General features: G+C 38.9%; 1 protein-coding gene across 5 annotated transcripts; it reads left to right on the top strand.

The window, feature by feature from the left end:
* The first annotated feature begins 4,341 nt into the window (after positions 1-4,341).
* Positions 4,342-46,075, top strand: MYSM1 (Myb-like, SWIRM and MPN domains 1). 5 transcript variants are annotated; one of them, XM_010855874.1, is made up of 21 exons: positions 4,342-4,445; positions 8,491-8,566; positions 10,199-10,269; positions 12,228-12,305; positions 12,396-12,419; positions 13,535-13,613; positions 16,450-16,548; positions 18,880-19,646; positions 23,927-24,057; positions 25,176-25,279; positions 26,762-26,839; positions 28,450-28,538; positions 31,004-31,058; positions 31,399-31,449; positions 32,171-32,245; positions 33,044-33,232; positions 33,874-34,006; positions 39,809-39,914; positions 40,092-40,149; positions 41,160-41,323; positions 41,437-46,075. In XM_010855874.1, exons 1-21 carry the CDS (start codon positions 4,381-4,383, stop codon positions 41,441-41,443), a joined length of 2,499 nt encoding a protein of 832 aa, XP_010854176.1. In that variant the 5' UTR covers positions 4,342-4,380; the 3' UTR covers positions 41,444-46,075. The 5 variants fall into 5 exon arrangements, with proteins under 5 accessions (XP_010854176.1, XP_010854178.1, XP_010854180.1 ...); XM_010855876.1 differs by having other exon boundaries at positions 41,160-41,337; XM_010855877.1 differs by having other exon boundaries at positions 4,344-4,445; positions 8,494-8,566.
* Positions 46,076-62,195: the final 16,120 nt, after the last annotated feature.

Genomic DNA, 62,195 nt, shown 5'->3' with positions numbered 1-62,195 from the left:
CCATAATCACTGCAGATGGTGATTGCAGCCATGAAATTAAAAGATGCTTACTCCTTGGAAGGAAAGTTATGACCAACCTAGACAGCATATTAAAAAGCAGAGACATTAATTTGCCAACAAAGGTCCATCTAGTCAAGGCTATGGTTTTTCCAGTAGTCATGTATGGAGGTGAGAGTTGGACTATAAAGAAAGCTGAGCGTCGAATTGATGCTTTTGAACTGTGGTGTCGGAGAAGACTCTTGAGAATCCCTTGGACTGCAAGGAGATTCAACCAGTCCATGCTAAAGGATAACAACCCAGAATATTCATTGGAAGGACTGATGTTGAAGCTGAAACTCCAATACTTTGGCCACCTGATGCAAAGAGCTGACTCATTTGAAAAGACCCTGATGCTGAGAAAGATTGAGGCAGGAGGAGAAGGGGACCACAGAGGATGAGATGGTTGGAGGCCATCACCAATTGATGACATGGGTTTGGGTGAGCTCCGGGAGTTGGTGATGGACAGGGAAGCCTGGCATGCTGCGATTCATGGGGTCGCAAAGAGTCGGACACAACTGAGGGACTGAACTGAACTAAACTGAGTGTGTGTGTGCCAACCTCCTAATTTATCCCTCCCCCACCACTCTGATTTGGTAACCATAGTTTGTTTTCTGAGTTTGTCTTTTTCTGTTTTTTAAATAGATTCATTTATATCTTTTTTAAAATTCCACATATAAGTGATATCATATGATATTTGTCTTTGTCTGTCTTATTTAGTTTTGTATTCTTATAAGTACTCTTGAGCTTTTTTGTCGGGGGGAAGGAAGATATAGTTAAATTTACCAGAAACAGTTTCATCCTTTCAGATCCTGTCTTTATGCTCTGTGTGAGTATCAATTTCTTCTAATTTTTTCCCATTGGTTCTTTCTCCACATTAGCACAGTGTCTTCTTTTTTGTACTTCCTAGACCCTAGAACAATACTTTCAAATTTTAACTAATCAATATCTTCAAAAATGTGGTATAGGAGAGTATTTATTCTGGGATAAGTGCCTCCCCCTGTGATCCTAGAAGGCTGGAGAATGTATTAATAGAACTTATCACATCATCTTGAAATTGCATGTTTGATAGATTTTATGAGAGCAATGAATGAGTCCAACTTGTTCAATGCCATTTCTCTGAGTACAGTAGGAATGTAACTATTTGTGAATTCTGAAGTTTTTATTCTAGTTTCAAATGGGTGAGAAAATGGGTCTTTAAACAAGTTGCAGAGTTTTGTTTTGTTTTGTTTGCAGAACTCTAGAACAAAGAATTTTAAATAATAGACTGGGCCTCAGGAATCCACTGAGGTTATATGTGGGGTTATAGCTGTATCTTTGCAGGTGCATGCATGAGTGCTAAGTTGCTTCAATTGTGTCTGACTTTTTGCGACCCTATGGACTGTAGCCTGCCAGGCTCCTCCTCTTTAAATGGGATTCTCCAGGCAAGAATATTGGAGTGGGTTGCCATGCCCTTCTCCAGGGGATCTTCTGGTCACATGGACCAAAGTCATGTCTCCTGCAGCTCCTGACTTGCAGGTGGATTCTTTGGGGTTGGGCTAAAGCTTCACAGAGCCTGTTTCACATAAGTCAGCAAAGCAGGAACATAGCATGGGTTATGTGCGGGGAGGCTTCAGGCTAGTCCCCCTATTTAGGAGGCCTTTACATCTAGAGGCCTTGGGGCATATTTGAGTTCTGTGCAGGACGTCCTTTCCTTCTTTCCACATATATTTTAATACCTACTGATGGTGGCACTGGGCCAGAAAGCCTTCAGTTCCTTGTTGCAAGAGATGCTGTTCTCATGGTGTTCTGTGTCATGGTCTAGTGTCATTTGATACCACAGGTATCCAAGGTTCCCATCTGGCCTGCTATGTAAAGATCAATAAAAGGCATCTATATTCTTTTGATTATCTGGGTATGACCATCTTTCTATCTTACTGCAAATCACATCCAACAAATACCTCAGAATGCCTACTCTGTTACAAGCATCCCAGCTACCACTAGAACTGGTCATTGGATAAGTCCTTTGGCAACAGGTAAAGCATCCTCACATGCAGATGACACCACCCTTATGGCAGAAAGCGAAGAGGAACTAAAGAACCTCTTGATGAAGGTGGAAGAGGAGAGTGGAAAAAGCTGGCCTAAAACTCAACATTCAAAAAACGAAGATCATGGCATCCGGTTCCATCACTTCATAGCAAATAGAGGGGGACATAATGGAAACAGTGACAGACTTTATTTTCTTGGGCTCCAAAATCACTGCAGATGGTGATGGCAGCCATGAAGTTAAAAGACGCTTGCTCTTTGGAAGAAAAGCCATGACAAATCTAGACAGCACATTAAAAAGCAGAGACATTACTTTTCTGACAAAGGTCCATCTAGTCAAAGGTGTGGTTTTTCCAGTAGTCATGTATGGATGTGAGAGTTGGACATAGAAGGCTGAACACCGAAAAATTCATGCTTTTGAACTGTGGTATTAGAGAAGACTCTTGAGAGTCCCTTGGACTGCAAGGAGATCAGTCAATCCTAAAGGAAATCAACCCTGAATATTCATTGGAAGGACTGATGCTGAAGTTGAAGCTCCAATACTTTGGCCACCTGAGGTGAAGAGTCAGCTCATTAGAAAAGACCCTGACGATGGGAAAGATTGAAGGCAGGAGGAGAAGGGGACAACAGAGGACGAGATGGTTGGATGCATCACTGACTCAATGGACATAAGTTTGTGCAAGCTCCAGGATGTGGTGAAGGACAGGGAAGCCTGGCATGCAAAAGTCCATGAGGTCGCAAAGAGTTGGACATGTCTGAGCGACTGAACAACAACCACAAAGCATCTGCAGGTTGACCTAAGGATGGGGCACTATACAGTTTCTGAGCACTGGACACCGGATCTTCCTCTTTGATAAACTTTCCCTCCATCTTCTGCCATCACATTCATCATACAGCTCATCTATGGCTTGAGCATAAACAAAAATGAGATGGAAAAAACTCACAACAGTGTCGGAAGAGGACTCATTCCATGAATTGATTGACTCATTCATCAGTATAATATTTACCGAGCACCTACTGTGTGTCAGACACTTTGTTGAATGATGATAGTAAAAGGGCTAGTGAAAAGACTAGCAGATACAGTGCTTGTCCTTAGTGAATTCATCAACCAACAGTGGAGGCAGACAAGTGAATGAACAGCTACAATAATGGAAGTGATAGACGCCAAGAGAGAATAGTACATAAGGCCAATATCTAATTTCTTGAGAAACCATAAATTCTTTGAAAGAAATGGCATTTGTCTTTCACAGTTCCCAACTACATGATGTGTAGAGGGTAAGCACTCAGTAAAGAGTCAAAAGGCCTAGATTCTGGTCCCAGCTGTCTTTGACCAGCTATCTATCCTGTCCGTTAGTTATTTCAGTTTTTGGAGCCTCAGTTTCCTCATCTGTAGAACTGTGACTGATAATATCAGTCCTGATTAACTCACTGTGTAATTGTGAAGATCAATGGTCATGAGAATGATAATTAATTGTAAAGCTCTCTACAAAATAAAATATGTAACCATGGTATACCCTTAATTTTTTTTGATAAAACAAGTGTTCAGCACTTCAATAAGTACTGAATAATTCCTTAAAAAAGAAAAAAAGCAAAGGAAAGAAAACCAGCAGGTAAGGATCACTGTTGCCACCTTCACAGTTCAAAGTAGGTCTAATTTGATATTTTCAGCACTCTAGATAAAAATTTTAGCTCCTCCCTGGTGGCTCAGACGGTAAAGATCCCGTGGAGGAGGACATGGCAACCCACTCCAGTATTCTTGCCTGTGGCCCACCAGGCTCCTCTGTCCATGGGGTCGCAGAGTCGGACGTAACTGAGGGACTAAGCAGCAGCAGATTATTATTATTATCCCCATTTTACAAATCAGAGAAGTGAGGCGCCAAAGAATTTATGCAAGAGTACAATCTCTTCAAAACCCAAGCCTGGGCTGCTTGCCAAGGCTTTTGCTGAAGCTTAGTCTTTATGTTGTGCCTGAGTATTTCGGGTGACCCCATGGACTGCAGCCTGCCAGTTTCCTCTGTCTACGGGATTTCTCAGCAAGAATTCTGAAGTGGGTTGCCATTTCCTACTCCAGAGGATCCAATGTAGAGATCGAACTGGCCTATCGCAACCGGATTCTTTAGCACTGAGCTGCTCCTCAACAAAAGCCAAAATGATCGAACCCCAGAACTGCTTAACACCTTTTCTCTGAAACTCCGCTTCCCCAGCCTGGAAGGAGCCGGCCGAGGCGTCGACTCCACCCTATGACGTACATGGCCCCGCCTTCAGGCCCTCCACCTCTCGCGGGATCTCTCGGGAGGACGGCTGGGGTCAGGTCCCATCATGGCGGCTGAAGAGGCGGATGTGGATATCGAAGGGGACATAGTGCCAGCGGCGGCACAGTCTGGGTGAGCGATAGAGACTGGGCTTGCAGAGACGAGGAGGGACACGGCCGTGAGGAGGTACCTCTAAAGCCCGCGGTTCCGGCAAGGGCCGGGGGAGTGGAAAACCATCCGCTGGGCCAGGGTCTCCTGCCGGCCTGAGGCGCGCCTCGCCCATCCCGTCTGTTGGCTCTTCCTGAACCCGGAGGGCGGGTACCATAGACTAGCGTGGGACAGCCCTTTTACCGGGATCCTGTGAGGGCGCTGACCGCGCCTAGCACATTGCATACTCTTAAGCAATTAGATTGCTTCTTCCCTTACTGCCACCCCAGAACACGCCTCCTTGCCACCGCCCCAAAAATAATTAGAACAGGGGCGGTCCCTGGACAGAACCGAGCTTAGGAATTCTTGTTCCCTCGCTTGCAGGCCGTGTGACCTTGGGCATGTCGTTTTATCTCTACTAGCCTCTGGTTTCCTGTTCCACGTAGGGATAGTTGTGAAAAACTTCCCGACAGGCAGCGTGATCTAAAAGAAAGGGGTGGGACTTAAGAGTTTGACAGCTGTGTATTGACCCAGCTAGTTACTAGCAGTGTGACTTTGGACCTCAGACAACTCATGTGTAAGCTGACTACCACGTTATGTACCTCATAGGGTTATTGTGAAGATCAAATGAAATGATTTGGGGATGTGCTCTAGTATAAGAGAGGTGCCCTGGAAGTGTTGTGTTCTTTACCTTCCCACCACGGATAGTATTTTGAGGACCCAGAGAGAGGTCACCATTTGGTACCAGTTCCTGCAGAGCAGGCCAGTGTGACTTTTAAAAAGCAGCCTCCAGCTTGAGATATCTAGCTGTTTGACTCCTTGCTTGCAGAGAAAGAAATTGATACATGAGGTTTTAAAGATGTGCTTTCAGAATTGTCTTTTAGTAATAGAAGAGGCTTAGACTGGTCAGGATCAGAAGACCTCAGTTCTCAACTCAGCCAGCTGTGTTGCTTATAACTATGAACAAATTCATTAGAAATCTCTACACTGAGCCAGGTAAAATTGTGAGGCTTAGACCATTTTTGACCTATAAAATAGCAATTTCACATGATCCAACCTAATAATAGCACCTTTGTAAATTGTGAAGAAGAGTACCAACCCTGCCCATGAGGGACTGAAACAGAGCCGTTTAAAGTTTTCCTGAACTTAAAACACTATAAAAATGAGAAGTAACTAAGTCTCCTTCAAATGTTTAGGCAAAACAGTACAAGTCTATACAAATGAACAGAAAGCCTTTGATAATCTTTCACATTTGTGTAGATCAAGTTAATCTTGACCGAGTGCTTTTGCATGCATGGTTTGATTTACTTTCCACAATAAGTGTATGAAATAAGTGTGAGGGATTCTTATCTGAAGTTCAAGAGAGATGAGCTGCCTTTGGAAACTCTAAAGATTATCTGAGAGCACTGACTCTTCCCCTATTTCCATGGGTTTTTCTTTATTTTTATGATTGTGTTTTATTTCTCTTTTACTTTCCTTTCTCTTATTATTCTGTTTGAGCCCAAAGTCTACTGGTGGCACTTATAGTCACATTAGTCTCATGAAACCAGTAACCGGTTGTTGGTTCCTGATGGTCATCGTCATTGTCTCACACAATTCTGTAGAGCATCATGAACATTACAGTCTAGTGACAGTTGTTCCCTAGTGTTGGTACTCTAATCAGGTGGAATTTGGTGTGAGTAAACACTTAGGTCCCCCTCTGAATTGTTCAGTTATAGCTGATCATGACATCTTGAGGATTAATTGAAAACACACTTTTAAGTCCTTGCTAAGTGCTGGTTACCAAGGTTAGAAGATGCATTGAAATGTTTTGTTTTCCTTCTACCATTCTTTCTTATCCTCTGTTTCTTGTACTTGTTCTTTAAATCACAGTATTTCCAAGGAATTTTTGTCATAAGACTTCTTACTAACCATACAGTCCATCTCTCAAGGCTTAAATTTCTGTTAAGTTGGGCCATATGAAATTTTCCCAATGTTCCACCAATTTTGACCCACACAAATGACAGTTAATCTTAAATTCCATCTAATAACGGGCTGATATTGCCCAAATCTGTCACCAACTCAAATCTCTCTCATGATCTTCAGATCCATTTATCCATTTTCCTGAATCTATTTGCCCTTGGGTGAGCCACAAGCTCCTCAGTCTCACTTTATAGAAACTTTCCTTACCCAACCTGCCTCTTCAAGTTCCCTAGTTCAATAAGTGGCACCATCCACCCACTCATGCAGGGAAGAGACCTAGATTTTAACCTTTTTCCTTTCCTCTCTCGTATCAGAGAGTCTGTTGATTCTGAGTATTCTCTCAGATGTGTTCACTTCTTCCTATTCACATTGCTTGTGCTTTAGGTCTAAGGTACTGTCACTTCTCTCTAGTATCTGTGTAATCACTCCCTCTTAACTGCTTCCTGTCTCTTTGACCCTCTTCTAGTCTTTTCTGAAGTTAGAGTAGTCTTTTCTTATATCCAGATCTGATGATGGTACTCCCAACTCCCTAGAGACCTGTCTGATCCATACCCCACCTACCTGTTCATTCAATCATTCAACAAATATTAATTATCATTTATATACCTAGCTCTGGGTTTATAGCACTCATCCAAACTAAGTCCTTGCTCTTATGGAACTCACATTCTTATTGGATGAGACAGAAAATAAACTTTATATTATAGCAGTTTCTAAGAGGTATAGCAGTTTCTAAGAAGTATAGACTGGGAAAAGTCACTAACTAGGAAACTTTTATAACTTCAAAACATATAGAAGCAAATTTTAAATTATATCACAGATTGGGCCTCCTCATATGAAGTGAACAGTGTGACTTTCAGTTCAGTTCAGTCGCTCAGTCGAGTCTGACTCTTTGTGACCCCATGGACTGTAGCACCCCAGGATTCCCTGTCACCAACTCCTGGAGCTTACTCAAACTCATGTCCATCGAGTCAATAACGCCATCCAACCGTCTCATCCTCTGTCATCCCCTTCTCCTCCTGCCTTCAATCTTTCCCAGCAACAGGGTCTTTTCCAATGAGTCAGCTCTTCGCATCAGGTGGCCAGAGTATTGGAGTTTTGGCTTCAGCATCCGTCCTTCCAATGAATATTCAGGACTGATTGCTTTAGGATGGACTGGTTGGATCTCCTTGCAGTGCAAGGGACTCTCAAGAGTTTTCTCCAATACCGCAGTTCAAAAGCATCAATTCTTCGGCGCTCCGCTTTCTTCATAGTCCAACTCTCACACCCATACGTGACTACTGGAAAAATCATAGCTTTGACTAGATGGACCTTTGTTGGCAAAGTAATGTCTCTGCTTTTTAATATGCTGTCTAGGTTGGTCATAGCTTTTCTTCCAAGGAGCAAGCGTCTTTTAATTTCATGGCTGGAGTCACAATCTGCAGTGATTTTGGAGCCCCCCAAAATTAATCTCTCACTGTTCCCATTGTTTCCCCATTTAACAGTGGAAGTAACTATGACTCTCTTAAGTGTGACTTTAGAGAGTTCTAATTAGTTAAAAGGCTGAGAATTAACAAAGTTGAATCCCTCATGGACATAGAAAAGCCCCCAGATAACTCAAGTTAATTTTTGTTATGTGAGTTAAAACATCAGATTTCTTAGATCTCTTCACTGTACTGTCCTCCTTCAAGTATTTTCTTTTGTTTCTTCTATTTTGTCTTATGTTTTCTTCCATTTTGAGAGTGGTACTATTAATGGATGGCTTTTATGCTTTAGATATAACCAAAAGAGTCATAATGTTGAACTCCTGTATAGATGTGTGTATTCATCAAAAGAAATCTGAAGCGTTGGTTCATAGCCACAGAATATGTTGTGTGTGGTTGCTGTTTGGAGGTAGTTTTTTCCTCATGGAGTTGTTTATTCTTGGGAAACAGAGGAGTAAACAAACTTGATATTTGGCAGTTGAAATAGGATGGAGAAAGGAACTAAATATTTGTTTAACATATGAAACCTGTCAGTCACTGTGCTGTGTAAATTATATTCATTAAGTGGTATAATTTCACTTTCATACCTATTTTCTAAATTATTACAGAAGTGATGAAAATACAGCATCTGTTTTACAAGATCATTATCTTGATTCATCATGGAGAACTGAGAATGGTCTTATTGTAAGTATTTTATGGAAATATCAGGTATATTAAGCTATTACTCAGTGCCCAGAGTATCTCTCTTTTTTTTTTTTTAACTTGGTGCTAGTTCTCAGTGGTCACAGACGTAATATAGTGAAACCTTTTTCTTAACTTAAAAATAGAAGGTATTCTTTTTTCTTTTGACTGAAAAAATGGACTTCTGGGAAACAACTTTGTTGCCAGCTAGATTTAGGTACAAATTGGTGCTCTACCACTTATCAGATTTAGGAACTGCAGTTTCTTCATCTAAAATATGGGGATTGTTACGTGGTTCACTTCTTCATTTAACAGTTATTTATCGAGTACTTGGGCTTCCCTGGTGACTCAGTAAAGAACCCCCTGCCATTGTAGAAGATGTGGGTTCGATCCCTCAGCAGGAAGATCCCCTGGAGGAGGAAATGGTGACCCACTCCAGTATTCTTGCTTGGGAAAGCCTATGGACAGAGGAGCCCGGTGGGCTGCAGTCCATGGGTTCACAAAAGAGTCACATACTACTTAGTGACTGAACAACAGCTATTGAGTACTTACTATGTGCCACACACCAGGCCAGGTTTTGGGGAATACAACCATAATCAAGACAGATATGGTGAGGGAAACTGAGAAGGTGACATTTAAGTTAAAAATAGGAGTAGGAGTGTGAAGAGTAGAGGAAAAATACTATATGCAGAAAGAACAGCAGCACGAAGGCTGTTGTTGAAATCCAGTATCTAGAATATAGTAGGGAAAGGGGAGAGGTGACAGCTGTGACAGATTGGGGAGGCAAATGATGGCCCTGCCACACCAGCAGGAGGCAGGGAGAAAATGAGAAAGACTAGTTAGGAAACGTTTCTAGGGACCTAAGCACGATTTGGTGATGGCTTGGCCTCAGGTTGTGGCAGAATTTGACAGATTTGAATTATGTTTTGGTGGTAGAAATGCTTGTTACATTGGGTTTGGGGATTGAGGGAAAAGGAAAGAATCCAGGATGATTCCTGGGTTTCAGGTTGGAACAGCTTGGTGACTAGTAATGCTGCTTAGAAAATTGGGAGGGCAGGAGAGAAACTGGTGAAGGTTATGCTTTGGTAAATTTTGTTTTGAATATGTAAAGTTTAAGAAGCCAATTAGGTATCCAAGTGGAAATTTTGAGCGGGTAGTTAGTTATAACAGTCTAAATAGAGCTTGGAAAAGAGACTTGGCTGCAAATGTTTACGTTTTAAGAGTTAAAAAGAAGTATGCAGAGATTGTGGCTTAAAAGGAAAAAAGGAATTGTGGTGAGTTTTGGAAATATTAATAGGTGAGGTATCTAGCAAAATCTTAATAGTATCTTAATAGATGCTCATACAGGATAACCATTATTACTTTATCATGACTAGGAGCCAGAGCCTAGGAATCTAAGGCTCAAGTCTCTTCTTTCCTGCTTGAAGCGTTAGTGAGTGCTTCTATGAATGCATCTGTGAAGTAGTGATGCCTATCTCAGCATTATCATGGGAGTCCAGAGATATGTCTGTGTGCTCAGTAAATGGTAGCTTTATTATTTGTAATCATATTATTGTGTATTTTCATTTAACAAAACAGTAGTTGGTTTCAAAAAGCAGTAAATAAAAAAAATTATTCTTCCTTTTTTTTTAATAGCCTTGGACTCTGGATAGCACCATCAGTGAAGAGAACAGAGCTGTCATTGAGAAAATGTTGTTGGAAGAAGAGTATCCTTTATTGACTATGAGGAAAGTAAAGATTTCAGGGTTAAAAATCCATTAATGCAAAACTTACAAAAGAGACCACCGTTAGTTGCTGGATATAATGCTAGTATATAATGTTACCTACCTATTCTGTTTTACCACTAAGTCTGAGATCTGACCCAATACTTCTGAGTTTCTGTTGTCAACCAACTCTTTTAATTACCTTAATATGGAACAGAAATTATAGAGTTTTTGTTGTTGTTGTTGTTTTGTTTTTATTTTGTTATCTTTTTGCCATGCCACATGGCATGTGGGATCTTAGTTCCCAGACCAGGGATTGAACCTATTCCCCCTTTAGGGGAAGTGTGAAGTCCTAACCATGGACCAGCAGGGAGTTCCCTATAGAGTGTTTTAAATCAGCTAGAATCCTTAGTTTAAGTCCAAATTTTCTAGTCCAGACCTCCATTTTCAGTTGTATGAGATATTAATTTGTCCAAAGACACAGAATTAGAATATGTAAAAGTTCTCGCTTCTTATTCTACCAATTTATAGGTGTTATTGGGAGCAATCTAAGTAAAAAGCACAAAACTATAGAATGAAGATTTTTTCCTCCCAGAAGTTGTAGGTCCTTATTCACAGTTCAGCCACTGGCTTCTTGCCCTGTTTCTTTCATCCATTTGTGATATTTGCAACTTAAATTTTGGGGAACTCATATATTTTTTTACATGTAAAATAAAAGGATTGAATAAAAAGTTTTCTGATTTGTAAAGATTATTAATGTAACTAATTAAAGTAGTGAGTGGTTTGTTTTCAACTCATCTGTGTTTCATGGATTTTTATCTCCTTTTTAAGACAGAATTTCTGTTCCTTTTACTCCCAGTTATTGCTGTGTTGTTTTCGGGGTGTCTGTGTACCTTTAATTCTCATAGGTAAACCCCTTTTAGGCTTTCTTACTCTCCAGCTGTCCCCAAACGTTACAGCTATAGCCTGGATCATCGCTTTTCAGTAGAAAATAGTGCAAGTCACATATGTCATTTACAGTTTTCTAATAGCCATGTTTAAAACGGAAAATTAATTATAATAACATTTTATTTGACCCAGTATATTTAAAATATATTTCAATATTTAATATGCAAACATTGAGATGTTTTGCATTCTTTGGTTTATACTCTTTGAAACCCAGTGTGCATTTTATATACTTACAGTACATCTCAGTTTGTGCTAACCACATTTCAGGTATTCACTAGCTACACATGTGGCTATTGGCCAATGTCTCATTCTAGATTAATGAATATTTAGGTAGTCAGTGGTTCACTTCCAGACTTGGGAACAAAATAATGATAGTAAAAGCTATGTGAGCTCTTGGATAAACGAGGATAATGTTTTCTTCTATCCTTGTCTTCAGCACCTCATATCTGCCATGATGCCTCATGTACATGATGCATAGTCAATATCTGTTAAGTGAAGAATCTAAAAGTATAACAGTATAGGCTAGGTTTAATCAGTCTGAGAGGTAGATTTGACCCAAGCGTTCGTTATATTTGTTAGGGTAGGGAGCAACCCTAAACTCTTCTCTGTTACCTTCAGAAACATGAAAGCAGATACTCCTGAATTATCCTGGATGACCAATCAGATTCATCTGTTAGTTCTCCATATGTGTTAGGAAAAAAAGATTTAAATAAAACATTGAGGATATATCTTTTCTTAGCCACTTCTAATAAGGAAGAAAGAGAAACTAGCATTTAGGTAGTTTGTGCAGATACTGTGTATGTGTGACTTCACATGTAATATTTAATCCAGACAGAAACCCTGTAAGATACAAACATTTTTGTTATTATACACCTGGAAAATTTTTTGAGAAGAATTGGTTTCACTTGAATTTAAGTGTGACTTTCGGGATATGTGAGTGCCTACTTTATACAAATTGCATAAGAATTTATAGGACTTTATTATTGTTAAAAGTTTCTTTAATAATTATACAGGTATTACTTATCCAATAAGTCACTTCCAGGAAAATTCTGGCTTGATCAAAAGGAAGATGATAAAAAATACTTGAAGAGGTAAAATCAATTTATAATACTTTTAAAAGCCTGAATTGTATTTTTAAAAACTTCACAAACTTCCTTATTTTCTTTTTTCATGTGGTGCAGTCTGCAGAAAACAGCAAAAATCATGTATGTACTTATGTTTATACTTTAAACTGTTTTTGATTAGTTAAAAATTATGGGAAAATTAAACAAGTTATAATTGGCCTATGGGAAAATCCTCTTGACCTTTGGTTTACACAAATATAAAATCAAAATTTCTTGTACAAATGTTGGAATGTTACAAGATAATTTTATTATATTATTTATTTGTCAGAATCTTTATGGCCCTACATAGGCAATTTTATTAAACTATGGAAAAGGTGGTTTTCTAGGGGTTTGTGGGGAAATTTTTTTAAGCTGCCCTGTAATATATTATGAAATGACTTGATTTCTGTTGCCCTGTCAGTTAATTTTCAGTTGTTTCAAATAAAACTTTAATTTAAATTTGTAGTTTTTAAAAATTATCTAGAGAAGTTAAGTATTAACTGTTTTATAAACATCCTTTCCCTGTAATTGAAGAAGGTTTGATGTTATTCAGTGTTTCTAAGCTTGCATGTTTATAATCCCTTAGAGGGTAGACTTGTAATTACCAAGAGTTTGAGCACTGAACAGACTTTGGCTTTTGCATTTTGCTGAACAAGCAACAACAACTAAAAAATGAAGTTAAAGGAAAGATTAATGGTTCACGTCAATCAAATCAGCTGGCTTCATCTCAATTTTATTTTTAATTTCTTAATGTCCTGCATTTCAAAAGCAATAATTACAATGTCATAGTACTTTTACCTCTTTTCCAACTTGATATTTCCATAGATTTACATATAAGAATCAGATGATATTTCTAGAGCCAGTTTTATCTCTGACAAGCCTCTCAGGTTTTGGAGACGTGTTAACATTTGCTACTTTGTGTCCAATCTAAGGAAGCCTATTTGTTATTTCCTTTGATGTCTTTCAGTGTTATCTTCACTCAGACCCAAGGATTATTATGTCTTTGGGGGCTCCTGTCCTGAGCTAGAGAAGTATATAAGACAGGGTAAATCTGGTCCCCCAGGTGGAGGCTGCGGCCTGCTTTTTCTTCTCTTCTTTTTAATTCTTAGACTCAAAAAGTATTAAGTTTAGCCCATGGCTATCTATAACCTTTAGCTGCATAAATATGGAATGTTCCATTTCAGAAATTTTTTTGCAATTCCTCTTTTTCCCTTCAGGGTACACACTCCTACAAAACCAGCCAGTTACTCAGTAAAGTGGACGATAGAAGAAAAAGAGCTGTTTGAACAAGGGCTGGTAAATAGAGCAATTTTTAATTTATAGTGAAATAATTCTAGAAGCAAATATTGATAGAATTATAAGGTTAAATTAATTTATAGAGACCGAAAATTTCATTTTAATTACAGTAATCACATTTATAGTTTTTCTGTAGTTAAATGATGTAGTTAGTTAGAATGATTATGTTTGTAGTGTAGTATGAGAGAATTCCTTTTAACTCGTACTTAAGTTACTAAAATATTAAAATATTGATAGATTTGACTCAATATTTTAGGTAGTTTTTCACCCCTTTTTTGGTACTAATAAAACCCAAGAAATTGTATTGTATCTTTATACGTTTTACCAACCACCTGTATTGAAAGGCAAACTTATTTTATTACCTGATCTTTTCTCTTGGGGAAAAACTTATGTATTTGGAACAGTCAGGGTGATCAGCTGAGTTTTTTTTCAATTCCGATTTTGGCATTTGTGCACACAATCTAAATATTTTAGTGGATATAGTTAAAGACCAGAAACATTCCTTTTGCATGAATGTTTCACTGAGATCTATTTAAATGTCCATAGTTGCATAATGGAAAAAAAAAATGTACACAAGTTTCTAATTATGAGAAAGTGCCTTAATATAATGAAACTTAAAATATTTGCAGGAATTTTTTTTAATTGTCTATAGTAGATTATATTTTTTTCTTTAAGGTACATATTACTCAATATTAATTAATTTTGAAATTATATATATTTATGTATTATATATGTAGAATATTTATGTAATATTATGTAGGATTCATGAATGCAAATTGAAACATAGTTAACATAACTACAGAAACTATTTTGAGGGTTATATCTCCTCCTGAGATTTTTCTCCTTTACTTTTGATGCTTTTTATACTGATATTTTAGTCTGTCATGTGATTATCATTTATATAATCTAATTAACCAGTCGTATATTTAAGATTGCTGACAACTTTGGTGTTTTGTCCATTACCAAAGATCAGAATGTACACACAAATGGATTGTGAATTTTGGGGTTGTTATTGTTGCCATTGGTGGTAGTTATAGAGGCTCAGCTCCATGGTTCAGAACTCAGATGGCACCTAAAGTTGTAGAGTGTTAAGTCTCCTTCTGACTCCTGTCTCAACCTTTAGTTTTCTTTGCCTGTCACCTGTTCTTGTGAAACCTTCCAGAGATAATTTGTCCCTATAAAAGCAAGTGTCTTTATTTAGGTACATATGTAGATATCTATATCTATCTGTGTGTATATAAAGAGATATTTTCCCACAAAAATACATGGAACCATTGGTTGTATTCTCAGCCTGTATAACCCATTAGTATCATTTGCTTATAATCTGAATTCTCTCAGGCTTGAGAGTAGGAAATTACATGGTACTGAATAATGGAAGATTTTTTCCTTCTTGTCCCTTTGCTCTATTTTTAAATTGGTGAATGTTTTCTTTGCTTCTCTTGTTAGTGTCCCCTCTCCAATTTTCATAGTGCCCAAGCCCCTAGAATCTTAACTAGTCACATTTATCCAGATCTTCCCTGTTTCCAAAAGTGCTCCATGCTACCAGATTACGTATTTGCCTTCATTACTCAGCTGTGTCCGACTCTTTGCCACCCTATGGACTGTAGCCAGCCAAGCTTCTCTGTCCATGGGATTTTTCAGGCAACAGTACTGGAGCAGGTTGCCGTTTCCTACTCCAGGAGCTCTTCCTGACCCAGGGATCAGATCTTCTTCTCTTGTACCTCCTGCATTGGCAAGCAGATTGTTTACCGCTGCGCCACCTTGGGAAGCCCTTAGCACATAATGCAGATAATTAAATCTTCAGGAAGTTGATCTCAGGTATTAGTTAAGAACTATCATAAGTTATTAATTTATACTTACTGATTTTCTCAGAAGTACTTTCAGTTTTAATAAATTGTCCATATGTCAGATTTTCTATTGAAAACCAGAAATAAGTATGTAAGTTAAGATTTATCATTTAGGTCAGGATAATTTATTGTCATTAGTCATGACTCTCTGGCATGTAAATCTGGCCCTGAGATCAACTTCTCTGAGTTGTTGTATTTTGTTTTTTTTTACTTTAAATAGTTTTAGAAAATCTAAAAAAGGATTGTTGAGCTTCTTTGGGAAATGGAGAGTGTCTTGTGTTAGAGATAATGTAGGAGATTTATGTATCAAATGATAGATTTGATAATTAAAAATACTGTTTAGCTTTAAAATTATACTGCATTCATGTCTGTACTTGAAAACACACCAGAGCTCCTTCAAGTTCTCAGTTTTTCCCTTCACAGCTTCGATGTTAGTAGGTACACAGCCTTTGACAATGAAGGGAGGTGTTGGTTGGAGGTCACTTTATTTGTGATTCAATCTTTTAAGTCAGTTTACTGTGATATCTGAACAGTGTAAAAGTTTGAATATGTAATGGATGTTTTAATATGGAATTTGAGTAAGAAAATTTTTTTGAAATTAGTGTTGGAACATAGTCAATTGATTCTATAATTGGAAAATAGAAAATACAACCCACCTCCCTTTCAATGCACTTTTTTGTTGAGTTATCCTTAATTTTGGAACATCATAATGTATAATACTAATACATACTGTAGGAGTACATAGAAGTGATGGATCTTCATTTAGGTAGCTATAAAAAGAAATTTCTAAATCATCTTGGTCTGCTTTCAGAAGTCAAGATTCAAAGAGAAGATTGTGGGCTTTGATTTCAAGAGTCTTAACTATATATGAGACTTGTGTGTTTTAGAAAACAAAAATAGATCATTTTAGTTTTTTTTTAATATGGCAGTAATTTGGAATGTTAATTAAGCTAATCAAAAACCATGTCTTTTCCATTTTGATAACACAGGCTAAATTTGGCCGAAGGTGGACCAAAATTGCAAAGCTAATTGAAAGTCGCACTGTTTTACAAGTGAAGAGTTATGCGAGACAGTACTTTAAAAATAAGGTAAGCAGGATATAAATATCCTAGTGATCGTATTTAAAATAAATAAAATTAATAAGCTTAAATAGTTCTTTAATTCAGGCATGCTTGCATACATGCTAAGTCTCTTCAGTCATGTCCAACTCTTTGTGACCCTATAAACTGTAGTCCGCCAGGCTCCTCTGTCTGTGGGGATTCTCCAGGCAAGAATACTGGAGTGGGTTCCTCCAGGGGATCTTCCCAACCCAGGGATTGAAGCCATGTTTCTTACATCTCCTGCGTTGGCAGGAGAGTTCTTTTCCACTGGTGCCACCTGGCATTAAAGTCTTAATGTTCAGAGTGTTTATAGTGAAAATATTTTATACTCATAAAGTACCCTATAAATGTTTGTCTTCAAAAATCTCAAAGCATATCTTCAATGTATTGAGTATTGCTGTTAAATTGGTATTATTACGTTACTCCACTTAATTTCATGCAGTTAAATAGGGCAAATTATTAGTTGGTCAAAAACATCCTATAAAGCAAATAGTATATCAAAGAGAAAACCTTAGAGGTCATTGCTTCCTGGAAAATTTTTTTCCTTTTTAAATATTTGCATTAAACTTTTAAGAATTATTAGAGCTTAGGGGCCAAAAATGCTAACATGATTCTAAAATCTTTTTAATAGCAATGAAACTTGTACAATTATTGTGAAGAACTGTCTGAAAACTCTAATAAATTGCAGTGTTCAAAAATGTACAGTTATGGTCTAGTTCCTTAGTCTTGAAAGTAATTTGTGTTGTATTCAACCATGTAGTTCTGATATTTAGAATTTTTCTAATATATTCTGCTTGAGTACTGGAAGCATAATTATATAGAATTTGAAAGTGTCTTAAGTGAAATTTGGTGCTTTCTTTTCATGTAAATTGGGTTGACCCTTGAACAAAACAGGCTTGAACTGAGCTGATCCACTTATATGGGGATTTTTTTCAATAGTCAGTAATACAGCACTGTACAATCCACTGAGGTGCAATTGCAGATGTGGAACTGCAGATGCTAAGGAACCGCATAAAGGGAAGGCCAGCTTTAAGTTATATGCAGATTTTCAACTGTATGGAGGGTTGGTGCTCCTAACCCCCTGTTGTTCAAGGGTTTACCCTGTGTACAAGACTTATCTAATTTAGTGTCATTTGGTCATAGGAAGTAAGTAATGGAATGAATTCATTGTAAATCAATCAGTCTGCTCCCTCTTTTAATCATCAAAAGCATTTTCCAGACAGCCTACTAAGGTCAAGGTATTACGAGGCAGAATAAGCCTCATTTAGTTATTCTTACCCATGCTTCTCAGGCTGGTGTGTGCAGGACTTCTTGCAATGTCAGTTTTACGCAGAGGCTTGAGATGAAAGGGTACATTTTAATATTAAAAAAAATATTAATATATAATGAAATACAGTGCAAAATTTTGTCAGAAATTTTAAGCTAAAAACGAGAGACTTCAAATAAATAGATTGTTAAAGGCCGTTTCAAGCTAAATGTCCAAATTTCATTTTCCCTCCTGCTACCCTTTCCTTTTCCTCTACATAGTAAGCCAGTTAACTACAATGCAGTATTCTCAGAGTCTGTTGTGATAAAGGATCTATACATAATCTCTTTTCAGGAGCTGTTATGTCTTGGATATGTCAGTCATTTGCAAGATTTTTCAAAATTATATGTAACAAAGATTTTATTTCAAATCATATATACTCGTTAGCATTCATTTTCTTTTCCTATTGCATTACAACATATTTATGTTTATAACAGCAGATATGATAGTTTCATGTCTTAAATTATAAGCTCTATAATATTATAGCTACATTAAATGAACGTGCAAAAGCCAGTTTGTTTCTCTTGTCTTTATATTTAAATGAAAGATGATTTTAATTTACTCAGTAAATATATGTGAGATAGACTCCTTTAACTAAAAGGAGTTTTTAGCATTATAAAAAATGATCTGCTGAGCTATCAGATATTCTGAGAAATAAGCCTTCACAATATCTTAAAAATACCTTGTATGATGGTTTTTGGTTTATTCTCTATGGTTGATCTGAGCCAGATTCCCATTTTAAGCTTCGTACTGAAAATTAAATAGTAGGTCATAATTATTTGATTAATAAAAGTCACCAGACCATGAATGAGTCAAATATACTTATGGAAATTTGAAGTGATGATCTTTTACATTTAAAATGTAGTTGTAAACCCTTCAGAAAAAGCACAGTAAAGAAATACCATTGACATGTACTCAGTTTAATAACTTTGTATCTTATTTTTGTGTGTGTGCCAATGATTGCATTTTTAAAATGTTAATATTATGGAGATTTTATCTTGATTTTTAATAAGGTAAAATTAGATGGTCCAGAAAAGGAAACACCAAATCAGAAGAATAGCAGTGGCTTCCAGATGAAAAATGAAGATGAAGGGACAAAGGCATGGACACCATCAGGTTTAAGGGGACGTGCTGATCCCAACCTGAATGCTGTGAAAATTGAAAAGTTATCCGATGATGAAGAAGTAGACATCACAGATGAGACTGATGAGTTGACTTCTCAAGTTCCCCAAAAGGATCTTAGCAGTGTTCTCTTGTTAGACATCTCTAATAATAAAAGACCTGAAACCATTAAAGCAGTAGTTTCTGACAGCCAAGAAGATCCCATTTCTAAATCTTCCAAGGAGTATCTTCAGAACATAAAGCAAGGTGAGATGGAAGCACTTTCAAGCTCAGGAATTAGACTTTGGACTGAAAATTACAATACCAGTGACCAAAAATTAGTTGAATTAAATGATCAGAAATGTGATAAGCTGATGAAGAACTGTGATAAACATCATGGGAATGGAATAACAGATGATGCCAGACAGTTGCCTTCTCCAGAGCCTTGTGAAGTTCAGAAAGACTTGAGTGATAATGAATTGCTTTTTCATTCCTCCTGCCAAATGGAGGAGGAGAGCCAAGAGGAAGAAGAGCTTAAGCCACCAGAACAAGAAATAGAAGTTGATAGAAATATCATTCAAGAAGAAGAAAAACAAGCAATTCCTGAGTTTTTTGAGGGGCGCCAAGCTAAAACACCAGAACGCTATTTGAAAATTAGAAATTATATTTTGGATCAGTGGTAAGGAAAAATTGTATTTTAGATGCTATTTTAAAGCTTATGCTACTCTAAAGTATGTATGTGTGCCTATGCAGAATTTAGTGTTTTACAGTCCTAGTGTTCCAGAGAGCTTTAACATATTAATACATTTTAGTAGGCAAGACTTGGTTTCTCATAGTGAAACAGTTTGAAAGTTTTGGGAAGTGTTGTCATGTATAGCTGTCTTAACCCATCTGTCTGTTACTTTATTAGAGTTTGTGGTCCTAAAAGGAAAGGGATAAATCATTACCTCAAAAAGCAGTTTTGTAAGACAATGTTAGGAAGATATAGAAAACACTACTGAACTGGAAGAGGGGAAGAATGTCTATCTTAGTTTATGGTGTACTTTGAAATACAAAGAGAAAACTTTGGTGACAAGGATAGTATCATTTAATGTGGCTTGATTTCAGAAGCTATTCTAAAAATCTGCCTTAAGTGCTTTTGACTTTGAACTTGTGACATAATGTGTTAATAATTCCTTTATCAGAATATAGGAATTTTTTTATATATTCAGTTTATCCTCTAAATTGTCAGTACCTTTTATTTGAATTACTTAGTGAAGGATGGGGAACAAGCCAAAAAACTTCCCACCTTATTAGCTTAAATGCTGTGAAAGTGATTTGCATTTTTCGTAATAGTTTAATTAAGACATCATCAAATATTCATGATTGTTACTGCTTCAGGAGCTATAAAATTGTGTAGAGCCATTTTTACAGAGGGCTTCTGTTCTGACCTAGGAAGATTATCAAAGGAAAAAACCAGGCTTGTTAAATCAGTAACTTTCATTTTACCCACATAATATTAAGCATTTTGACATCTAAAGAAAGCCCTATTCAAAAAGAAAAAAAATTTTTTTTTCTCGCTCTTAACTCTTGGTTATTTTGCAAATGATTGAGGTTGGGAAAATGCTAAGTGAGGGTGGTATCAAAGTAAAAGAATACCTATAAGGAACTACTTCTGACATTTACATAGTGTTTTATTGTTTACAGAGAGCTTTTCTCTATCTGATTGCTCCGAACAATCCTGTAACCTAGGCAGGTGGTATTTTCTCTCTTTGATAGAATGAGCTTGAGGTCACGAGAGGTTTAGGGAGCTGCCTTGGATTATACAGACCAGTTGTTGACAAATGAAGGACTTCAACACAAGTCTCAACTCTGTAAATCACTCTTTCCATTATTCTACATTGCCTAGTTCACACTTAAAACACAAATTAAATTAAATCTCCCTTGGTATCTAATTTTGTTTTTGGAAATAAGAGCATGAATGGCCAAATTGAAGTACTTCAAAATAATGACTAAATCAAAAGTGTCTATGTAAATTATCAAAGACAATTTAATGTTACTTTAATCAAATTTCATTTGTTACTTTGAATTTTAGATTTACAGGCAGAATAATTTATATGGGTAGCATAAATTATATGGCAATAGTTTCCTAATATCATAGCCTTAGTTCATAAAACCAGTTAAATATTGCTGTTTCAGTATGATGATTTAGCTGAACAGTATGAAAGCAAAAAGAAATGTTTTGAACAGGAACTCAAACCTATTCTCTTCAGAAATAGAACAGAGTATTTAGAGACTGGAGGCGGTGTTAAAAAAAAATGGAAGAGTTCAAGTTTTAAAGATAAAAAAAACCCTGCTAGATTTGTTTGTAGCTAGAAGATCCTTTCCATAAAAGCACATGCAGTTGACTCCCTGTTTAGGGGGCTATTTTATTAAAATAGTAACCAGTATCATTGAATATGTACTAAATGCCCCACATTGTATTTATCTCTAGTCCTCTTTGACAGCCTTGTCCTCATTTTACAGATGAGAGAAATGAGGTTGAGAGAGGGAACAGAGCTGGTTCCAGGTCACATTAGGTGGAGGCGATTCCAGAGAATGCAGTCTTGACCCGTTACTTTCACACTTACCACTCTGGGCCTTGACTGATTTTTCACACTGCCTTGAATGCTTTTCCCCACTGGATTTTGGTGAATCTTACTTCCTCTTCTTTTTCAGTTCTGCTCAAGGGAGATTAGACGCCTTCTTTCTCTACCCTGTCTACAATAGCTTATATATCTCCTCCCTCTCATTCTCTTACCCTGTATTTTATATATCTTATAAAACTTTTTACCACTGAAAATACTATATTTTATTTGTGTTTTGTCTCCCCTCTCCCCACCCCAATGATAAATATAGGCTCCATGTTCATTGTTAATTGTTTTGTCCCTCCTGCTTAGAACATTGCTTGGAATACAGAGACAGATTGAAAGAATGAGTCATCATTATATCATAAACAGATATTTCTAGAGGCCTTACCATTTGTTCAGTGCTATACTAATACTAAGCTCTTTGTTTAAAGCCTTCTGATTTGTGTAATCTTTAATTAGACCAATACAGTTTATAGTTTCATAGTTTTTTGGTAGCTGTGTATACCCTGCCCATTCCAGCTGTCCTGCCTTCATTTGTGTAGTGTGTGTACTTTCCACGCAAGCGACACTGAAATCCCACTGTTTTAATGGAACTTCTGATATCCTCCCACATCCCAGATTATCAATACTTTTTACCCTCACTGACCTTCAGAATTTATGATTTTAAATTTGGTTTCTGGTTAGGTCTTCCCTGAACACCCTGTCTAAAATAGTCTGTGCCTCTCTGCCCTGCTGTATCCCCTTATCCTTCTTACTCTGTCTTCCTAATGCTATTGCTACCTGACAATACACTATTTATTCATTCATTTATTGACTTACTAGAATGTAAGGTCTGAAACTTCAGGAACTTCAGATTCATCTCTGTATCTGTGCCTAGAACAGTGCCTGATATGTAGGACACAAAATATATATTTGTAGTATAAAGATTAAGGAATTCCTATGTTATGTAATATATCTGAACACTCAGTTTATAAAGTCTGTGTTTGAATCCTGTCACTTCCTTAACAAAGTGCTTTAATTTCTCTTACCTTGTTTCTTCATCTCAAAAGTAAGAATAATAAAATCTACTTTGTAAAATTGTATATAACCCTTAGTGTGGCATCTGTTATAAGTACTCAGTAATTGTTTGCTACTCTTACTAAGTTCCACTACTAAGACTTAATGTTATACCATCTAGCGTGGTATGTTAAGTATATTTAGTTGTCGTTGTTCAGTCGCTCAGTCATGTCCAACTCTTTGCAACCCCGTGGACTGCAGCATGCTAGGCTTCCCTGTCCTTCACCATCTCCCAGAGCTTGCTCAAACTCAATGTCCATTGAGTCGGTCATGCCATCCACCCATCTCGTCCTTTGTCCCCTTCTCCTGCCTTCAATCTTTCCCAACATCAGTGAGAAAAGTGAAAGTGAAAAATCATTCAGTCGAATCCAACTCTTTGTGACTCCATGGACTGTATACTGTATACAGGCCAGGATACTGGAGTGGGTAGCCTTTCTCTTCTCCAGGGGATCTTTCCAACCCAGGGATCGAATCCAGGTCTCCTGCATTGCAGGCAGATTCTTTACCAGCTGAGCCACAAGGGAAGCCCAAGAATACTGGAGTGGGTAGCCTAACCCTTCTCCAGTGGATCGTCCCAACCCAGAAATCAAACCAGGGTCTCATGCATTGCAGGCGGATTCTTTACCAACTGAGCTATCAGGGAAGCCCTCCCAGCATCAGGGTCTTTTCTAATAAGTCACCTCTTCATATCAGGTGACCAAAGTATTTAGTAATTGTTTTATTTTGTAAACCTCTTCTTTCTTTCAGTCTTTGGGTGTTTCTTGATTCTTTAGCATGTAATATAGTATCTGTTTTCCACTGAGAGCACTTTGTTACTGGCATAATGATTAATGTTTAACTTTTAAGCATTTATAAGGTAGCTTGTAATTAAAAGATGCTGTCCAGCAAAGTTAAAGTAGATGAACCTAAGCAATGTATTAAAAATTGGAATGTCTAATACTAAGCATTTTCAACATATTATGAATGTGCCCTTTTTATTCAAAGACTGAGGCTTGCATTTGGGTCTGTAGATAAATATGCTTCTAACTTCAAAGTTCTGGGATCTATGGAGTTTAATGTTGGGAAAGAAATGATACTTATAAAAGTCACACTGTACTTGTTAATGAGTGTATCATTGAAAAATATTTCATTTCAGAAAAAAAGTACACTTGGGTATTATGTATTAGCATTGTATTTACTACACATTTACATATTGAGAAGGGGGTACATTTAAAAAATATTTCAAGTAAGTTTCCCCCAGAAGTCTTCTTTTATGTTTTTATTTATCCAAAATAATTGTACTTCCGTCTCTTAGGGAGATATGCAAACCGAAATACTTAAATAAGACCTCAGTACGTCCTGGCCTGAAGAACTGTGGGGATGTTAATTGTATTGGACGGATTCATACATACCTCGAGTTGATAGGAGCAATCAATTTTGGATGTGGTAAAAATAAAAACCCAACAACATCTTTTAACCAACGTTTTTTATCCTTACAGCACCCATTAATTTCTTTGATAGTCAGAATTCAAGGAGATTTAGTATTGATAGAGAAAGGTGATTGATACAGAAAGGTGCTCTAATGTTATAGAATAAATGTATTGATATTTTGTTTTAAAACAGATTTCTGTTGATAAACTATATTTCCTTTTAACCTGCAGTCAAAATTGGTGCTTTTAAAGGAAAAAATATTAAGTAGTAGAAATGATTTAAGGATGCAGTTCTTTATCAAGTAAACGTAAATTTTATGAAAAGTCCAATCAAGGCCCATTTAATTTGGAAATACTGTATTAATGCTAGACATATTATCTAGCAGTATTTAAATAAAATAATTTATGAGCCTTTATACTTAAATGTAATAAAAGTGCCAAAATATTTTTTGTGGTAGAAAGTTTCTTTCACCCTGGTTTTTCTCAAATGTAAAGTCATGCATATTTTTAATGTATTCTGCCCTTTTATTGAATTAACATGACATAATTTTGAAGAAAGATAATAGTTATAATAGTTGGAAAGCGATAAGTTAATTAGAATGATGTAATCCATGGTTTGAGTGGAGTATATTCTGTGTTCTGTGTCTATGAAAAGATAACCAGAAAACTTCCTACCAGAGATTATTTCATTTCATGTAGAGATAGATAGAATTTAGTCTTCCCTGGGATCTGTCCTTCATTTTAGTGTCTTTTCTTGCCCAAAGCAAGGTACCAAGAATGGCTTTATAGGAAAACTAAGATGCCATAGCCACGCAAAGAAAAGTGAAATCATGTTTAGTGTATTAGAATACCAAAATTAGCAAAGTGGGCTTAGCACTCATTTAATCAGAAATTAAACAAATGAGCCATTTCCTAAATGTTTCATTTTATTGAGATTTCCTTATGAAAACAGCATTACTTTCATGTGAGAACTACCAGGTAGCGCATCAGATGTGTATTGTGGAATAAGATAGAAACACTGATACATAAAAAAAAAAACTTAGAAATTGGCTTATAATTGTAGATATGTCTTCCTATTGGACAAATAATTCTACAAAATAATAGATTGTTTTGTTTTTTTCTGGATTCCAATAGAACAGGCTGTATATAACAGGCCACAACCAGTTGACAAAGTACGAATCAGAGACAGAAAAGACACAGTAGAAGCATACCAGCTTGCCCAGCGCCTGCAGTCTATGGTAAGCTGCCCCGTGGCTCACTGAATGATGGGTGTTCTTTGCTCTGTTGAGTAGGCTGTGCCTACTTCTCTTCACCTGTTTAACAAATGGCTATCTAGTAGAAGAAGATGCTTTCTTTCACCCAAGCCATTCACTTTTCTCTTTCCATTCAGTTTAATGTTAATTTATAGGCAAAAAACAAACCCCCCGAATCTAAAAATCATTCACAAACTTTACACAGAAGCATGATGTTTTGCTTACAGTGGTCTTAGACTGCTTCATTTTGATATCCGTATCTAACATATCTTTTAAAAACCAAACATTTAAGCTCTTTTTTGTTTCCATTTTCTTTTTGTTTGTTTAAAAATTCTTGCCATAAGATTTAGCTTTTTTGAGAGCTGTTCAAAATATTTTAGTCTTTTTTAATTCTTGAGGTTAATGAGTTTTACAAGCTTCCATAGTTTTACATGGCTCAGTGGTAAAGAACTCGCCTGCCATTGCAGGAGCCGTGGATTCAATGCCTAGATCAGGAAGATCCCCTGGAGAAGGAAATGGCAACCCACTCCAGCATTCTTGCCTGGGAAATCCCATGGACAGAGAAGCCTGGTGGGCTGCAGTCTGTGAGGTTGCAGAAAAGTCAGACATGACTGAGCAACTAAATAGCAACGAGTTTTACAGTGTTTTACAATGCATGCATCTTATTTTAAAAATAGGTGATCCAGCAAGTCTCCCAAAAGGCAGAGTCATGCTGTGGTCTTGTTGGCTTTTACTAATTGTTGCTGTTGATTAGTTGGTAAGTCGTCTCTGAGTCTTCTGTGATCCAGTGGACTCTAACCCACCAGGCTTCTCTGTGGGATTTCCCAGGCAGGAATACTGGAGTGGGTTGCCATTTCCTTCTCCAGGGCTTTACTAATAAAATAGGTGAAATTGGTAATGGGTAAGGTAAATAGAAAAGAATAGAAAATGAAAGAGCAGGTTTTTTTCCTTGGAGTATTTAGGCTATAAAACATGTCTACCCTAGTTTTTTTGTTTTTCTTTTTAAGGAGAGAATGTTTTCATGTGCAGTTGCTGGAGTTGGTGCTAGTCATACATATTCATAAGTCTGAGATACAATTATTTTGCTTCTAGTTTTCCTTATTATACCTCTGGCTGTGTGCTGTTTCTAGTTTTCTACCATGAAGTCATTTTGGTGGTGGTTCTTCTTGGCCCTAAAAAATACTCTTTTCCTACAGTTGTAACTCCCATATGGTGAAAGGAAATGAAAATTAAAGGAGAAATCAGAATAAAATTTCCAAGATCATTACTTACTTATTTTTGAGCCAAATGCTAACTATTGAACATAAATTAATAAAATATAGTCAGGCATTGCCAATCAGGGATGACAGTAATTTAATGGAGAAATTGATGTTTAGGAAATTATCATTTTGGTTTTATATATTAATGTGCTGTGATTTCTCCAAGCTAATCTTGTTACCTTTTGCTTTATTTTTAATTTCATAACAGCGCACAAGGAGACGCAGAGTCCGAGACCCTTGGGGAAATTGGTGTGATGCAAGAGATTTGGAAGGGCAGACATTTGAGGTAACTTTGATCCTTTCAGATAACTCAGAAGTAACAATTGTTTTGTCAGTATACATTTGTGTATCTTTAATGTCACATATATTATACTTGTTTTATATGTCTGCATGTATAGATCTCTTTCCTGTGTTAATTTATTTGTCTAAAAGTCATCAATAAACAACAAAGAAAAAGATATTGAGGATGCAGTTAACTAGAAGTTCGACTGATTTTCAGAACTGTAATTATCTGTCCCAATATTCTGGTCTTTAGCTCCAGAATATCTGTCAACGTGCCAGGGAGTTGTACCCTGTTCATTTCAGTAAACAGTTCTTGAATGATGTTCTGATATACCAATTAAAATGTTGTTCTGAGCATTAGACATAAATTGAATTACAAATATTGAAGTATTATTTCTACTAACAAAAATTACGGTTCTATAAAGAAACATAGGCAGTGAATTAAGTATACACATGCGTGCACACACACACACACCTTCTATGACTATATAATCTGTTTGTGAACAACCAGTGCTGTTAAATGGGAAGAATGTATGTGTACTACTGGCTTTGTTACATTGGGTAACTGTATCGAATCTCAGGGTTTTATTTATAATCCCCTCAAAGGTGGAATTAAATGAAATAAAATGTATGAAGGTCCTAATACTCGGTACTCAGTAAGTCTTGCATATACCAGATATTCAGTAAATGTTAGTTCTCTTCTTTCTCTCTTCCCCATTCCCTGCCCCCAGCCTCACACCTGAGCATTATTCTAGGCACAGCAATTAGTGACACATGGTCCCTGCCTTGAAGGAATTTACATTTCTAGTAGGAAAGATAACACCTTTGGTGAGTTCCATCAAATTGATTCCAAGAAATAAAAGACTGACCTAACAGGTATAATCAGGGTAGGTTTCACAGAAGATGTGATGTTTCATCTGTGACTTAAAGGATGAGCAAGAGAATCTCACAATGTGGAAATGTAGATGAGGGACTCTCGGCTGAGAGACATATAAATAAAGGTACAGACATGTACCAGACATGGGAAAATACCAGGTATAGTCTGGAAAAGGTGTGTAGTTCATATGGGCTGGAGTATAAGACTGATACGTGAGTGTGTGCTTAGTCGCTTCAGTCGTGTCTGACTTTGCGACCCCATGGACTGTAGCCTACCAGGCTCCTCTGTCCATGGGTTGCCATGACCTGCTCCAGGGATCTTCCCAACCCAGGGATCAAACCCATGACTCTCATCTCCTGCATTGGTGGGCGGGTTCTGTACCACTAGTGCGACCTGGGAAACCCAATAAGACTGGTAGTAGAGTTATTTTATTTTATATTTATGTAGGATTTACTACGTTAGACACTACTGTCAGTATTTCACAAACATTAATTCATTTAGTCTTCACAGTAACATCGTAGCGTTGTTATTATTATTGTTCCCATTTTAAAGATGAGGAAAACAAACACAGAAAGCTTCAATGACTTGGCCAGAGTCACCCAGCTAGTCTGAGGCAGAGCCAGGCATTGTCTCTGCGGAATCTGTGCATGGTAGCTTTATGCTGTGATGTCTCTGTATTAATTCTCCCTTCAGTGGTTGATGGATGCTTTGATCAAATGGTGGGGTTTTTTTTTTAGCATCTCTCTGCTGAGGAGTTGGCAAGAAGAAGAGAAGAGGAAAAATGCAAACTTAGTAAACCTTCAAAAGTACCAAGACCAACAAAAAGGTATAATGTGACATTATGCAAGTGTGATTTTGTTAATAATCATAAATGATTAGAAAATGTATAGAAGGAATATCTGATGTTGTAGCATTGTTGTTCACTTATTAAGTTTAAAAATACTGCTGAAAGTTAAATTTTTTTTTATTTCACTGATTGTTAATTTGGGAGACCGTAAGCAAAAGTTTTAATTTGTTCGTGTTCAATAAACATAGGATCCAATATATGTTGTGAGGGCCTTGTTTATGACAGGTGGTTATTTAACTCCTTAGACATTACAAACCAGAAACCTCATGAAATGACTAGTTCCCTCTTTGCTTGGTGGTGAATGTTAGTGAGGCTCTCTCTTTTTTTTTTTTTAATAATATAAAATATTTAGCTTGTAACATTAAGGGTCACTGTATAAATTAAATGCCTTGATTTTCTAGACCCTCACTTCCTGCAGATGACCCATGAAATAGACTGTAGTTTTGTCAAGTGTCCCTTTTAAAACAAGATATCCAGGAACACCTCTTGGTTATTTTCAGTGGAAAGAGCCCTAACACTAAGCAGTTAGATGTTCCTGGGTAAGTTACATAATGCTTTTATAAGCCTTAGGTCCTCATTTATAAAATAATAACTTTAACAGCACTGTTAGCTGTTTTAAGCATATCATATATATTAACTCATTTAATCCTCATAACAACCCTATGAAGTAGTTAATATAATCATTCCCATTTTATAAATGAGGAGACTGAGAGGCACAAAGAGGTTATATAACTTGGCCATGCTTGTTAATGGTGGTGGTGTCATTTAACCCAGGCATTAAGGCTTAAGAATCCGTGCTCCTAATCATTACATTATATATCACCTCTCTAAAAATTAAAGTCAAACTTTAGAATTGTTGTGAGAATAAATTAAATGAGATAAGCTACAGTCATCCATAAACTAGGACTCCTCATCTCATGTCCAGACATTTGATTTTCTGAATCTAAGTGTGAAACATACTGTAATTTTCCAGTCATTCTTCCAGGTAGAATCTTTTTGAATCCAGATCCACTTTTTTCATATTAGTCCTCGTAGCTTTGAATCATCAACATTTCAATAAGCTTGCCTTTTCCACCATTGGTCACTGATTAAAATGTTAAACTGAAATAATGTGAACCTCAGACATCATTGTTGAATCAGCTATGTATTACCACAATTAACCCAGTTAACCCACTCTTCATCTTACGCAGAAGAATAATCATAGCAGATGTCTTGCTTACATTTAATAACTATATTTGAGTCTTTATGAGTCTGCTAGTTTCTAGCATATTTGCTATCAAAAGTGAAATTTAGGTGTATCTATCATGACTTATATTTTCATGAGCCCATTATTCTTAGTCACCTCTTCACTTGCTAAAGGCTTGCAAAGCAGTTGTTAAATAACCCTTTCTAGAATTTTCCTCTGCTGCTTTTTTGGTGTTTTGAAAACAGGCCCAGTAATTGCCTATTCCTAGTCCTCCAGTAATTTTCCATTCTCTACAGTGCCTCAAAAAGTGTTGATGGTGGTTTCACATGATGGTTCTTCAAAGTGCTCTGGGATGTAAATGCTTTGTTTCTATTTCCTTAACTCTCTTGACTTTTTTTTTTTTTCCATTTTATTTGCGTTGATTAAGCACTTTCTAATTTGAACATCTTCCTCACTCAGCAAACCCTTTTTAAATGCCTACTGTTCTCAGTGTTTGGAATACAGTATTCAGCAAAACAAAGTGTTTCATCTCCTAGCACTAAGTCTCTGGTAGAATAGGAACTAAATAGTTCTGCTCTTTCCCAGTTAACATGAACATATTCCTTGTTTATTTGCTTTCTCTGGATGTAGCCTAACAGTTTTTATTTTTCTCAAACCTCAATTCTTTATTGGTCAAAGCCTTTCTAATATTTCTCTCATATTTATACATGTTTTTGTGTCTAGCTTTGGTTAGGTGGCCCTCTTTCTGTCTTTTATACTTCATTTTAAAAGATGAGTCTACCATAGAACTTTGTATATACATTAATTTCTTTAACAGAATTGTTTGTCATTTATTCATTCAGCAAAGATTTACTGAGTGCTTCCTTTATCCTGAACACATTGTACTGACAGAGATGTTTCTGAGAAACGTCTATCTTGAACTTCCTTTCCTATCTTATGTCAGAGTTAGGTTTCCATTGAAACCTGCTTTCAGTGTAGGACACGTCTGGCCATTTATAATGTTCTCTTTGGGTGTTGAAAGAAATTAAGACAACAAAATTACTTTCTCAAAGGTCCTATTGTTTCTCAAATTTTTAGTCAAGTCCAAAAGAACTGTGCTTCTTTCCAAAGGGTTATATCATAAATTCTCCTAGTTTATTGTTTTTCCACTTGGACAGAATTTAGGTTTAGATTATTGATGTACATTTTCAAATTTGTGAATAAATTATGTTATTGAAATTATATTAGGAATGATTTTCTTTTCTTTTTCCTTTTCCAGCTCATTTGATCCCTTCCAACTGATACCTTGTAATTTTTTCAGTGAAGAAAAGCAGGTATTATTCATTCATCACAGAATGACCATAAATAATACCCTCCTCTCTGGCATGAAATATTCTTTTTCTATGTATGCAAGGCATGTGTATATGAAAGGTTGGATAAGGCAGGGTACACTAAGGGTCAGATGAGTGATACACACGGAAAATGAGAAAGAATTTCTCCATGCTAGGGCTTTGAATTATACATGTATTTCTTTAAAAGTCTGATTTGTGCTGAGCCTTGGTTGGTAGTGAGAACTTAGTGTGATAGATAAAGGAGAAAAGGGTGGACATTCCAGTTAGAAAGAATAAAATCTCTATTTTTATGCTCCCCCATTTTTTTTTTTTTATATTTCAGGAGCCATTTCAGGTGAAAGTAGCTTCAGAAGCACTTTTAATAATGGATTTGGTAAGGATATTATATTGTGTTTACTTAGTTATTCTGATTTCCATTCTTGTGTATTTTTATTGCAGGCATAAGAGAGAGTATGGAAGACGTGTATTTTGGATCTTAACTATCCTCTTTTACAAGGAATCTAAAAATAAGTCTTTTCTTTTGGAGAAAAGCCAAACAATTGCATGTTTCCATATTTTAGAGAAAATAAATTAATGTGAGTTTTTGCAGACTGTTTCTCATCATTAACCCTATTTTAATTTCCTAGTATCCTTGTCTGCTGCCTTCTAGATAACTGCAACAAAGCACAACTCTTAAAATTTGGAGGCTCCTTGTTTTGCACTAAACTACTGAGATCTCCAATAGTTGTGTGTGTGTTCATGGTATTTTTCTATAGGAGGACCCAGAGTGGTTTTACTTTGTATCCTTATGATACCTTTCCTGTGTAGGGAGAGCAAAACAGTATCTTCATTTTGCAAATGTAAAAAAATGGCATCTTGGAGTGTTTAAATGTTTGGTTCAGTTTCTTAGCCAGCAGTAAAGATAGGTCTTAAATCCTAAGTCTGTGTATGCTGAGCCTAGCATCTGGTTCCTCTCCTGTGTTAATTCGTTTTAGAAAAGTATAATTATCATACTTGTAAATGACTCTCCTATGATAAGTGAGATTTGTTCTGGTATTTTGGCAGATGGATTTGGTTTGTATGTTTGGACTAAATCTATCTTGTATTTCTTTTAGCATGCTCATGTTTCTATGGCAGAAGTGATTGGTCTGTTAGGAGGAAGATATTCAGAAGCTGATAAAATAGTTGAGGTAAGTTTTCTCTTAAAATCTTAAAAATTATTTAGTCTTGCTGCTATACCAAGTGTTTTTATAGATTTCAGTGGATATAATTAACATATAAACTTTATGATATAAATGAGAATATACGAATGTAGAAAGTTATTTTTTCCCTGGGACTTCCCTGGTGATCCAGTGGTTAAGAATCTGACTTGCCATGCAGGGGATGCAGGTTTGATCCCTGGCCTGGAAACTGAGATCCCGCATGCTGCGGGGCAACTAAGCCTATGCTCTGCGTCATGCACAGCCATGAAAGAGCCTGTATGCCACAGCTAAGACCCGATGCAGCCAAATAAGTAAATATTTTTTTTAAAAGGAGAAACAAAGTTATGTGTTCCTGGAGGTTTCTGAACATTCCATGTATTGAACACCTGTTTTCCTTATCCACTGAGAAGGAGGGAACATTGCCAGGCCTTGGTTCCATATTGCCTTCACCAGTAAAAGCTTCAACTCCTAAAAGGTCACCTTATGATTGAAACTCGGTATGCATCATTTGCTAGAAATTACCATAAATAATAGGGGTCATTCAATGACTTTTTACAAACATTAATATGGGCTGACCAACACTTCACTTATCTGAATAGAAAAACAGATTTTGAGTTCCTAGCATACGGTCACACTTTTGGAGAGTACTTCATTTGCACGTTAAAGGCTGCCTGTGATAGAGACAAATAAAAGACTTGGCTTTAAAAAGTTTCTGTTCCTGTGTATGAATTCTGTGTAGAATTAACAGGATTTCAGTATAATCATTTAAGGATTAATCCTTTATAGGTCTGTGCAGCAGAACCATGTAACAGTCTGAGTACAGGACTGCAGTGTGAGATGGATCCTGTCTCACAGACACAAGCCTCGGAAACCTTGGCTGTCAGGGGCTATAGTGTTATTGGATGGTATCATTCTCACCCTGCCTTTGACCCTAATCCATCCTTACGAGATATTGACACTCAAGCCAAATACCAGGTGTGTTTATAGGTCTTTGTGTATATAGTCTGTAAATAATTGCACATTCTCTCCCCTCTCATTGTTTTCTATTAATTAAATATGCTTAGAAATAACATTTCTAGCAAAGTAATTACAAGAGTAATATATGTATATTGTTTAATACAGGCAAGCCATTACAGTACGGTGATAATTCTTCCCAGAGCCTTTAAAAATGATGGGCTGACTAGGACAGAGACTGGGTACAACTGAAATAATTGGAAATATCATGTATTTTGCATCTCTGGAAAAAAGTTTTGTTTTATTCTGCAGTTTTATGTTTGATATCTGGATGTTTTCACTATTGGCAACTGATTGTAACTTATTACCATATTGGTAAAGATTACAGCTGAAGGGTAGTGAATAAAATTTGTAAATGTATTCATGGAAAATGTAGATTATGTAGGCCAGGTGATCTTTTCAGGTTGGGTTGGACATATTTTGGCCTGAAGAGTTTAGGGTATGGAATAAATTTAATCTAGTTGCTGTTTGGAAGTGAAGTTTCTAACACACCTTTGCATTCCCTTTTCCTCTATTAGGTGTATAAAATGTTGGTATGGTTAAATACTGACTTTTAAGTTTATGTAGTTGAACTAATTTTACTTTTTTTTTTTTAATTGTAGAGTTACTTCTCCAGAGGCGGTGCAAAGTTCATTGGGATGATTGTTAGTCCTTATAATCGAAATAATCCTTTACCTTATTCTCAGATTACCTGCCTGGTTATAAGTGATGAAATTAGCCCAGATGGCTCTTATCGTAAGTTTTCAACAAAAACAGTTCTACTTTTACTTTGATTTTTTTGAATCTTACAAATCACAGAATTTATACCTAGGCAGAGCAATTTGATGGAAAAGTCTGTGTCCTCAACTAGGGAGTCACTGTTTGCATACCATGTAGTACAGCCACCCTCTTTCCTTTTATGATTTCCTCCTACAGTGAAGCCCCCACTGTTACCACGGCCACTGGGCGAAAACATTACAATGCAGTGATAACTTACAGCCAGCTAGTGTGTACATGAGGTCCTGGAGACACTGCAGGAAGCAGAACAGGCAAAACCTCTTCTGTTTTCTTGAACATTTTTTGGTAAATGCAGTTTCACTTTCTGTGCAATGGCATTCAAATGAATAAAAAGATAAAAAGAACAGTGACCACCCTACCACATGCTCTCCATGACCTCCCAGCTTAGGCTCAACGGTGCTTATTTTTATATCTATCTCAAGAAAGAATTTGGGTTGGTTTAGCCCATCATGACTCAGTTCCTTTGGGACTTATGTCCCCTGCTGTTCCAATCAGCTCTAGCTGGATAAGGAATTAGACTAAGAAAAGTAGGGATGTTTAAGATGGGAATGCAGATAGAAGTGAAAGATTAGAGGAAACAGCTAACATCTCTAGGATATTTTCTTTTCATCCTAATACCACTGCTCTATGGTATTAGGTATTAGGTATAGACTGACTCTACTGTCTCTGGATGCTGTCACTCTACATTATATTCTTTCCATTAGCTCATGAGCCCCTTGAACGTAGATACTATATTGTACTCATTTATTCTACTCTCAGTTTCTAGCCCAGCGCATGGTGTAATGTAGATTTAACAAATTAATTTCTTCATTCTTAATGATGTCACTCGGATGCCCTGTCTGTGGTGAAGACCCCAGCACCACTACCCTCCATCTCATTTACTGTTAGTTTCTGTTCTTTGTGCACCTGCAACATTTGTTTCCTGCCTTCATGGTTATTTTCATCTTTTAATATAATTTATTTAGCCTGTCTCACTAAACTGTGAGCCCCAAAGAGCAGGAACTACATCTTTGTGTCTCCTGTAGCACCTAATCAGTTGCCTTACATGTAAGAAGTGGTCAGTGCTCTATATAGTTTTATTGAATGAGTAGTACTGACATTAACTTTTCCAAAATGCCCATTTTGAGCATATCACACACACATACATATATATATGTGTGTGTGTGTATGTATCATTCTTTACCCCAGTATAATTTTACAAAAAGTTACAAAAGGAAGAGTCACAGTAAAATTGTTCTCAGTTTAAATCTGTCTTAATATCACATACTGCTAGATTTTGTGAGTGAACCTCTACTGTGCTGTTTATACATTCACCTGTGGCTACATATGATGGCTTAAATTAATTAGAATTAAATGAAATGTAAAATTTAGTTCGTAGAATCCTACTTCTGGTCAAAATGAAGTAACAAGGACCTGTCTGATACAACCGAAAAACTGGACAAAAGAAAACAATGGTATTTATAACATCAAGCAGTGAAGGATATGATTGTTCAGAGATGGGAAGCATAAAAGCGAGCCTAAGTTACCCTGGCTTATTAACTTTAAAAGAACTTCCAGGTATGGCACAAGGAGGAGAAACCCACCCAGAATCTAGCTGACTCTGAGTTGACATGATGGAGATAAGACCAAGGAGACCAGGGCAACTAAATTTGCAGGACAGAGTACCAGAGAGCAGAATGCCACTTGGAGAAACTCCAGAGATGTATAGAAGGTTCAGATTTAGTGTTTAGCAAGATATAGACCAATGCTTGTGTGTGAAGAAACTACCCCAAATGAGAAGGAATCACCCAAAAGATGAGCAGGCCCAGTGCTGGAGGCTCACGTAAGCTCCTGTCAGACAGCACACAAGTGTCCATGTGAACAGCACTGCAGAAAGTTCTCTTGAGTAGAGCTGCCTCTTCCATTGTTAACACTGCTTATTAGGTCTTAATCCTTGGTCCTTTGCTCCTCTTGGAAACCTTCTGGTTCAAGAATTAATTAAAATTTCTCACAAGCCATGTGATACCTTGTATTACAGTACTTTGAACTGGGTGCTTGACATATTTATTTGTGTGTTCATTTATTCATTAATTTATGTCTGATGGCTAATCATTTCTCTACTTGTAATAGGCAGGAAATATACTTAGTGATTAGTTTTATTCTGACACTTAAGTGGATAAAAATAATCAGTGCATATATGTGTAATTGAATCATTTTGCTATATACTTGAAAATAGCATATTATCAATTAATTATACCTCAATTTTAAAAAATAATAAGCCTATCAAAAGTAATCAGTACAAAAGGAAATTTTTACTGGTTTAGTACCTTTTTTTAACTTATAAAATACTCATTACCAAATAGAGATGTATAATATGTGTGTGTGTGTGTGTGTATTTTCTTTTTTATGAGCACAGACTGCAAATGCATTTATTTATTTACTTCTATTTTGGTCTCATTTTTTACTTCCATTAAGAATAGGAGTTGCTTACCTGGACTCAGATCCCAGCTCTGACATGCTTTGTTATTTTACCTAGGGCAGGTTACTTAATATCGCTCATTCTTTGCCACATCTGTAAAATGAAAAAAAATGATTACCTTCCTTATGGGGCATTGTAGAGACTGTCAGTAATGCATATAAGTGCTTAGTAAATAATAGGTCTAAAGTAGGTAGTTACAATTATAGCTATAGCCTGTGCTTGGTAATCAAAACATATCAAGTAAATGATTGTTATCACAAAAGGAGTTTGTGTAGTAGCTTATGTATTATAATGTGTCACTCAAGTTCTTGGAGGGGGAAAACAAAATGGAAGAGAATTGAGAAATGAAAAAAATCAGCTATCATCATGCTGTTTGTTCCCTTCTCTCCTTCCATACACCTGAAAAAAAATGGGGAGAAAAAGCCTTTTTAGAGCATATTGACAAATTATGTTTGCATTGTATGGAAGTATAGTTATGATTCTTTTTTTTCCCCTAGTACCTTCTGATTTGCTGGCATTTTATTTACTTGAAAAGCTTTATGATGGCAAAAATGCAAGTTGAGAGGCAGTATGATGTAAAGGTTAAGAACATAATCTTGAGCCAAACTGCCTGACTTGAAATCCTGGCTCTCTCTCTTGCTAGTTATGTATGAATAAGTCCAAGAGCAGATTATTTAATATAGCCTTTCTGTGGCTCAGTGTCATAAAAAAAGAAAAGGGAATAATACTGGTTGCTAGTTCATGTGGTGTTAGCGTTAGTCGCTCAGTCATGTCCGACTCTTTGCAATCCCATTGACTGTAGCTCCTCTGTCCATGGATTCTCCAGACAAGAATACTGGAGTGGGTTGCCATTCCCTTCTCCAAGCTAGTTCATGTAAGTGGCCTTTATTGTTGTTATTCAGTCGCTAAGTCAAGTCTGGCTCTTTGTGACCCTGTGGACTGTAGCACACCAGGCTCCTCTGTCCTCCATTGTCTCTCAGAGTTTGCTCAGATTCCTGTACATTGAGTCAGTAATGCTATCTAACCTTCTCATACTCTGCCACCCCCTTCTCCTATTGCCTTCAGTCCTTCCCAGCATCAGGGTCTTTTCCAGTGAGTCAGTTCTTCGCATCAGGTGGCCGAAGTATTGGAGCTTCAGCTTCAGCTCAGTCCTTCCAATGAATATTCAGGACTTCCTTTACTGGTTGGATTTCTTTAACTGGTTGGGTCTCCTTGCAGTCCAAGGGACTCTCAAGAGTCTCGTCCAACACCACAATTCAAAAGCATCAGTTCTGTGGTGCTCAACCTTCTTTATGGTCCAGCTCTCATTTCCATACATGACTACTGGAAAAACCATAGCTTTGACTAGACGGACCTTTTTTGGCAAAGTGATGTCTCTATTTTTGAGTACGCTGTCTAGGTTTGTCATAGCTTTCCTTGCAAGGAGCAGGCATCTTCTGATTTCATGGCTGCAGTCACCATCTGTAGTGATCTGGGAGCCCAAGAAAAGGAAATCTGTTACTGCTTTCACTTTTCCCTCTTCTACTTGCCATGATTTTCGTTTGAATGTCAAGTTTAAATCCAGGTTTTTCACTCTCCTCTTTCACCTTCATCAAGAGGCTCTTTAGTTCCTCTTCACTTTCTGCCATTAGTATGGTATCATCTGCGTTTCTGAGGTTGTTGAAATTTCTCCCAGCAGTCTTGATTCCAGCTTGTGATTTATCCTGCCCAGCATTTCGCATGGTGTACTCTGCATATAAGTAAAATAAGCAGGGTGACAGTATTCAGCCTTGTCATACTCCTTTTCCAGTTTGTAACCAGTCCATTGTTCCATGTCCAGTTTTAACTGTCCCTTCTTGACCCACGTAAAAGTGTCTCTGGAGTCAGGTACCGGTGGTCTGGTACTCCCATCTCTTTAAGAATTTTCCACAATTTGTTGTGATCCACACAGTCAGAGACTTTAGTGTAGTCATTGAAACAGATGTTTTTCTGAAACTCCCTTGCTTTCTCCATGATCCAGTGCATGTTGGCAATTTGATCTCTCGTTCTCTGCCTCTTGAAACCCAGTTTATATATCTGGAAGTTCTCGGTTTCTGTACTGCTAAAGTCTAGCTTGAAGGATTTTGAGCATAACCTTGCTAGCATGTGAAATGGGCACAATTGTACAGTTGTTTAGACATTCTTTGGCATTGCCTTTCTTTGGGATTGGAATGAAAACTGACCTTTTCTAGTCCTGTAGCTACTGCTGTGTAAGTGGCCTTACATCCATACAAAATCCATACAAAAGTCCCCTCTAGGGACTTTTCTGGTGGTCCACTGGCTAGGACTCCATGCTCCCAATGGAGGGGGCTCAGTTCCAACCCCTTGTCAGGGAACTGTATCCTGGATGCCATAGCTAAGACCCCGTACAGCCAAATTAATTAATTAAAGAAAAATACTTTTATATAAAGCCTGGCACATAGTAAGCATTATACCAGTGTTACTATTATTGTATTGGCCTTTGGTAATGAATCACCTGAGCTTTTTAAATATACCACAAATATAACTACATGGGGATTTTGAAGGATATATGAGAAATTACTAAGTAGGCTCATCTTTTGGTATTTTTGCCTTTCTAACTTATGTAAGTGATATCTACCCTTTGGACTTGTTTCCTCCAGAGTTTATGTGACTCAAGTGATGTTACTGCCTCTCCAGAATTAAATCTAGTCCCTCCCTGCCTAGTCTTACGTCAGCACACAGAGGGAGGTGGAATGAATGTAGGCTTAGAAGTCAGACAAGACTGCTGGAGTGTGAAATCCAAGCTCTTCGCTTTACTAGTGGAAACAGCTTGTTCAACCCGTCTCAGCCTCAGTTTTATGTGTTAAATAGGAATAATGCTACCTATCTTATAGCACTGTGTTGATAATCTGTGTTTTAAAAAAAGTCATTGGGATGGAACATAGCTTGGTTTGCCTAAATCAATCCCTGTTTAAGCCTATGGTTCTGGCAAGTACATCTAAGTGCCCACTTTCACTCCAGAAGCCTCTTGCTTTGGATGATGATTTATATGATCATCTTACCTGTCACAGTTCTTTGCATAGAATTGTCATGCAAATGGCACTGTTCCTTTTCTTTATTAATTGCTTGGCATTAATAGGCTTAATGGACCAAGTTCAACCAGGCAATGCATAATTAATGAATGCCTCCTATGTTTAAAGTGCTGCTTAGTTGGTCTGCCAAGTTGCAATTGTGAAAACAGTGATGGGAATTGTAAGTAATTAAAAGGAGATTGGAGATTCAAGCAATAGTTGGTAAAAATGTGCTTCTTTATGCTGTTCTAGGTTTACCTTATAAATTTGAAGTACAACAGATGTTAGAAGAACCTCGTTGGGAGTTAGTGTTTGAAAAGACAAGATGGATAATAGAAAAATACAGGCTATCCCGGAGGTATGTGCTGTGGTTTGAGAGGGTTGCACATCTGCAGTGTTCTCATTAAACTATGTTTTAGGGAAAACCCAAGTTAAATATAAAATTGTGATGTATGGCATCAGTGATAGTTTATTACAAAACTAATGTGTTTATAGTATTTGTTTCATTGGTTTGTTTTCATATTTCTTCCAACAGCAGTGTCCCCATGGATAAAATCTTTCGCCGAGATTCTGACCTGACTTGTTTGCAGAAAGTAAGCTTCCTTCAGTTTTATTGGTTTCATTGTTCATAGATTCTAAAGCTGTTCATCTTGATGTGTTTTCCCATGATGCCTGATGCTTTGTGGATACATTTTCTGTGTGTTTCTTTTATTGCTTTTTCCTTTCTAAATTTAATTTCTAGGAGATAATTAGTAATGTGTTTTGTTGCCCACGCTTGCATATAGAAATAATATTGTTTTAGAACAAAATTTGTCAATGTTGGCTGATTACTATTGTACACAATGGAGAGCATTTTTCTTATTTAATTAAATTCAAAAGCACCATGTTCCCATTTAGCTTTAACAATTGATCATTTTTAAAAGTGGTAGTATAAATCTGACAAATTTAAATGGTCATTTTACTTAACTTCTGGTAGAAAATAAGAGTCTTGAATTATTTTATTTCATTTCTAGTTTTGTTTCTATGAGTGTATTGAGAGATTGGCAAGATTGGTCTTTCTTTTTTTCTTTTAGTAACAGTTTGGAAATAGAAAATTTTAACTTACTAAGTTTCTTCTTTAATATTTTTTACCCCCTCCTATTGTAGTCACTTTCTCTTTGTTCTATTGGAAGATTAATATACACATTTCCCAGGAACTAGACTCTGGCATCCTATATTTGAAATGGTAGAATCTTGTATTTTAATGTACATAGATTTTTATCCCATAGGATTCTTTGCTTTGTAAATAAAACTACTTAAAGCAAATCCACAAGTTCGTAGAAAGCATGATACATACAGTCTCAAGATTATCTCTTTATATAAAATCAGAACTAACCTAAGCATTCCTCAACAATGGTTTCCTATACTTCAGCTGTATGATTATTAAACACAAATTTATCCTCAACCTCCTCAACCTCCTAGGAGAGTGTTTCTAATTTAAGCACTAGAATTTTTCTAAGTTAAGCACTATAAAATAGATTTGCAAAGGGATAAAATGATAGTAATGCAAACCCTCTTCTTGTACTTTTATGTATTTCAATATAAAACTTTTCTTTTCAACTAGCTTTTGGAGTGTCTGAGGAAAACTCTGAGCAAAGTGACCAATTGCTTCATTGCTGAAGAATTCTTGACTCAAATAGAAAATTTATTCCTTTCCAGTTACCAAAGCAATCCAGAGAATGGAGTGGCTGAAGAGAACTGTACTGTGGGGCAAAAGGAATTGTTAATGTAATTATCTTAAAGTAAGATATTTTACTCTTGACACGGTAGATCCTACTTTGAGAGTTATAACCTTGAAATTATTGTTTAACTGTGGTACAATTTTGACTTTTTTTTGCTAGTTCATGAAATCCAAACTTCACCACATACACCATCTGGCAAGAAAGAGAGCTGGACTTGTTTTCATATGTGGTACTCAGAGTGTTGTGTGAAGTGGGGTCGGCCTGCAGGCGCAGTCTTCCACGGCCAGTCAGGGCGTGAACTGGAGGGTGGCCTCCCTGCTGTCTTCAGGTTGATGAATGGATTGTGTCTCGAATTTTTGCTTCCCCTGAACTAGTCATTCCAGTTTTGCTGTCTCGTGTCTCATTAGGAGCACCTCTGTTCTCTTCATGTGTTTTTTTGAGGCTTGTTTATGGTTGCAGATGAGATGTGGGTGGGTGGTCACTGAAATAATGAACATGGTTGAGAACTGCTGGTTTAATGAATCTAACAGCATGCTATGCGAGGCCAGGGGAGGCCTGGAGAAGAGACCTAAAGGAGAGAATCAAATGACCAGCTGTTTAATTACAGATATTTGCTTCCATTTTACTTTATAACTGCACTGCTATAGGATGTGCCATTTTATCAGCTGTAGCATTTTGTCAGGCTTTGAGATACATAATATAAGGAGCTTCAGCTATAGGTGCCACTTAACTAGTGTTTGTGATAAAACTCAGTTAACTAGAACACAGGTAATCATAACAAACTAGATTTTTTATTTTTCCTCCTCCTACCTGCTATGAGGAGAAAGAGGCAAATTACAGTAAAGCTTAAATAAATCAGATTTGATTTTAAAAACAAAAAATCCTTCCAGGACATATTATGTATTGAGCCCAGTTCTGTATACTTGCTGAATCCAGAACAGGGGTCAGTGGACCTTTTATATAAAGGGGAAGTTAATAACTTAGGCTTGGCAGACTGCATACCATCTCTGTCGATCATTCTTTATATTTTTTAACAGCTCTTTCAAAATGTAAAACCATTTTTAATTCATGAGCCTCATAAAAGACAGGTTGCTGGCTGTTGTCTTCCAAACCCTGCTCCAGAGGATTGCAAATATTTAGAATTTATTTTCAAGTGCATGAGCCTGAGCCACTGAAAGGTCTTGCATCATCTTCATCAGTTCTGTTGCATCTAATCTGTGTATGATCTGTAATTTTACCTTTTTTTGGTTTAATGAATATCCAAGGAAAATAAGTCAGTGTTGGAAGGAGCAGTGAGCCAGTTTTAGATGATCTGGGTCTTGACTCAGTCTTGTGAATTGGGGGAATATAGTCTACCTTCTCTGGGCCTAAATTCATGTTTAACTGAGGTCTACATTATCTTCCCTGTGTCCTACGAGGTCTAAAATCTTGTAATTCACTCTAATCGTTGGACTTATTCACCTGGAGGTTATATTTTGAGATGGTACAGTCCCAAAGTTAATTTTAAGTGTTTTTTAAGGAAAGTGGCAGTATTTTCCGTTTTTCTACATTCATTTAGGATAAACAGTGAAACATAACTTACAAAGCAGTTACTGTGGGGACCAGGGATATTAGAACTGTAGACCAAAAATAGGAAACCTGAGTTCTTACCCGAATTCTCTTACCAGCTTTGTTATGTGACAATCACATAACCTTCTGTATGTCAGGCTCCTCACCTGTAATTCAAGGGCAGAAAGTGTGCTTCTGTAAAAGGTAGTGGTTCATTCCTTTGTACTCTTCCTTCTGACATGTTTTCTTCATTATACCTCAGGAACAGACCCTAGAAAGTGGTATTAACTAGCTTTCTTAATTGACATTTCCCTGTTATATTGATGGATTGGGGTTGGAAGATAGTGAAAATTAAGAATTCTTTTCTCAGTCTGGGTCTTCTGCCTGCTTGTGGGTTACTACATTTAGTAACCTAAGCCATACTATGAGGAGCTCAAACATGGTACTGTTCAGAGTTTAGTGCTTTGGGAGCATAGTTTTTTTAAGTAATACTTCCTGACTTTTTTTTTTTGATAATAGAGTACATTTATCCTTTTAGAAGATAATTTTTAAAAAACAGAAACCATATTTAACATTGTAGTATAAACCTTTCATTTTTTTTAACATCATGTAATTTTGAATACAGTCTGTGATATTTTCCTCCCCTCCTCCCTCATTCATTCCTTTATATTTTTCTTATGATAGTCTTAAAACATTTTTGCAGCTCTTGGTGCCCACATTCCTATCGCTGCCAACCTTGGCCTGCCGAGGGCAGTAGGAATCAAACCTTGAGAAGCACGGGAAGTCTCGGACTGAGTGGCAGAGTGGGAGTTTAAGAGGCAGGGTCTCAGAGGGAAGCCTTCCTCTAGCAATGTTTACAGAGTGGAGATAGGACCTGAAAACATCAGAGTCTCTTCGTCCTGATTTGGTCCTTACTTTTGTGCAATGACAATAAAATAAGGAGCTTCGTTTTGTTTTTTTTCTTTTTCCAGCTTGCCTACTGGAAATTGACATTATGATTACTTCACTAGTATTAGCTCTCTTTTAGTCTCATCCCAAAGTAATATTCAAAAAAAGAAAAATCAGTGGAATAAGATTCGCAAGACCAGAGGCTGCCCCTGGGTCATTTCAGCCTTGGCCCATCGGCCCTCAGTGCTGCACTGTAGCTTCCGTGGGCCTTAGACACTTTGGCCTTTTTGACCCTCTTCTTCCACAGAAAAACTACTAAAAATCAATGTTACAACTGCATTTGTATAAAATGAATTTAATATTGTATATGCATACATCCTCCCATCTGAAAGTGTTTTTTGTGTTATAAATTTAAAAGAAATTAAAACATTTGGGAGGGCCTCTAAATGTATTATAAACATGAGACCTGGTGCCTAATAGCTCAGTTGGCCCTGCCTATATTCTGTTACCCCTCCCCTATAAACTGACCTCACAAACCCTAGCGGAGCTTTGCCACACAGCCAAAAACACTGCAGTTCCTGTGGCTTTAGATCCATAGACATGAGCTTTGGTCTTGACTGACTCCACCAACATTCAGGACTTAGTTGGAACCATTCATCCCCCAAAGAAAGATGGGCTGAAGTGGCTAATTTTAGTTTTCAGGTGGATATTTTGTTCTGACTCTTATTACGAGTCACGGCTCCTGCCACCCTTTCTTCCTGCATTTCCCTCAAGCTCTTTTTTCATCCCCACTCCCTCAGTTGTCACCTGTCAGTGTGTAGCTATGAGATCCGCCATTGTCACGTGTTGAAAGCAAGGCCTGGAGAATGGAATTGAACAGAAGCATTCTTGTTTCCCAGAAGCTGACTAATGCTGCCCCAGCCTTCTCTCCGTAACTTTCCTCCCCCCCAGGAGTGGGGCAAGGGCTGTGACGCACAGGTTGTTTGGGCAGCGAGGAGACTGTGGGCTCGGCATGCCACCCTGAGTGGGCCTCCTGCTCTTCAGTTCACCTTCTTCCTGTTTATCTTGCTGGGTCCTCATGAGCTGAGCTGGAGAACCCGGAGAAGCCGGTACAGGCAGGAGGCCCTAGGACTGATGCTCTGTCGCGTCCCTACACCACCCGGAAGGTAGCTACCGTCTCAGGACACACCCAGCTGGTGTTACCTATACTCTTCTCTACCCAGAGCTAGAGGCTCAATCTAGAGTCACACATTATGACATTTAGGAAAACTTACTTCACACAAGCACAAAGATAAAAAGACATACATTTGTGTCATCATCTGTTCCATCAGAGGTAATACAGCATTTAACAAAGAAATGTGATCATTTCCAGTTTACAGTAGTTTAATAGCTTTCTTACAAATTAATATCATATTTTGCAATATTTCCAGAAAACCACTGTGGAGAATAATGTAATATGCTTTAGCATCATTCCTTACCTTTTCTTAAAGGTTTTTTCATTTAACCTGTAATTTGGGCTTTCTGGTATTTTCTAAATCTTTTCTTTTAAGCTTCCTTAAATCCTTTCTAGAGCAAGGCAAAGAGTAAGTATGTTATCCCAGCTAAGTCAGGAGAAAGTCAAATATCCCAGAGAAGCTGTGATTATGCCAGGGGCTCTATACCAAACTAAATTTGAGAAGGTAAAATTAATTCATGATATGTGGGTTGTTTTATTCCTTTGACTATATTTATGAATATATTCATAAGAACTCTTAATTTCTGCCAAAAAAAAAAAAAAAAAATGCCTGATCTGCCATCTTTGAGGTTTCCTGGAGTACTCTCTTAGGAATTAAGAAACATGTTAACTGTGATCTTACAGTTTGTATTCCTGTTTCATAGGTTACCACAGAACATTTGTTTCAGATGAATCATAAAATAATATTTAGATTCTAGCATGAATTAAATAGATGGGTCAAATATATCTTTAAATTTGTGGATCTGATGTGTGAATTGTGTATTATGTACAAGTTTACCATGATTATTGATAAGCCTGTTGCTGTTGTTTTCCCCAAATGTTATTAATATCAGTGTTTATGGAATTTCTTTTATTAGTTTGAATCTTGGAATGTTCTGTACTAAAATATAATTTAAACCATTTTGTACAATTAAATATGATGCCATGTTGTGTATATCTGTATTAAAGAATATTGTAAATATTAATGTTTGTACAATTATGAAAGCTTTTCCTCAAAATAAGTGAATTCTCCTCCTTGTACTTAAATTGTGACATAAAATAACTGGTTTTAAACTTTGGGGTTTTATCTTATAAGAATTTAAGGGAAACATTCTAAAGATTCTATATAAATAAAATTTTGAAAATAAAGTGGTGAATCATTTGGTCTCTGTCTAAATTATTAGCAGCATACACGCTGATTACAAACAATGCCCCCATTAATTCAGCAAATATTTGCTGAGCATTTTAGGGACACAAAGGTGAATAAGGTCTTGGTTCCTTTCCACAAGAATCCTACTCCCTAATCCTACTACCTGATAAATGAGAAGCATATAGAACTGACATGGGTAGGTAAGACACTAAGATAAAAACAGGAACTGATTATAAATGCCTGTAAGACTGCAAGGGTAAGAGGTGTGTAGATAGATAAATGAGAACTCTTTAGAATGTAAGCAGTGAGATTGATTGCCTGAAAGATCACCTTTAAACCTTAATGATATTTGGGGACGATGTTCCAGATAGAAGATATTTCAGAGATAAGTGACCTTGGAGCATAGACATGGAGGTAAAGAACGAGCGAGTTAGAGAATGATGAGTCTTGGGTTTAAGAGAAAATTCTCATGCGGAATTAACTCATTAACTAGTCCTTAACTTCCCAGTTCTTACTTTCTGCAAAACCTATCAATTTGAAAAACTGAACAACAGGGTCAGACTTGTGTATATTCAATACATATAGATCTTCACTGTCTGTCCTTTTATTGAGGACTTCTTTGCATTCAGCACATAAACATCTACTCATTCTTTGCAAACAGTGCGTAGCACTCTATAGTACAAATTTGCCATTATCAGCTTTGAACTGATGAACTTCAGATGATCCATTTTTCTATGAAAAGTTATTTTTGTTTGCACACTTCTAAAACTTCTCTGAATAGGTTCCTAGATACTTATGCTAGATGAAGATCTGTGTATAAATATAAATAGATTTATATTTTGTTAGTAATAGAAAATTTTCCATTTCTACAAGTGAATTTTTCTCTCAGTAGTACAGTTCATTATCTTGTTTACAGAACCAATTTGAATTCAGGCTTCTAAATGAAAATAATTTAGGTGGCAAAGTATAATCTTAGGAGTTCTAATTCCATGAGGCATTTATTTCATCGGATGTTCATTCCTGTGTACAGCTGTTATGGATTCCTGCTCATCAAGCATTTGCTATAATTTTGATAGGCCAGCATCATAGTCTGTGTGTGGCTCCAGACCAGGATTGTCCACAGACCTATTTGTACTGTAATAATGGTTTTTCTCACTGTTGCTGATGTGTTTCTACATCACTGATTCCCAATTATCTTCCCATAGAATGCTAGGTTAAAAGAAAATAGTATTTGCAGCAGCTGCTGCTGCTAAGTCACTTCAGCTGTGTCAGACTATGCGACCCCATAGACGGCAGCCCACCAGGCTCCCCCGTCCCTGGGATTCTCCAGGCAAGAACACTGGAGTGGGTTGCCATTTCCTTCTCCAATGCATGAAAACGAAAAGTGAAAGTGAAGTCACTCAGTCGTGTCCGACTCTTAGCGACCCCATGGACTGCAGCCCACCAGGCTCCTCCGTCCATGGGATTTTCCAGGCAAGAGTACTGGAGTGGGGTGCTATTGCCTTCTAGTATTTGCAGAGTTATAGCTAAATTTAAAAACCTGCTTTTGTCTTCTGTATTTTTTCTGCTATCAAAAACAAGCTTTACCACTTAATAACTCTGATACTTGTTACCAGGTATAATCAAGGATTCCTTGCCCACCTTCCTCCATTAACAAGTTAACCTCAAAATGTGGAATTGGATAGTTCTGAAAGCAAGTTAACTGCTTAGATTATTTTACCCAGATTAGTGATTATTGAACTTAATCTTGTGTTTCAAAACATCTGTTAGATAGAACTCAACAGTAATTATGGTATCTTTAACCGTCAATAGGCTTCCCTGGTGGCTCAGATGGTAAAGAATCTGCCTGCAATGTGGGAGACTGGGGTTCGATCCCTGGGTTGAGAAGATCCCCTAGAGAAGGAAATGGCAACCCACTCTAGTCCTCTTGCCTGGAAACGTCTATGGACAGAGGCTACAGTCCATGGGGTCGCAAAGACTGAGCTTGGAACCATCAGTAACTAGGAGATTATCCACATCAGGCTCCCTTTGTGTAGCAAAATACTTTAAAGGAAATCTTGAACAGAATTATCTTCCTAATCACAAAAAATGAGTGGACTAATCTTCCCTGCCTCTCCTCAAACACACACCCTCCCCTAGAGAGAGTTTCCTTTTGTGCAAAATCGAATTGGATTGTAACACCATAGAGTTGGAGGGTATGTTAGGAAAATTAAACTAGCTGTTGTAACACCCTCCCCCCTAGTTTTCAATGTCTTAACAGTAGGTTTATTTCTCACACTGCAGGTTCTCTGCCTGGCTCCCCTGGGCAGCTCCCCTCCCATGGGTAATTCGGGTAACCAGATTCTTTCACATGTGGCTCTGTCCTGTGACTGTAAGTAGCCCAGGTGTCTTCCATTTGGGGACAAGTGGATAAGAAAGAGAATCAGACACGATAATTTACCTTGGCTTGGAGTATACACATCATTTTTGATTTCAGTTTTTTGATAAGAACTAGTCATATGGTCCCACCCTGACACCAAGAGGGGCTGCTCAGTAGAGTCCTGACTATGCAGCTGCTTCCCAAAATTCAACACTGTGGAAGGAGAACACAAAACTTTGTTAGTGACTAGCCATTTCTGTTACACATGGCTAGGGTTGGTTTTTTTTAAAACATTATGAATCCATCTTCAAATGGGCTTTAAATTACTGTGCCAGAGCCCTAATATTAAAGTAGAGGGCATTACCTGGTGGTCCAATGGTTAGGGTTCTGGGCTTCCACTGCAAGGACCGTGGGTTTGATCCCCAGTCAGGCAACTATGATCCCACAAGCTGTGTGACATGGCCCAAAAATAGAGAGGGAGGGAGGAAGGAAGGAAGAAAAGAAATGGATGACTTTCCCCCCTCAAATCAAAGAGTCTTAAAAGTTAGAAAGGACCTTGGAAATGTTTGGGCTTAGATTCCTATCTTCTAATATGAATAAACCAAAGTTCACAGAAATGAAGCAACCTGTCCAGTCACATAGGTCAAGTTTGTAGCAAGGTTATTTCTAGAAAAACTCCAATTTTGCTATTGCACCATCCTTTTGAGTGATTCCAAATTATTTTTAACTTCACAGCAAAAAGTACTACTTTGAATATTTTACGTGCAATTCAAATGTCAAATATAATTTATGTTTTACTTTAAAATATAATTTTGTCTTTTAGAACTGCCAGGTCTAATAAACTCCCAGAATGTGAATTTTATGGAAAAGTTGACTGAAGAATTACTATTAGAAGTGATATAATTAATGGCACTTTATTGGCTTTATGTAAGATTAGCTTTATTAACTTTATCTAAGATTAAAGAACACCAAATTTTGTGCTTGCTTATTTGCTTATAAGCTATTTGCTTATAATCCACAAAGCTACATTTGTTCCATCATTTTAATGAAAATGTTAACATATAAAGCCACTAGAGGGCGCTCCATCACAGTCTATGAACTCGAAGATCTCGGTCCTGTAGTGTTGATTGGCTTTGCAAAGTCAGGGAAAGTTGCACATCTGGCTAAACTTACAAACACTGTAAAACATTCACTTGTCTAGTACCTTGGGCCTGTGTGATCTTGGGGTGAGTGTCCTTGTTTCTTGGTATCTCTAGGTAGCCATTTTCATTTTTGAAGTTTTCATTTTGAAGGGATTACAGTAACAGCATGCATCCTTCTAAATGCTGTACATATAATATCACATTTATTCCCCACAACATCCCTGCAAGAAGTTTTATTATTACCATTTTAAACTTTAGGGAATTCTCTGGTGGTCCAGTGGTTAGATGGAGAAGGAAATGGTGACCCACTCCAGTATTCTTGCCTGAAAAATCCCATGGACAGAGGAGCCTGGTGGGCTACTACAGTCTATGGGGTCACAAAGAGTCGGACATGACTGAGCACACATGCATGCCAGTGGTTACGACTTGGCGCTTTGACGGTCAAAGGCCTGGGTTCAATCCCTGGGCAGGGAACTAAAATCCCACAAGCTGCATAGCACAGCCAAAAATAAACAAACAATAAACTTAGCTTTAGAATGTTTAAGTAACTTATGCAAGGTCTTGCAGTAAGAAGTAGCAAAAACAGAATTCAAACTGTTCAAAATCAGCTCACCAAACTATCATGTTACTGGTTTCCAAGCTGCAAGAAACCTAAAAAACAATTTGGTTCTTAATGAAGAACTGAATTTAGTTCTTTAGTTTTAGATGAGAGAAATAGTACCCGAAGATGAGGAGTGACTTGTTCAAGTCACAGATTCAGTCAAGGCCAGACTGAGAAATCAAGGTCTTCCCATTGTCAGGGTTCCTGGATCACATTGCATGGGAATCCCTACCTTCTCTAGGGCAGTCAAAGAAATCCTGTGCTCACAGACGCTGCACCATGCTGCACCCTAACATGGCAGATGAAGTCATTGGATTATACATAGAATTGTCTGTTGCCTAGACAATAGGGCTTCCCAGGTGGCTAAAGAATCCGCCTGCAATGCAGGAGTCTCGAGTTTGATCCCTGGGTTGAGAAGCTCCCCTGGAGAAGGAAAAAGAAACCCCCTCCAGTATTCTTGCCTAGAGAATCCTATGGACAGAGGAGCCTGGCAGGCTATAGTCCATGGGGTCGCAAAAGACACGACTTAGCAGCTAAACAACAACCTAGACGAAAGAAATGGCCTCACAGATAGAAATCTGCTCAAGCGTGGTTCCCTGTCTTTCCTATTGCAGCCAAGTCTGGAAGAAGCAAATTCATAAAAATACCTTGCATTTTCAAAAGTAATTAATCTCTCTGCCTCCAATAGGTCCTCCTACCTCCTCCACACTCCAGAAGGATTTTCTTTTTTATGAAGCACGAATCTGAAGCATGTCCTTTCTCTGCTGAAAATTCCCCAATGGCTTACCAAGCTTTCTGCACCAAGTCCAGCTCAGAAGACCCTTATCCGTCTCACCTCTTAGCAGTCCTCCTGCCCTTCCAGTCCAACACACACACACACACACACACACTTGCACTCTTTGCTCTAGTCTCATGGAACTATTGGATAAATCCATACACGCGCCAGCTTCCCCTGCAGCCTGCCCATGCAGCTCCCCCTGCATGGGACACCTGCCCCTGGTCCCACTGTTGTCTTACTTCTGTGAAAACTTCAAACTCAGACACCACTCCTGCCTAGACTCCTGTTCTTCACTCTTCTACTCTTCCCTCCAGAGTGGGCTGATCCCACTCCCTGAGCCCCTCTGACATCCTGTTCTTACCCAGGCACGCTGAATCTCACTTGTCTCTCTACTTTTCTGCCACCTTCGCTGGCCTGTGAGCTTCTGAATAGCACGGACCTTAACTTTTAAAACATTTTATCTATCCCCAGTGCCTATTATGATGCCTAACACGGATTAACAAGGCACTGAGTGGCAGTCTGATGAATGAATAAATGAGTGAATGAATAAAAGAAAACAGAAAGCAAAAGAGGAAGGCAGATCTCTTGGTCGGGGGTGGAGGGGGAATCAGTTCTTTTAACTCAGATACCAGCTGTTTTTGTTTCCCACTATAAGGAGGGGAAAGAACAGGCAGGGCTGTTTGTTCTGAAAAATGAGCCCCAGAAAGGGGTTGGGGGTGGGGTGGGGGGAGGAGCTGAGGGCCCGGGAGAAGCAGCATGTCTTCATTAGCCTAAGTGGCTGAGAGCTTCTGGAGACAAGAATCAACTGATTAGCGAGGGCCGCTTGCTCCAGAAGACGTATCCTCCTGAAATTTCCTCAGAAACACAAAGACAGGTGAGATTATAATGCTATAAACATAATTGCATTTTCTAATCAAAAGTGCAACAGAACTTGGGTAATTATGAGCCTTCAGTAACGTAACCATTTTACACGCTGGGTATTTTCATCACTGAGAGCTGCTGGAGTGGGGTCGGGGGAGGTGGGATGGTGCTCGAGCATTTTGATCCATTGCTCTGTGTTCTTTTCTGAGGCATCTCCATGGAGGAAACAGCTCGCAGTGGAAGAGCAAGCAATGAGGTAGCAGCCATTTCAAGATGACAGCAGCGCCTGGGTAACTTGAGGCCAGGCAGTGAAGTGGGCTCCATGTTCTGGGGGCAACTGGTGTTTCTCTGTTGGGCAAATGGGGACCATCAGGACGTCATCTCAGGCCGTCTGAGTGGAGCAGGAGGGGCAGCGCCAGCTAACAGCCACGCCCTTTCTCCGCCCTGACGCAAGCCCGTGAACTGCAGTCTTCTCAGCCAGGGACTCAGCACAGCCCTGGCAACAAATGGAGGGTGGAGTGTGCTCTGGACATACCCAGAGCGGACTGATCTCTCCTCTGCTGGAGAGAGAAGAGCGACAACAAAACCCAGAAAAACAAAAACACAAACCAGGCCTTTGTGGAACTGGAGGGCTCTTTTTATGGCTGTAGAAGGAAAAGAAAAGCATCCTGCGGAACTTTGCTGGTGGTCCAGTGGTTACGACTCCATGCTGCCACTGCTAGGGGCATCGGTTCGATCCCTGGTCTGGCAACTAAGAGTCCATGTGCTGTGTGGTGTGGCCAAAAGATCTTTTAAAAAGAAGAAGGAAAGGATCCTGCCAAGCCCAACTCCTCTCCCCAAAGTTTAGGTATGCAACAGCACTTCCTCCTGGCCCTCAGACGCAGGACCCAGCTGTGAGTCTTGCAAGGTTCCGCATAGCAGGCATTTTTTTTTGGTTTTGCAGATAGGCAGGGCCACATGGAGGGAGCCCTGTAATTCCAATGAGATTTCTCTGTAAAACAGAGCACAGTCAGAGAAAGCCAGAAGGTACTGGGGCAGCAGTGACGTGGTGATAAGAGAAGACCGTGCCATGTGGAGTGACGTGATGGCTCCACGCAGTTGGTACACACAGTATGTAGGGCCATGACCCAAGATATGGAAACGGGGTCATGCCTTGAGGTTGTCAGGTGCCGTCCTAGAGAGAGGTGTATCTGTGATCCTCGTGAGAAAAGATTCAGGTCGTCAACAGTCACCATCTTCAAATCCCAAAATGAAAGGGTTCCACTAAGTCAGTAGTGTTCAGGCTTTTTTTTTTTAGGTGGAGATCTTAAAATTTTAAGGCTTTCCAGGTGACTTAGACCCCACTCCAGTACTCTTGCCTGGAAAATCCCATGGACGGAGGAGCCTGGTAGGCTGCAGTCCATGAGGTCGCCAAGAGTTGGACGCTACTGAGCGACTTCACTTTCACTTTTCACTTTCATGCATTGGAGAAGGAAATGGCAACCCACTCCAGTGTTCTTGCCTGGAGAATCCCAGGGACAGGGGAGCCTGGTGGGCTGCTGTCTATGGGGTCGCACAGAATCGGACATGACTGAAGTGACTTAGCAGCCCCAGCAGCAGCCAATGCAGGAGATACAGGTTCGATCCCCAAGTCAGGAAGATCCTCTGGAGAATGAAACAGCAACCCACTCCAGTATTCTTGCCTGAAGAATTCCATGGACAGAGGAGCCTGGCAGGCTACAGTCCGTGGGGTCACAAAGGTAGACATGACTGAGGCAGTGAGCACACGCACATTGTAAAGCTTACATAAAAACCAAGCTCTTGTGACAGATGATAAAACAAGTATTATGCATAAAACAGATAACAGCTCAAAAGTAGAAATAATCAATTGGCCATCAACTGGAAAATGGATAAACAAAATGTGGTCAATCCATACAATGAAATGATATTCAGCCATAAAAAGGAACAAGATACCAATAGACAGTAAAACAGAGATAAGCCTTGAGAACATTGTGTTCAGTGGAAGAAGCCCGTCACATTCATGCATGTGAAATGTCCAGAAAAGGTCAATAACAGAAAGAGAAAGTAGATTGATGGTTGCTAGGGGCTCCAGGGAGGAAGGAATGGGGAGTAGCTGTAATGGATACAGGGTTTCTTTCTGGAGTAATGAAAATGTTCTGGAATTAGGTGGTGATGATGATGATGATGGTTGAACAACCTTGTGAATTTACTAAGAACCACTGAATGTACTAAAACCGTTACTTTAAAATGGTGAATTGTATGGTATGTGAATTTTTGTCTCAAAACCAAAATAAAACAAAAACCAGATAAAACAGGACTTGATGTGGGAGGAGGAGGACAGCCTGTAGCCTTCACAGCTGCTTTGACCATTTTGTGTCTCTGCCCATCTTCCATCTAGAGCTTTCTAGCCTGGCTTTCAGCACCCTGGGGAGCGAAGTAGGGGGAAAAGTGGGACTTGTAAAATTGAGAAAGTAAACTTTCACTTAATTTTCCTGTTTTCCCCCCAATCCAAAAAAGTTCTGCTTTCCTAGTCTGCTTTCTCCAGATGCCAAACAGGCAGTGACCTAGTAGGGTTGGGGAGGGTCAGTTGCCCACTGAGGAGGGAGCAGGAAAGCACCAAGGAGTAACTCTTCTTAAATTGCTTGTTTTTTGTTTTTTTTAAGGTGGAGTGGATTGCCATTTCCTCCTCCAGGGGATCTTCCTGACCCAGGGAACGAATCCCTGTCTCCTGCATCTCCTGAGTTTCCTGCATCGCCTGCGTCTCCTGCATCTTTACCACTGAGCCACCTGGGAAGCCCCCTTAAACTGCTTCTTGAACTTCTCTGGTACTACCTCCCTTCTCTGCTTACCAGTCCTCACCCTTTTAGCCCCAGCTCCATCCCCAATTCCAGCTGCCCTGAATGCTGCAGATTCCTGACCCTTGAGGGGTTAGAGAAGTTCTACAGGTAGATGGGTTACTTCTTGCCTTTCTCTGACTTTCCCTGGTCTGCTGAGTCAGGCCTGTCCTGTTTCTCTTCTACGTCACACCCGTCAGTACAAACCAACCACTGCCGCTTTGCTGTGTTTTTCTGATGTTCCAGGAGAGATCAGAGGTTAACTGTGCATAGTCAGTCTTTCATCTTTAACCCAGAGTTAAAGCCATGGCTTTCCATATTTCTTAAATTCCCTTCAATTAGCACACAATTTTATAGTTGAGAAAAGAGAGAGAAGGAGAAAGGTGAACATTTTGGAGGTCGATTTGAAAGCACTTGGAAACTGCAAACAGATTTGAAAGTGAGGCAGGAGTCCAGAGAGACGGGAGGGCAGAGGTGCCATTGGCAGAGATGTGGAGTCAGATTCCAGAAGCAGGTTCGATGTGATGAGTCAGTTATGTTTCTCTGTTCTTCAGGGAGGGATCCAATTTTGAGCTATGACCACAGGACACATGGGGAAAGACCAGCTTTCCAGAATGAGCACTTGGGTGCGCAGTGTCACCAGGGTCTGACCCAGTGCCCCAGCTGCCCTTGACCTTGGAAGTTGGAGCCATGTGACACCCTATAACCCTGAACCCAGGCTCATCCCTTCCCTATATTCTGGAACTATCTAACTCTAGTGGGGGTGGGTGAGACACAGGCCATCCTGGGCTCTGGAGCGTTTAGCATCCAGGAAGCCCAACCACAAATTCCCCTCCAACTCATACCTCAACTCTAATAACCATCCAGTGGAAAAGGCTCCAGCTTACAGCCCAGTTCTAGCACCAGCCTACCCAAACATACTTCCAAATCCATATGATCTGGGCCTGCTATCAAGGCCTAAAATCAAAGCCAGAACACACACTCCGTAGCTAGATCCTTGTTAACCTGCGGTCAGTTGTGTTTGACACACCCTTTGATGATTCTCAAGACCTCCTACCCAGCTCCCATCCAGAACCAAATGCTGCTTCACCCAGGCACGTTCATGATCAGTAAGGCAGTTAAAGTAGCCAACATCATCTTCACCCCTGGAGCCTTGAGGTCAAGACTCAGGAGTAAGAGAAAGAAGCAAGTCTCATCTCAGTCAGTTGCTCCAGGCTTACCCTCAAGTGGATCTCAACCCCTGGGCTAAGTCCAGACCTGGCCTGTCTTTCCAGAGCTTTCTGGAGCACTTAAAAGCTTCATGATGAAAAGAAGCTCATTATTAGAGAAATGCAAATCAAAACAACAATGAAGTATCACCTCACACTGGTCAGAATGGTCATCAGCAAAAAATCTACAAACAATAAATGCTAGAGAGGGTGTGGAGAAAAGGGAACCCTCCTACACTGTTGATGAAAATGCAAATTGATACAACTCTGCAGAGCAGTGTGAAGGTTCCTTAAAATCTAAAAATAAAACTACCGTAAGACACAGCAATCCCACTGCTGGTCACATACCCTGAGAAAACCATCACTGAAAAAGACACACGTATCCCCAATGTTCATTGCAGCACTATTTACAATAGCCAGGACATGGAAGCAACGTGGATGTTCACTGACTGATGAGTGAATGAATGAAGAAGTTGTGATACATATATAGAATGGAATATTACTCCATCATAAGAAAGAAAGAATTTGAGTCAGTTCTAGTGAGGTAGATGAAGCTAGAGCCTGTTATACACAGTGAAGTGAATCAGAAAGAGAAAAACAAATATCATGTATTAACGCATGTATATGGGATCTAGAAAACTGGTACTGATGAACCTATTTGCAGGGCAGGAAGAGAGGTGCAGACGTAGAGAGAAGGGACTTAGGGACACGACGGGGAGTGGGAGTGTGGGACGAGTTGAGAGAGTGGCACTGACATGTATACACTACCATGTGAGAAGTAGATGGCCAGTGGGAAGCCGCCCCACAGCACACGAGGCTCAGCTCAGTGCTCCGTGAGGGCCTAGAGGGGTGGGCTGGGGCTGTATGAGGAAGGCTCAAGGTGGGGACTTGGGTACACGCAGCTGATTCACCATGCAGTACAGCAGCAACTGACACAACATAGCAAAGCAATTATATTGCAATTAAAAAAAAAAACATTCAATAGATAAAAAAAAAAAAAAAAGAAAAAAAAGCCTCACAATTTCTTCCCGAAGACAATAGATACATTTTCCTGTTCCCCAGTTCAGACCTGGGAAGGTCCCATCTAGAGCCTGCTCAGCCAGTTTTGCAATGTAAATTCAGGGGAAGGACTACACGGGAACCATAATAATAAGATTGCATTTTCTATTGTAATCGGATCTTGCTGGTTCTCCACTCGTAATTACAATAAGTGCTTTTTAAATGGTTAAAGCCAGTGAGGGGTCAGGGAGTCCTGGGATCAAGTGGAAGAAACAGACAAGATATATAAGAAAGACATCTTCCTGGCTGTTGTTATTTTTGTGGCAGTGTACAGGTTTAAATCCATGCCATCACTCACTAGGTGTGTGACTTTGGACAATTATTCTGCATCTCAGTCACCCATACTGCCTGACTCATATGGTTGTTGCAAGGAAGAAATGAATTAATACATGCAAAACACTTAGAACAATTCCTAGGATGAGGCAGGCAGGAGCTCCATAAATATTGGTGATCATCATTATTGATTTTATCATTCATATTATGATTATAAATGATGTTGGTATTATTTAAATACAATTATTTCTTTATTGTGTGTGCTAAGTCACTTCAGTCACGTCTGTCTCTGCAACCCCATGGACTGTAGCCCACCTGTCTCCTCTGTCCATAGGATTCTCCAGGCAAGAATACCGGAGTGAGTTGCCATGCCCTCCTCCAGGGCATCTTCTTGATCTAGGGATTAAACTTGCCTCTTTTATGTCTCCTGCAGTGGCAGGTGGCTTCTTGACCACTAGTGCCACCATTGTGAAAGTGAAATCACTCAGTCGTGTCCGACTCTCTGTGACCCCGTGAACTGTAGCCTTCCAGGCTCCTCAATCCATGGAATTTTCCAGGCAAGAGTACTGAGGTGGGTTGCCATTTCCTTCTCCAGGGGATCTTCCCAACCCAGGGATTGAACCCGGGTCTCCCGCATTGCAGGCAGATGCCTTACTGTTTGAGCCACCAGGGAAGCCCACCATTACTATTATTTAAATCACTCAAGTTTCAGTGTGGGAAACAGAAACCACTGTAGGTGTTTTATGCAAGAGGGAATTTAACACAGGAAATTAGATGCTTACAAAACCACTGGAAAAGAGCTGAAGGTGTGGGCTACAGTCAAGGCCTCCCCTGGAGCCTGCTGGAATTAAAATCCCACCACCTCTGCTTCCATTGTCTCTGAGTGCTGGGAGGTCATGTCAGTCACCACCCAGAGGATAGGACCCTGGTGAAGGAGTCCGTCAGCAACCAACGGACAGACAGATGGTAGATGCACAGAAAACTCTCATCTCCACACTTGGAGCAAAAACATCCCAAAGACGCAGGAAGATCGCTTTCCCCTCACATCTACCTGCCAGGTCTCCTGAAAGAACATCCAAACAACAGGACCCAATTAGCATGTGGAGCTCTAAGGGTCTGGAAGTGAGGTTGTTTGTTTTCCAATTGTTCCAATGAGAGGGAACGGGAACAGAGGTAGGGAGAGACATCCAGGCAGGCAGACAAATGAGAAGAACGTCCTAAGCCGAAGGCACCCCTCTGTCCAGAAAGTGGGCCTCACCTGAAGGGGGAGGCCATTCCTAGCATCCGTCCATCAAACCAGATGGGGAGGGAGTCCTGCGGCAGTCCAGGGGTTAAGACTCCCCACTTCCACTGTAGCGGGGACGGGTTTGATCCCTGGTTGGGGCACTGAGATCCCACATGCCATGCAGCATGGCCAAAATTAAAAAAAAAAAAAAAATTAAAAGGGAACCCTCTTACACTGTTGGTGGGAATGCAAACTAGTACAGCCACTATGGAGAACAGTGTGGAGATTCCTTAAAAAATTGGAGATAGAACTTCCATATGACCCAGCAATCCCACTGCTGGGCATACATACCGAGGAAATCAGAATTGAAAGAGATCTATGTACCCCAATGTTCATTCGAGCAGTGTTTACAATAGCTAGATGGCCATTGGCAGATAAATGGATAAGAAATATTCCATTGTGTACATATACACAATGGAATATTACTCAGCAATTAAAAAGAATGCATTTGAATCAGTTCTAATGAGGTGGATGAAACTGGAGCCTATTATACAGGGTGAAGTAAGTCAGAAAGAAAACCACCAATACAGTATATTAATGGATGAAAGTGAAAGTGAAGTCGCTCAGTTGTGTCCAACTCTTCGCAACCCCATGGACTGTAGCCCACCAGGCTCCTCCATCCATGGGATTCTCCAGGCAAGAGTACTGGAGTGGGGTGCCATTGCCTTCTCCAGGGGATCTGCCTGACCCAGGGATCAAACCCAGGTCCCCCACATTGTAGGCAGACATTTTACCATCTGAGCCACCAGGGAAGTCCTATTAATGCATATTTATGGAATTTAAAAAGATGGTAATGATGACCCTATATATGAGACAGCAAAAGAGACACAGATGTAAAGAACAGATTTTGGACTCTTTGGGAGAAGACGAGGGTGCAATGATTTGAGAGAATAGCATTGAAACATGTACATTCAGTTCAGTTCAGTTCAGTTGCTCAGTTGTGTCCGACTCTTTGCGACCCCATGAATCGCAGCATGCCAGGCCTCCCTGTCCATCACCAACTCCCGGAGTTCACTCAGACTCACGTCCATTGAGCCGGTGATGCCATCCAGCCATCTCATCCTCTGTCGTCCCCTTCTCCTCCCCAATCCCTCCCAGCATCAGAGTCTTTTCCAATGAGTCAACTCTTTGCATGAGGTGGCCAAAGTACTGGAGTTTCAGCTTTAGCATCATTCCTTCCAAAGAAATCCCAGGGCTGATCTCCTTCAGAATGGACTGGTTGGATCTCCTTGCAGTCCAAGGGACTCTCAAGAGTCTTCTCCAACACCACAGTTCAAAAGCATCAATTCTTCGGCGCTCAGCTTTCTTCACAGTCCAACTCTCCCATCCATACGTGATCACTGGAAAAACCATAGCCTTGACTAGATGGACTTTGCTGGCAAAGTAATGTCTCTGCTTTCCAATATACTATCTAGGTTGGTCATAACTTTCCTTCCAAGGAGTAAGCGTCTTTTAATTTCATGGCTGCAGTCACCATCTGCAGTGATTTTGGAGCCCCCCAAAATAATATGTTAAATAGATCACCAGTCCAGGTTTGATGCATAAAACAGGGTGCTCAGGGCTGGTGCACTGGGATGACCCTGAGGGATGGGATGGGGAGGGAGGTGGGAGGGGGGTTCAGGATGGGGAACACATGTACACCTGTGGCTGATTCATGTCAATGTATGGCAAAAACCACCACAATATTGTAAAGTAATTAGCCTCCAATTAAAATAAATAAATTAATTTTTTAAAAGACACATACATTAAAAAACAAAACAGATGAGGACAGAGAAAGCATGTAGGTATGAACAGAGAGGGTCTCAGTCTCCTGGCCTTTACCATGAAGTTGGGTCTGTCATGAGTAGAAATATTATCACCCAAGAAAACACAGGAGAATGTTCTTGGAACACTTGCCTTTCAGGCAAAGCACAAAATTCAGAAACCACAAGAAAAAAGACTGACCTATTCAACCAAAGAAAAAAACCTAAAATAGAAAGACAAGTGAAAGTTTTAGGGGAAATATTTACAATTCAAATAATCAGTTAATATCCACACTATATCAAGAGCTCCCATAAGACAATAGGATTCAAAAATTTGGCTGGAGCAGGTCACCGAAAAGCTTTTCATAGGCTGGTGGGTTGTGTAGGCTGTGTCCTCTGTCAAGAGTGTCTTTTCCCCTACCCACCTGGAAGAATCTCTATTAATATTCAGACACTAATAATACCCCCTCTCCTTGACTTATTACCTGACTTCCCCTCTGAGGTGGATACCATGGTGCACAGCCAGATTCCCTTCAGAATGGGGGCATCGTCATCCTCAGCTACAAGATAGCTGAGTCTTGTACAGGAATTGCTCTTGGCGAAAAGAAGTTGCCCTCCCAAGTCCACATCACTTGCCTGGGGGCAGCCTGTATCCAAGTTGGTGGATACAAGAGTACACATATCCAGAGCCCTTGGACAGCCAAGACAAGCGGTAGAGCCATGTGAGCTCCAGAGATGCCCACAGGGAAAGCTAAGGCTTCTGTTCCTATTTCTGTGTCCAGCCAACTCTGCCTCACTCACCCCTCACAAGTATTGGCCCAGAGAGCACTTCCCAATAAATCTCTTGCACACAAATCTAAGAGTATTGGGATGTTTTCCTGGGAATCTGAACTATGACAATCTCCTACTGATGGCTTATGGATTTTTCCATAGTGATATGTGTTGATTTACTTTAATCCATCTTAATGGGATTTTATTTTACAAACATACCACGGTTTAGTTGTTCTTCTCTTCTTATGGATATGTAGTTCATTTCCATTTTTTTGCTGTACATGCAGTGCTTTAATATCGTTTTACATATCTCCATGATCACTTGCAAGTGTCTCTGAGATGCACACCTGGAGAAGTGGAGCTGTAAAATCAGAGATATATGAAGTTCCAAGTTATCACCAAGTTCTCTGCAAAGTTGTAATATCCACTGACACTCCTACCAGCCTTGCATCAGAGCTCCTACGTCTCCACACCTACCCAGGTGTTGTCAGACTTTTACATGGTTGCCAGTCAAATGTGAGGGAAAGGGCATTTCATTGTTGCTTGAATTATAATTTCCTTGTGACTAGTGAGCTGGAGCATCTTTCTGCGGAGGGTGGTGGCATATTCCTCTCTAGGAATTACTTGTTCATACCTTTGACCTGTTTTCATATGAAGTTGTTTGGTTTTCTTACTGATTCTTTAAGAGTTGTTGAATACTTAGGCTAAATAGGGACCATTTGTTGGTCAAATGCATGACAAAGTTACCTCCTTCTCTAGATTCTCCATTAATTTCTTAGGCCTTTTCACATATATAATTTTTTCCAATCCAAACTGCTCTTCTGCACTCCAGGCCCTGTTCCAGACATCTGGCATGACCCACAAGCCTTCCAAACATCCTGTCTCCAGAAAGGAACTCACTGATCTCCCATTCCGCATTGATCCAAATCAGGACCTGCTCATCCTCCAGAATTGCCCATCTCAGTTCATGGCACCACCACCTACCTAGTCAGCTAGGCAGAAACTTGCATGGCAGGCTGCACTCCTCTCCCTCCTTCCCACATACCTTCTGTCTATCTAGTTTCCTTTCAATGCCATATCTCTCAGATCCTCTTCTCCAAACCTCTTCTTGCTGTGTTAAGTCAGGCCCTCATCACATCTCCTGGGCTAATGTGTTAGCATGGGTGCTATTTCAACCTCCTGTCTTCTCAATCAGACTCCTACCCT

Source organism: Bison bison, unplaced genomic scaffold (genome assembly GCF_000754665.1).
Source record: "Bison bison bison isolate TAMUID 2011002044 unplaced genomic scaffold, Bison_UMD1.0 scf7180017864369, whole genome shotgun sequence".
NCBI lineage: Eukaryota > Metazoa > Chordata > Mammalia > Artiodactyla > Bovidae > Bison > Bison bison.
Note: the sequence above shows the minus strand (reverse complement) of the source record. Positions and strands in the feature narration are given on the sequence as shown.

Bases quoted from the DNA above. Each gene is read 5' to 3' on its own strand.
- MYSM1 (XM_010855874.1), top strand. From the start codon at position 4,381: ATGGCGGCTGAAGAGGCGGATGTGGATATCGAAGGGGACATAGTGCCA. The intron at 4,446-8,490 runs GTGAGCGATAGA...AAATTATTACAG, and splicing joins CCAGCGGCGGCACAGTCTGG to AAGTGATGAAAATACAGCAT. The intron at 32,246-33,043 runs GTAAGTTTTCTC...AATCCTTTATAG, and splicing joins AAGCTGATAAAATAGTTGAG to GTCTGTGCAGCAGAACCATG.